Source organism: Narcine bancroftii, chromosome 6, assembly GCF_036971445.1.
Source record: "Narcine bancroftii isolate sNarBan1 chromosome 6, sNarBan1.hap1, whole genome shotgun sequence".
In the NCBI taxonomy this organism is placed as follows: Eukaryota; Metazoa; Chordata; class Chondrichthyes; order Torpediniformes; family Narcinidae; genus Narcine; species Narcine bancroftii.
Genome location: NC_091474.1, coordinates 32,859,014 through 32,931,102, shown reverse-complemented (window position 1 = coordinate 32,931,102; position 72,089 = coordinate 32,859,014).

The window sequence follows — 72,089 nt, the reverse complement described above, 5'->3', positions numbered from 1 at the left end:
CTCATTCGGATGAGAAGAGATTCTATTTCATAACAATTAAACATTTCAAACTGTAGAACTATAAATGTGGTTATTCTTGAAAATAGGGTGTCTAATGGAATGTTCATGCTCCTTGCATCTGTGTATAGTGATGGACTGAATTGTTTCAATGACGTGTACTTGGGGGATATTGCTCTCGAAGGAGCATTTTTTAAAAATTTAGACATAAAGCATGGTAACAGGCCATTTCGGCTCATGAGTCCAATTTACACCCAGTTAACCTACACCCCCAATACGTTTGAACGGTGGGAGGAAACTAGAGCCCCCGGGGAAAGCCCAAGCAGACACGGGGAGAATGTGCAAACTCCTTACAGAGAGCGTGGGACTCCAACCCAGGTCTCAATTGCTGGTGGTGTAAAGGTGTTGGACGAACCACTTCACCAACCGAGCCGCCCACACATTTTCAATTCTTTCCTCCTATTAATGAAATTGTTGCTCCTCCTGAATTTGTTGACTGATTAATAGCTGAGGCCTGAACAAGATGTTAATTAGTGTTTAATAAAACACACCTGTGCATCAGGACTAAAGCACACAAGTCTACCTCAATAGTCCAGGCTGCAGAAGGGTTATTGAACTGCAGAATTTCTTGTGGCAGCACTACTCTTTGTTTACAGGCATTTGTCTAAATGTCTCTAGGCTTCAGGTGATTGACATGAGGCAATATCAAGTGAAAGTGTTCTCCCAATAGTGTTCTTCATCCATTATTTACCTGAAACCTATTCTTTCTCAAAGAGCAGGCCCTTCAGCCCGACTCATCCATGCTGACTACGCAGGCATTCTGGGCTGTATATTGTCTGTATCCTTCAAAACCTTTCCTATTCATATATCTGTCCAAATGTCTTTTGAATGTCACAATTGTTTCCTCCAGTTGCTCATTCCAGGTATAGGCTTCTGGCTGAGTAAAACTGTTGCCCCATCCAGTTCCTCTTAAATCTCTCCCCTTTCTTTTAAACCTATACCAACTTTTCTAAAATCATCATCCCTGGGAAAAGACTGCGAGCATTTACTTTATATACCTTCATAAGGTCACCCCTCAGCCACATACTCGAGGGAGTAAAACTCGACCTCTCCTTTACAACTCAAGCCCAGCAACATCCAGTTGAATCCTCTCTGCACTGCTTTCCGCTGCGTGATATCCTTCTTATTGCTGGATGTCCTGAACTGCACACAGTATGATTTCATCTTGCACAGCTGTATCATAAGGTCCTCAACCAATGAAGGCAGAGATGTCAAATGCCTTCTTCACCACCCTGTCCATCTGAGTCATCACTTTCAGGGAACTTAACATCCCTCCACCCCCATATTCTCTCATGTATTACACAGGCACTGAACGACAGAATTTCAAAAAAGAGCCAAATTATTGGATACCCATTATTTGGGCATGAGATACCCTGTCTGAATTAATTTAACCTTTACCCTAAACACACAGAAGAGTGGCATCCAATATGGTAGATGGTATACTTCTGATATTGAAAGATGCATACCCAAGACCTGAGAATTCAGGTACATAGTTCCCTGAAAGAGTTGACACAGGTAGACCAAGTGATGAAAAAGAATTTTGGCATGCTTCATCAGGGTACTGAGTACAGGATTTGGGACATCATGTTACAATTCTACAAGTCATTGATGAGACCATATTTGGAATGCTGTTTACAGTTTTGGTTGTCCATTTAGAGGAAGGATATCATAAATTATTCTTTGAATTGAAATGTTGTTATTGTTATCTGTATCAAAAGGTGGTAAGAAGCTTTGTTTTGTGTACTATTCAGGCAAATCAACCCATTCAGCAGCTCATGCAATAATAAATGTAAAAAATAAATAAACAAAAGTGCATGGTCTTGTGTCACAGTATTTCATGTTACTGAACAAAATGCAATATATAGAGAAAAGTACAGTTAAAAATGGCACAAGGGCATTATATTTTATCAGTGAGAGATCCATTTAAGAATCCTATAATAGCAGGAAGAAACTGTCCTTGAATCTGGAGGATTATGTTTTGAAGCAGTAGATATAGACAGAGTCAATGGAGGGGAGTCTGGTTTGCAATGATAGCCTGAGGTGCATTCACTTTGTATTGCAGTCTAGGGCCAGTCATTTCCAGTACCAAGCTGTGTTACATCCAGATAGGATATTTCCTTTGATCCATCTGCAAATGTTGGTAAGAGACCTGGGGAGTCTGCAAGTTTCTGAGAAAGTAGTGTCATTAGAGCATTTTCTTGGTCACACTGTTGATGTGGTTGGACCAGGGAAGATTGTTGGTAATACGTACTCCTAAGAACATGAAGCTCTCCCTTCAGCACCATTGATACATACAGGGATCTGTGCTGCCCACTACTTCCTGGACCAGCTCCTTTGCTTTACTGACATTTAGAGAGAGGTTGTTATCCTGGCATCATGCTCCCAGACTCTCTATCTCATTCTTGTTATTGTTTGAGATCTAGCCCATGATGGAAGTGTCATTTAGAAACAGGTTGATGGAGTTAGAGGCAGTGATTGGAAATACATAAAGCTGTAAAAAGTGCAAAAAGGATTCACAGGGATGTTGCCAAGGATGGAGGGGCTAAAGCTTTTATAGGGAGAGTCTGGGATAGAATGGGATTTTCCTTCCTGGAACAAAGCTGGTGAATGACCTCACTGAAGTACGTGAAGGGCATAGATAAGGTAAATAGTCATAGTCATATCCCAGGGTCTGAATGATGCCGCTTTAGTTGCCCATTCAGAGCCAGCTCTTCAGCGCTTGACGTCCTGTTTTGCGGAAACTGCCAAAATGTTTGGCCTGGAAGTCAGCTTGAAGAAAACTGAGGTCCTCCATCAGCCAGCTCCCCACCATGACTACCAGCCCCCCCACATCTCCATCGGGCACACAAAACTCAAAACGGTCAACCAGTTTACCTATCTCGGCTGCACCATTTCATCCGATACAAGGATCGACAACGAGGTAGACAGCAGACTCGCCAAGGCAAATAGCGCCTTTGGAAGACTACACAAAAGAGTCTGGAAAAACAACCAACTGAAAAACCTCACAAAGATAAGCGTATACAGAGCCGTTGTCATACCCACACTCCTGTTCGGCTCCGAATCATGGGTCCTCTACCGGCATCACCTACGGCTCCTAGAACGCTTCCACCAGCGTTGTCTCCGCTCCATCCTCCACATTCATTGGAGCGACTTCATCCCTAACATCGAAGTACTCGAGATGGCAGAGGCCGACAGCATCGAATCCACGCTGCTGAAGATCCAACTGCGCTGGGTAGGTCACGTCTCCAGAATGGAGGACCATCGCCTTCCCAAGATCGTGTTATATGGCGAGTTCTCCACTGGCCACCGTGACAGAGGTGCTCCAAAGAAGAGGTACAAGGACTGCCTAAAGAAATCTCTTGGTGCCTGCCACATTGACCACCGCCAGTGGGCTGATATCGCCTCAAACCGTGCATCTTGCCGCCTCACAGTTCGGCGGGCAGCAACCTCCTTTGAAGAAGATCGCAGAGCCCACCTCACTGACAAAAGACAAAGGAGGAAAAACCCAACACCCAACCCCAACCAACCAATTTTCCCCTGCAACCGCTGCAACCGTGTCTGCCTGTCCCGCATCGGACTTGTCAGCCACAAACGAGCCTGCAGGTGACGTGGACATTTACCCCCTCCATAAATCTTCGTCCGCGAAGCCAAGCCAAAGTAAGTAAGTAATCCCAGGGTAGAGGAGTTTAAAACTATAGGACACATATATAAGCTGAATGAGGAAAGATTTAATAGGGACCTGAGTGTCTTTAAGGGCCTTAAAGGTAGTACAATTGCAACGTTCAAGAGACTCTATATGGCTGCATGAATAAGAAAGGTTTAGAGAGAAATGGCCCAAAAACAGGCATATGGGACTATATCAAGCGGAACACTTTTTTGGGGTGGACGGCATTTGAGCAGAAGAGTCTGTTTCTCTGCTGTAAAACTCTATAACTCAATGGATGCATAAATGTGGTGCTTAAGAGGTTTAACATCGGGAGAGCACAAACAATTGTGATCAGCGTTGTTTCTACAATGGCAATTAATCACAACTTGTGATGGAGCCAGATGGAGGGAATAATTGAAATTGACAATGAATGTTTTGACATTCAGGGTTTTTATGCCACTGAGATAACCCATTGCAGCTATAATATTGATTTGCAGTAATCTAATTGGTTGTTCAGAACCACGATCTTCACTAATAAACCGTTATCATGTTGCTTATGCCTTGGAGTGATGGGTAATCATGTCAATCTATAATAAAGCTTTGGTTAATTGTTTGGATCCAATTGCTCAACCAATGTGTAAAATGCTAATGCTGCTATTTTACAGTTTAATTTTTGTTAGAGGGACTTGAAATTGGAATTACTTGTCAACCTCCAAGATAAAGTTGATTTTCCATAATAAAGAGGTAGTAATGAGTGAAGAGGATGTGAAAGAGTGTCTATTCAGACTGAGATAAATGAGAGCTGTTCAGAACAAGTTCGGGCAATTTTGCTGCGAGATATTGTCATCAGCGTTTACTGACCATGTCTTGCATAGTTGACAGAAGCTTCCACATATTGGAAATTGATGCAGGTGCTTCTCTGGGTTCTAATGCCAATGTCTTCACCCGTGAGGTGCGGAATAGAAAGTTGGGAAGATGTGCTCCTCCCCACTTAGGGTGAAAAATCTCTCTGAAGATCCACCTTTGGTTGGAGGTGGATGCACCAAAAGTTTCTCTGTTCACTTCATCAGTGAGTGAGAAATTCTGGTATTCATTAACGTAGGTGGATTTTTTTTTAATGTTGCAGTTTCAATATGTTCAGTATTTCAATATATAGGTTTTTATAGATCTTTCAATGTTAGATCAGTTAAGTGAAGTGGCACAGGTTAGCTTGTTGTCAAAGGCTTTCGACATTTTGTGAGCATAATAGGATCTTTTTTTCCTTATTGCTCCCTCAGCATGACAATTTGGAAGGACCTATTAGCAGGTCGGCATCTCAGTATGATCTCAACAGAATTATTGCTTGAAATAAGTACCTGATCGACACCTCATTATGGGCCATGGGGCCGGCACTGTGCTGAAATCTTCAACGTTCTAACCTCACTTTAGAATTTAGCAAGTTAGACAAATCCTGCCTTTATGTCTTCTGGCCATTGGAATCTAAAACCAAGGGAACTATTACAACTGTCATCGGCATTTGCTTTGCCTATTCTTCTACATTCAGCAATAAAAACCTTCCCTTTTTGATCATTTTCCATCCGTAAGATGTGGAGTGTGAATTACATGTATAACTCACTCAACCAACAAAGTGAATGATGCCGACGGGAAATAGAAATGTAAAAAAATATTAAAAGGACAAAAAAACCAACAAAATTGATTATCAAAATATTTCTAAAACTGCGTAATCTGACAGAACATAAATAACCAAAAAGTAATTTCACGTCTTTGAAGGCAAGGTTGTCAGAGGATTCTCTCTTTGGAGCAATGAAGTATAAGTGGAATAAAGGAATATAAGATTATGAGAGAAAGAGACGACAACAGCAAATAACAGATAACATCTATTTAAGTTGAATGGAGGAAAGATGAGTGAAGACATTGGTTTTTTTCATAGCAAGAATGGCAGGCGACAGGAATACATTACTGGATGTGATGGTGGAGGCTGGTACAATTGGGACATTCAAAATACTCAGTTGAAGTAACTCAAGGAAAAAAAAAATCGGTTGTGTTAAACCCAGGAAAAGTCGTTCTTCTTGAAAGAACAAGTAGAAAAATAGAGGGTTATGTGTGCAAGGTGGGTAAAAATTAGATTATTGTGCAGTAGGTTTATATAAGTCAGCACAACATTGTGGGATGAAGGGCATGTACTGCATGTTTTATGCAGTTAGAGTGTGTGCAGGGACTCCAGTTGTACAAGATCTGCTCACAACCAGTAACATAAAAGGCCAGAAGTAATGACCTTCCCTTCATATATACAGTGAGATTGGTGTAGTGGATGTGGAAGAGAAGAAAAAAAAGCAAAGGAATTATGGGATTGGGGTGAATTTAAACACCACTGCCAACACAAGGTGAAATTGACCTTCACCCATTGATTAGAGTGCAGGCATACTGCCTATTCATTACAATGATATCTCTAACCAGTCAGAACTGCTCTATTGACTGGCTGGATAGACTGTTAGGAGAATCAATAAATTCAATTTTTAGCAGCTGTTCAAGGCCATTAAAACAGTCCAGTAATCCAGCCTCCAAAAGAACACCAGGATTGTTGAATGTGTTCCTGAGCCAAAAGGAAATGTGGCAAATATACCATCTTTCTCTTGACATGACAACATTTGTCCTGTCTTCTGCCAGTGTCCTTACTGGTTCTGGTCAGCCAGCTTACGTTGGCTATTGCAGCCTATTTCTCAATTCCACCATCGAGATAAGGAAGAGGTATGTTATGTTACAACTGTACAAGCTAAAAGGAACAGGGATGGTATTTACAACTGCACAAAATATTGGTGAGACCACACTTGGATCATTATGCACATTTTTTGTCACCCAGTTATGGGAAAGATATCATTAAATTGGAAAGGGTGCAGATATGATTCACAAGAGTCTTACATGGATTGGCAGGTATTAATTGCAAGGAGAGGCTGGATTGGATGGTATTTTTCTCCCTGGAGTGTAGGAGGCATTTTTGAGGTATATAAAATCATAAGGACCAAAGATCAGTCAAAAAGGTCAACAGTTTTTTTTCCCCAGAATAGGTGTAGGGCACTATCAGTAACCACCAAGACTAGGCTAAGGGAACAATAGGCTTTGATATACAGAAGAACCTTGCTGGCCCGGATCCAGGTACAGGAATGGAGGGAAGGGAGAGATGGCTCGACCATTATGGCCCCAGACCACAGGGGAGGAGTCATAGGGTATGAGTCATCAGTGGGCGGGCCAACTCCATATATACAGTACCCAACAATAACTATATACAATAGAGGAAACATATCACCACACTAGGGGAGTCTAAAACTACAGGGCATAGACTTGTGAGAAGGGAAAAATTAGAGGGGTATTTTTTTTCCCCCACAGAGAGAATAGTGGTTATGGAATAGGCTGCCAGGGGAAATGATAAAGGTGAATAAAATTAGGCATTTAAATTGGAGGAATATGGGCTGAACACAAGAAAATAGAACGTTTGGGTGGACAACTTGGTCGCCATGGACTAGTTGGGCGGAAAGGCTTGTTTTCTTGCTGTATATCTCCCTGTCTATATCACTCTACCTCTCTCTCAGGCAATTATTCTTCTCCTTTGAACTAAGAACTAAATGGTATTTTCTGAGTAGAGCGGAGGGTGAAGGGTGAAGATGTTGAGAGACATTGATCATGTGAATGGCCAGAGGTTTTGTTCCAGGACTAAAATGGCTATTAGAAGGAGACAATTTTAAGGTGCTTTGCGGCAAGTACGGTGGAGGGATGCAAGAGGTAGGTTTTTCACACACAAAAATGAGGGGATTGTAGAAAGCACTGGCAACATGTCGGTGGAGGCTTGAACAATAGAATCTTTTAATAAACTATTGGATAGATACATGGAACTGAGAAAAATGAAGGGTTAAGCAGTAGGGAAATTTTAGACAGTTGTTAGAGTAGTTATTAGGTTGGCGCAACAGGACCTGTACTGTGCTGTAGATTTTTGTGTTTCAAAATAAATAATGGCTTTATGCTCACCATGTCTCACCGAGGTAGTTTCAGACAGCAGCTTTTCCAGGAAACAGCTGCACCACTCCACACCCAAGGTACTCCAACATGGGATCACAGTGGGGATCTCTCCAGTTTGGCACTTCCAACTTTGTGTAGAAATGTCCTGAAAGCTTTGCATCAGTTTGCCAGCAGCTCAAAGAAACCTGGTCCAAAATTTCAGTCACTATGTACACACCAGTTATTGTAACATGGTTTATCCTCTCTTTTTGAAGGCTGGAACAAGAAACCCTCTGCTCAGATGTGGCATGATCCGAAAGTGAAGCAACTGATTCATTTTACAAGTGATAATTTCTCCTTATGATTCACATTTTTCCCCATAAGCTTCAATGCCTAATATTCAGGTAAATAACAGAGAAATTGCCTCCAAATATCAGATTTTTGGAAAGCAATGCAATTGTGATAATCAGCACATTGCACATTTTCACTCTGGGCTTGTCTGAGCCAAATTGTCAATTAAAATAAATTAAACTACTTCTGTCAAAAATGCAGTAAATATATCTGACACATATTTTAATTCACTTAAAGCCTGAATTGACAGTTTAAGGATCTGTAACAAATTTGGGATACAATCTATTAGCAAATCAAACCAAAAAGGTCCACTCAGTACCATCCCCAGAAAGTTTAAATGCATGCTGGCAGTTCTGCTCTCAGAGATGTACCATATGTTTCGGCATATAAGCCAACCTTCATCTAGGTCGGGTCCTCATTTTCATGGTTTTATCATAAATCGGGCATATGTCGACCCCCCCCCTACATTGACTGAGCTGTTGAGCGTTGCCACAAGGTGGTTGTTATCATGGAGACTCCAGCAAAATGACAAATGTATGAAGTGAGTTTTAAGTTAAAAGTAATAGAAAAGGCCAAGAAATCCAGCAATTGTCCTACTGCAAAGACATTTGAGATATGTGGGAAGTTGTTAAGAGATTGGTGGAAGAATGAAGATGCTATAAGAAAAATACCAAAGAATAAATGTTTGATGAGAAGAGGAATGACACATTGGCCAGAATTGGAAAATCACATCACAGAATAGGTACGTGAACAGAAGCAAGATTGCTACATAATCACGGGAAAGAAAATCATCGCATATGCACCGAAGTGGGCAAAGTTGCACCCAGAATACAGGAAAGATTTTTAAAGGTACAGTAGGCTGGTGCAACCATTTCATGAACAGGAAGAATCTGGTATTACAACCAATCTTTCAAAAAGTGCGGTATCTCTAGTGAAATGGTTGGTACGGAGGATGATTTATTGTGGGACATTGGCGACGTAGCCCAAGCCAACTCATCAGATACTGACTGGGACCCGTATGATGACAATATAACCAGTGAGACTTTGGATGTGCTTGCTAAGGGTGATAGTGATATTGAAGGATTTAAATGCTTTTTTTAATAAAAATTTCTTTCCATTATATTGGTAGTCTGAAAATTTGTTGCAGGTTGGGGTTTTTTTTTGGTGTTTTTGGGTCGTATAATACGCCAAATCTACATTGAACAGTTTTTTTTTAATAGTTGAATTTAAGGTTTCTTATTTGTATCTGTATTTGTACAAGTCGATTTGTACAATTTTTTTAAATTTTATTTTTTTTAGTGCTTTTCATGACTTGACTTGTTTGCTGAAATATATGGTAGTTTATTTACTCAATTGGATTCTAAAACTGTGTACATTTTACAAAGTTATTCCACTATGAAGTCTAGAAAAAGAACAAGAATAGAAGATGACTTGGAGGAGAATATATTTGGAGCTGACGACGACCAAAACAGAAATCTAACGAAGATATCAGGAAGGATGGTGTTGCTAGAACAGTAAAATACCATCTAATTCCATGTTGTAGATGGAATTAGACCAGAGATTTGGTGTGATGTCATGGGAAATTAGTACTGAGTATTCATTCATGACTGAAATGATGTTCTTGCCACTCCAGAGTCTTTTCTCTTTCCCAGCATGTCTTTGGCACATCGTCTTCAAGAATATTAACTCCACTACTTTTGTTGAAATAACCTTGAGGAACATAGCTTCAGCGAATGCCATTCATTGCATTGCAAGATGAGGTTGAATGCTTTAGTGCTTCTAAGCTTCACCTTGCAATGAAGGAGAACATCCTGTAAACTAATGAATTAGGAGAACCGCTGCTGTGTGAAATTAAATATAAAACAAAGGCATGCGAGGAGCAAAATGATAAGAATTTATGGAAGGAAAAAGAAGGAAGCCAAACTGGCTTTAGATAGAAATTTAAAAATGCAGAATATCATTGTGTTTCAGGAAAATATTTAAAATAACATTCTGAGGATTGGCTCTGTGATCTCAGCAGAAACACAAGGTCTCTTGAGCTCTGGAATAATTGTTCAATTACCACCGACTTGCATCTCCAAATCCAGGATGATTAAATTGCAATATTGTTTTTTGATAACACACAAGATAAACTTTAATGCATTTCTAAAGCTGCATGCAATGTCTTTGCTGAAGTCTTCCTTCAGGTAACGTGTTGCATTTATGCAGAGGCAATAACCCGATGAAGCACAGCTCTTGCCCATTTTAGAACCTGAATGATTTTACTTTCATTAAATTGCTTTCAAAACCACACTGGGCATAAAGTTCTCTGAGATTATTGCTCTGAAGACAAAGGTGAAATTACTCTCCAATACATCCATACCATTCTCCCAATGTCATAATGCTGGAAATTATTTATTTATTTGGCATCAACAAGCAAATATTATTTGATGATTTCATGATATCAAAACAAACCTCTCTCTTCCACTTCAAATATTAGTTTATACAGCAAATAGTAAGATATATATTACCATAGAATAGCCGAATGTGCACGATGAGTTAAGGCACATCCAGAGATGTTAAAGCGTCTGACTGAATGAATAGTCAAAGAAAATTTTTATTTAAATTAAAGGCTGAAATGGAAGAAAATTCTAAATTATATCCTTTGTCCAGTAACAGACCTTGCAATTCCATTTGTGAGTCATTTTTCTCAACAACCTTCAATGCACACAGTGAAGTGACTCCCACAATGCGAATTTCTCGTGAGAACCCGAGGGAGAGTAAAAATTGAACCTATTGCTGTACATCTGGTATCAAATAGAGGGTGGATTTACTTCTAGAAAAAAAAAATGAACCAGATATAATGCACAAAAATCCACTTAAAAGCTTAAATACCACAATACATATTGGAAATTGCATTTATTATAAGATCGATGACGATATGGAATAATTAACTGAAGAATTAAAGTTAGATTCTCGGGGCAGAAGATATTACAAAGCAGTGTAGAATCATAATTTGAGATCAAGATTAGCCATCTAATTAATAGCTTCGGTGGCAATCGGACTGCTTGTTGCGCATCCAAAAGAATCTTCCTAGGCAGTTTTTCTTTCATTTAACAATACAATGTGATAGAAGCAAATTCCAGCTAACTGAAACCTGCGCTGATCAATTGCACCCAATTAATCTACTAACCTGTGGGATTTGTAGGGTGGGAGGAAACCAGAGGACCTAGAGCTAATCCAGGCATGTTATGCGGAGAACGTACAAACTCATTGAAGGCAGCACTGGAAGGGCACTAACCACTACACTAACCATGCCTCCAGTTTAGATTGGGCAATGGTCTAACATCTGAGACTTGAACGTCCCACACATGGAGATTTGTCATGCCCCTATTATAGAGCAGATGGCCATATCTGCTTTTTCCAGTCTTCAATTTGTTGAGTGCTCCCAGGTATTCCTTGACTTCATTGCTTTGGTCACTTAATTTGATACAGAGACTAACATTTGCTCTCAATGAAGAGATGAACTATGACAATTTCAGTAAATATTTTGGTTGTTGTTGCCTTGAAGAGCTCACGCCTGAAACCTCGCTAATATAACTTTACCTCTTATGGTCGCCGTGAGACTGGAGCAGTTCCTCCGCAATCACAGTGTCTGCAGGCTTTTGAGTTTCACCCCACCTTCTTCAATCTTGTAAGCAAAACTCCAAAAGAAATGTAGGTTTGAGAAACCAGATGCAAGTTTTTGAAAGGGCGTGGGTCCAATATTTTGATTCTACGGTTGCTCTTTGGACAAGGTTTTAGCCTGGTAGATTGAAACAAATGTAATGGAGTCACCAGCACCATTACAATTGGGGAAGATGACAAGTGCACATCCGTGGTTGGCCTTGCTGTTTGGTTCAGTCCACCGGGTACAAGGCGCTTAACAGCCTGCATGTGGTTTAGGTTCTGTTTTAACTAAAAGTAATTATGGCTCAGAGACCAATTAAATATGCACTAACATCTCATAAAAGCAGTATATTCTCTGTGGTACTAAATAGATCCTATATTTGTAAAGTGTTCACAAGCACACTTTGTTGGGCATACACTTTTTGCTTATTCATTGATTTACTCCAGGATGTGTTAAAGATGAGTCATCCAGATAAGCAGGAAATCACTGTTTGAATTTCCAGAAAAACCCTATTTTAAGGTTTTCTTGGAAATGAAGCAATGGTGAATATTCCAGTCCGCATCTGATTGGTCAGATTAATGAATCACAGATAAATTGCCATCACTTTGCCAAGCCTCCTGTGCATAATTTTCTGTGATAATGTACAGCCAGAGCATTGTCTTTTTGTAGGAGTTTTGTTTTTCCTTCCAATCAATCAGCATTTTACTGGGCCCTGGTCCTTTACTCAACATGATTGTAAATAGGCAGCAAGTCACCAGAGAAATTTATTTGTGTTGTTGGACATGGATTTACTGGCCATATTAAAACAAATTAAATTCTTCTCTCTAAGGCATCTTTTGAATGTTAAATCCACTATTCCAAGATTTGAAAAATGATTAAAACTGTATTGATATCTTAATTAGAGCATAGGTAAAATTCCAGAGGAAGCTATACCACACAGCCTGGCTCAAGTCATATCAAGTTGGGTTCATTTGTTGTTAATAGCATAAACCTTGCAGCGTACAGTGAAAACGAGATAGTGTTACTCCGGACTGTGAAGCTGACTATTACATGGATAAATTACCTCAAACTATTTTTATAAATAACATACCAGTCATTAAAATATTACGTTGTAGCAGCTGCTCCTGGCAGCGCTACTGAAGTGAAGCATGTCCACACAGCACAAGGGTGAACCAGTAACTGAATTTTATTTGAATCTCTCGCGCCTCTTTAAGGGGATGACCCACTTCCTGTCTGGGGTGCACTGGTCCAAGGGAGTGCCCAACAACGCACAACCAGGAAGTGACGACATCTCCCGGGCAACGCGTGACACCAAAAATGGAATTCTCCTAAGAGAAGGGGGTCCTGGGCCATCTTGTCATAGCCAATGGGGCAGCAATTTGGCCTGTCCAGCCGCATGGTCACTTAGCCCGCGACAATGTTACATATGCTAGCCCTGCGTCGCTAGAGTTCAGAAGTTTCACAGCTTGGGGAAGAAAAAGCTGTCTTGTAATCTAGTCATGAGGGCCCAAATGCTTCGGTACCTCTTCTCAGATGGCAGGAGAGAGAATAGATTCCAGGAGGGGTGTGTGGAGTCCTTCATGATGTTTATGGCTTTCTGCAAACAACGGCCGTTATAAATGTCCATCATGGCAGAGAGAGAGAAACCTCTTTAATCCCCTCAGCAGTCGTTACTATCCGCTGCAGGAATGTGTTCTGAGATGGTACAGTTCCCGAACCGAAGCAGTTACATAGGATGCTCTCAAATGTAAAATGTAGTGAGGGTGGTCATCAATAACTAATTTCGATTATGTCTGTACTGCATACTTTAAATTGTGCTTGTTCTCTTTAAATGCTACAAGGCCCCTCACTTAAGTGTACCATGCATTTGGGTTTATTTCAAAGTATTCATGGTGAATTTAAACTAAAATTCCAACCATACAGTATGAAAGATTATTCAGCTGAATGATGACAATGGTTGTCTGCCTTGCACAATAACTTTCACTCTCACTACAGGAATGTTTCTATTTCATGATGACACAAAGATTCTTTAACACAAACAATAGGATGTGAACACACCAGAGAGAAACAGTGAGAATTCAGAATCAGTATTTATTGTCATGAACAAGTCACAAAATTTGTTGCTTTGCAGCAGCGTCCCAGTGCAAACATTCATAGAAACACTCAGCCTACCACAATAAATATAACTACTGCACAAAAAAGTCAGTGGTTTTGATTCTTTGATCATTCAGGAAGCTGAAGGCAGCGGGGAAGAAACTGTCCTTGTGCTCATCTTTTGGCTCCTGTACTTTTCTCCCCGATGGTAGCAAAGAGGGCGTGGCCTGGGTGGTGGGGGTCCTTGAAGGTAGAGGTTTCTTTCTTAAGACATCACCTCTCATACATGTCCTCAATGGAGTGAAGTCTGGTCCCCGTAATGTCGCAGGCCAAGTTAACAACTCTCTGGAGTTTATTATTGTCCTGAGCGTTGGCATCTCCAAACCATACAGTGATGCAACCAGCCAGAATGCTCTCCACGGTACCGATAGAAGTTTTTGAGAGTCTTCAGTGACCTACCGAATCTCCTCAAACACCTCACAAAGGATAGCCGCTGGCGAGCCTTCTTCGTGATTGCATCAACACGGAAGCTCCAGGACACAGTCAGAACAAACAGTGTAACACTCCTTAGATTAATATTGCTCTACTCACTTTACACCTATGACTGTGTGGCTCGGTATGGCAAAGCACAATCCACAAATTGGCTGATAATACCCCATAGTAGTGGTAGCATGAAAAGGGGCAATGAATCAGCATACAGAAAGTAGATTGAAAACTTGGCTGAATAATGTACGAACAACATCCTCTCACTCAATGTCACCAAAGCCAAGGAGCTGATTGTGGACTTTAGGAGGGGAAAGCCAGAGGTGTGCGAATCAGTGGTGAAGGTTAGCATATTTAAGTTCTTGGGAGTCACCATCTCAGAGGATCGTTCCTCGACCCAACACATGAATCTCATCATGACGAAAGCACACCAGTGTCTCTACTTCCTCATGAGTTTATGGAGGAGTGATAGGACATTGAAAACCATGGCAAACCTCTACAGACGTGTCATGGAAAATGTGCTGAATGGCTGCATCGTGGTCTGGTTTGGGAGAACCAATACCTCTGAGCAGAAGACATTGCAAAAGTAATGGACACAGCCCCAGTATATTACCGGAAAAACTCTCCCCACCATTGAGAAAATTTGAATAGAGCATTGCCTTGAATAGAGCAGCAATCATCAAGGTTCCACACAACCCTGGACACACCCTGTTCTTGCTACTGTCATCAGGAAAGGGGTATAGCTGCCACACAACTCATATCACCTGGTTCAGGAACCTTCCACCATCGGACTCCTCAAAACAAACTCAACTGCGACTCATTTAAAGACTCTTTCTTTGCGCATTATTTACTGATTTTTTTCCCTATTGAATATTTTGTTTTACCTTTCTTTGTTTACATTTCTCTTTCGTATTCATATCTTTTCTTGAGTACAGTTTCTTGAAGTACCAATAAGTAGAAATCGTTCCAGACCTGCAGGAAAAGCAATCTCAAGGTTATATTTGATGTCATTTAAATGTTTTAATGTAGATATCCAGCACAGTAACAGGCCTCTCTGGCCCACAAGCCTGTGTCACCAAATTGGCCTACAATCCCCTTACATTTTGAAGGGTGGGAGGAAACTAGGGCACTTGGAGGAAACCCATGCAGACACAGAGAAAAATTACAAAACTCTTACGGACAGCGCTGGATTTTAACCAGTGTTGTTGGTGCCTTAACAGCATTGTGTTAACTGTGCCACTCATGAGTCATGTGTATACTCTGACAATAAATTTGAACTTCCATCTTTGCTTCACTGTGCTACCTTCAAACAATGAATACATTCAAATAGAGATTTGTCATTGCCTTGTATAATTATTACACGACTTTGTTTCTCTTGTATTCCTAGCCTATTTGCTTTGCCAATTGCTGCCTAATATTCACCTACTAATTTCCTATGATTGCCATTGAGGACATCACAATCTCTCTGGATGCCAACATTTTAATAATTGACTACTATTTCGACAGAAAAGCCTGCAGATGCTATGACTGTAGTAGAAGTACAAAAATGCTGGAGGAATTCAGGACTTGCAACAAACATTGGAAGTAAACATTTAGGGCTTGAACATTAGTTATATCTCTTACCTCCTATGGGTCCTGTGTGACTTGCTAAGTTCCTTCAACAGTGCTTTTGCATTCAAGTTGTGGGGTAATCACGTGTAATTTGGCTGCTACATCACATACATTAAGATAGCGTTGCGAATGAAGAAACCGGTTTGGAATCTGAACACAGTTTTTCATTGTGAAGGATTTTATTTACAGAAGGCAAGTATAGGAAATGGTAATTGATGCAACACACACAATGAACTGGTACATACAATGATCAAGGAAAATTCACCAGCCCTTGACTCAGTCCAGGCACCCCTCTATGTTACAAGGGACACTAATTAAACACACCCAACCCTTTTAACAGTGCACATCTTGCCAACAGTTTCTCCAGCACCCTTCCACGTTTCTAGGTCTAGAGTGAAGCAGGGTGGTCCCAAACTGGCTAGAAGAGAGAACAAACAGCACATGGCACCTTTACAGTGCAGGAGGGACAAGCCCACATCATTTACAGGGGACCAATGGCTTGGTGCCAGGAGGGTTAATCCAATTACAACAGCCAATGGCCCAAGGCCAAGTACAGGCAGGCTGGAGAGTGCAGTCCAGGTGATTTACATGGAACAACAGCAAGATGTGCACTAATGGGTGGAGCAAAACCAAACCTTGATTAGCAGCTGGTGTGTCCTCTGAGGAGGTAGTGCTGTCACATGATAGCCACAACCTTTCCCAATACAGATAGCAACTGCTCTTCAGAAGTATTTGAATAGTTGGAAAGTATTTCGAGAAATCTGCTATGGAAAATGCAGTAGAAAGTTCTTTCTTGTATTTTCTTTGAGCTGCTTGACTATTTATGACTGATTCCCTAACTAGAGAAAATGGTGCCCAAAATAAGACAGATGAAAGAAAAGGTGAAAGTGTGTTCAAAGATGTAATTAAAGCACAGGAAATCTAAAAATATAGGCTAACTTTAGCATGGGTAAAATTTTTGATGGGAGAACTGTAAATATTCAAAGCTCCCATTTCTAACAGTAGTACTGAAGTGTGAACAAATGAACATTTTATTTAGATTTCCATTCAATGTGTCCTGCAACATGTTCTGAAATAAGATTAAACAAAAACTGACTAGAAGTTCAGAGCAATGATTTCACATAAAACAGATGAAAAAACAAACAAACATCTAATTGAGCTCATGCATATATCAAGTCTTTTCCTCTGTTTGTGACAAAGTGGATCAAATCAAAATCCTATCCTTTTCCTGAGTTTAGAAAGTAGATATGGCAGTCTCTTCAATCTGAGGCGCCTGCAAGCTCACACCAAGACACAAGAGAAACTTGTCCGTGAACTACTCTTTGCTCTTTGCAGACGATGCCGCTTTAGTTGCCCATTCAGAGCCAGCTCTTCAGCGCTTGACGTCCTGTTTTGCGGAAACTGCCAAAATGTTTGGCCTGGAAGTCAGCCTGAAGAAAACTGAGGTCCTCCATCAGCCAGCTCCCCACCATGACTACAAGCCCCCCCACATCTCCATCGGGCACACAAAACTCAAAACGGTCAACCAGTTTACCTATCTTGGCTGCACCATTTCATCCGATGCAAGGATCGACAACGAGATAGACAACAGACTCGTCAAGGCAAATAGCGCCTTTGGAAGACTACACAAAAGAGTCTGGAAAAACAACCAACTGAAAAATCTCACAAAGATAAGCGTGTACAGAGCCGTTGTCATACCCACACTCCTGTTCGGCTCCGAATCATGGGTCCTCTACCGGCATCACCTACGGCTCCTAGAACGCTTCCACCAGCGTTGTCTCCGCTCCATCCTCAACATTCATTGGAGCGCTTTCATCCCTAACGTTGAAGTACTCGAGATGGCAGAGGTCGACAGCATCGAGTCCACGCTGCTGAAGATCCAGCTGTGCTGGGTGGGTCACGTCTCCAGAATGGAGGACCATCGCCTTCTCAAGATCGTGTTATATGGCGAGCTCTCCACTGGCCACCGTGACAGAGGTGCACCAAAGAAAAGGTACAAGGACTGCCTAAAGAAATTTCTTGGTGCCTGCCACATTGACCACCGCCAGTGGGCTGATCTCGCCTCAAACCGTGCATCTTGGCGCCTCACAGTTTGGCGGGCAGCAACCTCCTTTGAAGAAGACCGCAGAGCCCACCTCACTGACAAAAGGCAAAGGAGGAAAAACCCAACACCCAACCCCAACCAACCAATTTTCCCCTGCAACCGCTGCAACCGTGTCTGCCTGTCCCGCATCGGACTTGTCAGCCACCAACGAGCCTGCAGCTGACGTGGACATTTACCCCCTCCTTAAATCTTCGTCCGCGAAGCCAAGCCAAAGACAGATCAAAAGTCACCAAAAGTTTATCAGTGTCTTCCAAAAGCAAATAAATGTTTGCAATTATTGTCTGTTTCAGATAATTTTTAACCTAATACATTGTCCTGAGAACCATGAAGCTAAATACTCACTATGCTCGCTATGAAATGGAACTTAATTTAGGAGGAGTACAGTGAACTCCTTGGATGCACGTTGCCCATTAATGATAGATAACGTTTTCCAAAACACTAACCATTTATCACAGCTGTTCATATATCCATTATAATAGGCCATCATAGCAACCCCATTTCAGCCTTTCAAAGATATTCACTTTGTCTTCTTTATCCTTCCCTTACACCTGGAACTTAAAACGAACATAACTTCTCTCTTGCCCAAATCTAAGGACAGATCAATGGCCTCTGTTTCTCATTCCACAGATACTGCCTGACCAACTGAATGTTTCTTGTATTCTCTGTTCTTATTTAGGAAGTCCTCTTCTGTTCATGAATCAAAGAATTACATTACACAAAAAAATGGTCACCGTGAGCCTCATGTCTGTGCAGTTTTTGAGGAAACTATCTAATTCAACCACCTTTTCTGATTTTGAACAGTTCCCTGCAAATTATAACTTTTAAAAATTGTATCTTATTTCACTTTGGAAGTTATTTTTCCAGTCTATTTTCACCATATTTTAAACTAAATTTTAAAATATTAAATGTTTTGGATCTCAAATCGATCTTGGAATAACCTTAGCTTGGTAAATTACAATCAATAAAATAAGTTTCATATCAAACTGGTGCAGGAAATGCTTGAATATTTCCAACCAACTATCGAGGAATTATTGATGGTGACTAAAGTTTTATGTCTAGTTTCAAAGTGAGAACTACACATTTGACAGAGGGTTGGAACAAAGTGATCAGCCTTAATGAAACAGCAAACAATAAAGTCATTATTAAGTTTTCATAACCACAATTAATAGATTTAATCACTAAAATGTATCATCCACAAATAAAAGTGAAATGAACAGAAGCTGTCTGATGCAGATTGAAGTTCAATGGCAAAGAGGCTGTCTTATTTGTCATATTTACTTTGATAGACTTGCTATTGCAGCTCTTTTGATTTGCGACTCTGTTATTAATGGGAAAGAATCTTAAATATGATCATTCATTAATACTCTACATTCCAGAACTGTTCATGATTCTATATATCCACCTTTGGAGTTTTGATAAGGCATTGCCTCATCACTATATTTTCTACACATCTCTGATTTTTTTTTAAAAAACGCTGCATTTATTATTTACAAAATAGAAATTACAATAAATTCCATTGAATAGTTCAAAAATCTTGTGTTATCATCTAGTATTAACTCAGTATAGTTAGATCTAAATAAGAATCTATGATCACTTCCAAGAATGAACAAGAGTGAATCATCTTGCTATACATTTTTATGAGTCCATGCACACCCATATCCCAGCTCCTGACAAATTTGTCACTATTCTTCCAACAAAAAAAGGATGAGCCAGATATCACACAAAAAGAAGTTATAATAATCGATCCATTCATGTTTTATTTCTGAGTATCTTTCTTTCTGCTCATTTCAGGTGAAATTATTCAATTGAATTCCACTTCCGTTTCATTGATCATTCCCTGTTACCAAAAGGGCGTTCACTGCTACAAAGCTTGTGTCAATTCAACTTAATCAATTTGATGAATGGCAATGATCACTTTCTAAATTCTCTCCAAAACCTTTAACCCCAGATTTACAGGTGCCTCATTATGATGTTAGCACAGCCATGTTGCCTACTCACTGAGATTGTTGCTTTTGAAATCACACTTGCAATACTTCAAATGTGCCCAACGTGCTTTCTGGACACAGCTCACCAAAATAACAGGAAGGGATCATTTACATTATGGGAATTAATCACTAAAATGACAGGATAGGACACTCTATGGATGATGAACAGATTAGAACCATTTATTTTGAAAACTTCAAAAATGTTTGACAGCCCTCTGATGAAACATTTCAGTTTTATTTTCCACATATGGCCTCCATTGAGAATGGCTGGTGTAAAGAAAGAAAATGGCTAAAGTAAAATTGATCCCTGAGAGGATAAGGCAGTCAAATCAATAATGGGAAAAAGAGATCGTAATTATTTCTTAATCAATCTTCATAGTAGAAAACACAAGAAGTTCCAGTAATAATGGACGATTAAGGGCAACAGAGAAGGGGGAACTTAAAATGATCTCTATTGTTAGAGATAAACTGACAGAGCGAAAGGCCAACAAGTTCCTTGCAACAAATCATCTGCATATTTTTGTTGCAGAGGAAGTGGCTGCAAAGACAGTGTGTGTGTGTGTGTGTGTGTGTGTGTGTGTGTGTGTGTGTGGTAGTTGCACGACGCACGCAGCAAGCGAAAGAACCACGCACAGTCAAAAATGAGTTCAACCAACTGACTTTAATAGAACTCTCACGTACACTTAAATCCCTTGGAACCTGATGACACTTGCGACTCCTGGGTCCTTTGTGACGTCAGCTGCCAGGCTGTGGGCTTGCCCCGCACCTGAAGCTCTCACAGTCAGATCTGCCGTGAACTTGCCCGCGACTCCATGAGCCAGATCGCCTGTTGCATTGGCGAGTTGCCACAATATATACACATACATTCAGGCACATATTGTGTAACTAATTATCTGTGATATGTATACATCATCACATTTAGTACTTGGTCCAACTGTGACAGAACAAATAAGGAAGACAAATAATACAAGGAATGAACTGGAAATTACAGAAGAGGATAACAAATGAGTTTCATCAGCTGGTAACAACCAACTGCTGAGAGAGCTGTTGGTTTGGTAATACGTGAGCATTAATCAGAGGTTAAGTTGTATGCTCAGTAATATTTGGCACTTGAGACCTCGTGATCTATTGACCATAATTGATAACAACCAATTTCAAATGGGATCTTAATAAAATTATTTTTCATTCCATATTTGAGAACTGCTGCTTTGTAGCCAAGGTTTTCAAAAAATGCTGGACAAATTAATTACATTTGAAAGCAGAACTGAAAGGTTGTTTCTGCCTTCTGATATTTCTCCTGCTTTCTCTCACAGGTCACTCACTCTCTGCCCAGTAATTCATTGATCAGCTGGAAAATATATTATTTCATTTTCTTTGATCTGAAAGAAGCCACTCCCAGAGCTGATCTGCAGGTCGAAGATGTCCACGGATATATGACAGCTACATGGAATAAGACATTTTTCTTTGTGTATTGGAGATCCATTTAAGATATCCTTCAATCTGATAGTGTGTTTTCAAACTCATGCTTTTTTGGGTGTCAGCAGAGAGGAGATGATGAGGGCATGATGTGTTTTTTTATACTGGGAAGTGTAGATGGAGTCAATGGAGGAGAGGTTAATGGGCACGATGGCCTGTGCTACATTCATAACTGTAATTTCCTTCAGTCTTTGGTAGAGTCCTTCCCACACACAGCTGTGATGCACCTGGGCAGGGTACTTTCAATTATGCATTTGTAAAGCTTGGCAGGAGACATTGGGGACATGCTGTATTTCTTCAGGCTTCAAAGGAAATGGACGCATTAGTGAGTTTTCTTGGAGGCGGCATCAGTGTGGTTAAACCAGGACAGGCTGTTGGTGATACACCTATCTCCTTCTCAGCACCACCGATACAAACAGTAGTCAATGACCTGTTTCTTCTTTTGTTAATATTGATGGAGAGGTTCGTGTCCTGGCACCATGCTCTCGATCACCTTCCTATTGTTTGAGACATGGCGGATGACAGTAGGGTCATCTGCAAACTTGTACATGGAGCAGTAACTGCTCCCACAGTCAGGAGTACCGCAAAGGGCTAAGTATCCAATCGTGAAGAAGATTACAGTCAGGGAGGTGTTGCTCACTTTCCTCATTGATTGCAGATCAGGAAATCAATTTCCAGTTGCAGAGAAGGGTGGTGAGTCCAAAGTCCCAAATTTTGGAGGTGCGCTTGGTTGGAACTACATTTTGAAAGCAGAAGAATGACAGAGGTGCCATTGTTATCCAGGTATTCCAGGACAGAGTGTAAGGGGAGGGAGATGGTGTCTGCCATGGACCTGTTGTAGTGGTAGGTTAATTATAGAAGATCAACACTGGCATTAATTATACCGTGACTACCCTGTCAAAGTATTTCAAAATGATGGATGTCAGAACCACCTGGTAAATCCAGAATGGAGGACCATCGCCTTCCCAAGATCGTGTTATATGGCGAGCTCTCCACTGGCCACCGTGACAGAGGTGCACCAAAGAAAAGGTACAAGGACTGCCTAAAGAAATCTCTTGGTGCCTGCCACATTGACCACCGCCAGTGGGTTGATATCGCCTCAAACCGTGCATCTTGGCGCCTCACAGTTTGGCGGGCAGCAACCTCCTTTGAAGAAGACCGCAGAGCCCACCTCACTGACAAAAGGCAAAGGAGGAAAAACCCAACACCCAACCCCAACCAAACAATTTTCCCCTGCAACCGCTGCAACCGTGTCTGCCTGTCCCGCATCGGACTTGTCAGCCACAAACGTGCCTGCAGCTGACGTGGACATTTACCCCCTCCATAAATCTTCGTCCGTGAAGCCAAGCCAAAGAACAAAGAATGGTAATTTTCTAACACACAGAATATTGCCAAGGATGGCCAAACTGCTGTCTTTAATTACCTCACAGATTCAAGAAATACAGAGATGCTGCAAAACAGTTATTGTCATATTTTCTGTTGCTATTCGGTGGGAAATAACTGAAGATGTAAACCTGACAGATTGACCCATGTGTCAGTGAAAAACCTTGTCTGAAATTGCAGACTGTTTTGCTCCTGTAGCAGGGCAAAAATCTGAAAAGAAAACTGCAAGAGATTTCTGTTGAGGAACTGATTAACCTCAATGTAATCCATTATCTTGCAAATCTTCATTTCTGAAAATCCATGTTGGTAGAGCACAAAAAGCAATATCCTTTATTAATTTGAACTGTTAGAACTGTTTCATCTCGATGCTGAGTTAGTATCAAATTTTGTACTGTGGCTGTTCTTTTTAACGTTGATTCAGTTTCAATTACCTGATGGGAAATGTGTGAGTTATTTTCATAGTATGTTATATGTTATTTGTTATTTGAATGTTATATGCTCTAAGAAGAAAAGTCAAACTTCAAAAAGTCATAAGTCAAAATCTCTTGAACAGGATCCATGAATAAATATCAAGCCACCTTCTGAAACACCAGACATCTCCCTCCAACAGCCTCTGACTTAATTGTTTCCCAAACTGACACTGCTTAGTTCTACCTCCTACCTAGGATTCATAAACTCAATTGTGATTGTAAACCCATTATTTCTGCTTGCTCCTGCCCCACTGAACTGGTATCATCTTATCTTGACTCCATTTTGTCCTCCCTGGCTCTGTCCCTTTCTACATACATCTGCGATATCTCACGTCAACAAATTCCAGTTCCCTGGACTCAACCACCTCATTTTCACCATGGACATCCAATCACTAGAAACCTCCATTCCCGATTCCCGAGGTCTCAAAGCCCTGTTTCTTTCTCAATAAAAGACCCAAACAGTCTCCTTCTACCGCCAGCCTCCTCTCTGTTCCAATCTTTTTAATTATTTTTTAATAGGAAACACAATAAAATGAAGAAAAGGGACCAAAATTGAAAATGTAATATCACATATATATAAAACTTCAAACAGTATAAACTCAATCCCCGCTCCATTGCAATGGGTGAAAACGAAAATAAATTATATTTTTTAATATTTTATAGATATTAAAAAAACACCTAACCTACTCTAATAAAAAATAACAACAAACATAAAAAGCTGAGCAGCTTATCCTGAGGGTTACATATATTTTGTAGTTTTTTTGTTCCTACTGTAAATAAAAACAAAGGTAAAACTATCTCTCATCTCGAAGAGTAAATACATCTAATCACATTAGAAATGTTTACATCATATGAAAACAAGACATAAAAGGTCGCCATGCATCCTCAGATTTCACCGGTGAATAAAATACATTGATATTTAATTTTGTCTGAACTTAAACAAAAAAAACCATTGAAACACTGTTGGATGTCTGGAGACTTTCCGTTTGGATAGGACGACTCTTCGAGCCAGTAATGTAGAACAGGTACAGAAAAACTCCCTATGTCTGGGTCAATAAACCTGAAAAGAGGAGCTATTGGATTTGGTCGTAGCTCCACCTGGAGTATTGTTGAAAAGATATTAAAATTTCCTTCCAATTGTTTTCTAAGGATGAAGAAGACTAAAATATATGCGTCAATTTCAGATTTGCATCTGCCACAAATAGGGTTAATATTAGAAAAAAATATATACTAGAGAGTCCCACGGGCAGAGCATGGAGTAAGTTGTTTTTAGGCACTGCTCCAACCTTTTTAACTATATCTCACTTTTGAAAAGCTGTGTAACTTTTTTTTAGAAAGAAAGAAAGAGGACCTTTAGTTCAACTTCTGAAGATGCCTTGCAGAAAGCAAGAGGGAAAATGGAAAGGACAAAGAATCAAAGGACACTGATCACCACCAATATCTCTCTATTATGTAATTGATATCTAGAGTGGAAGCTGCCAACTTGAGGTTGGAAAAAATTGTGCTTGATTTGAGAGATTCAGTTAAAGAGACTAATACTCAGATTTTAGATATTAAAAAGAATCTTGAAGGGTTGGACGACAGAGTTGGAAAACTGGAACAAAGGATCTGATATGCATAGTAACATTTTCAAAGAATTTAACAAGAATTTAAAGGAAGTTACAGCATTGTTGGAGAAATACCCACAAAAAATATATTGATTTGGAAGGCAGGAATCGAAGATTACATTTGAGAATATTTGTTTTGCCTGAAAACCTGGATTCGTACAATCTTCTGGAATTTTTTTTACAACATGCTGGGAGAGATACTTAAGGGGATTTTGAAGAATTTCCCCCCCACCCCTACCTTGAACCAAGCACACTGTGCATTGAAATGAAAACCATCTCCCAAAAAAGAGACCACAACCAGTTATATGCTTTCATTGTTTTCAGACCAAGAAGGTAGTTACCTGTGAAGCTCAAAAGCATGGGACTATAGAATGTGAAGGAGCTGCTATTCACTTCTTGGAAGAAGTTCTTATTGCAAATAATGTCAAGGAATTTCTTTAGTTAGGAGAAAAGATGAGGATGAAATTAATATTAGGATTCCATTAAGGGAGAGGTGTTTAAGAAGGTATTTGGCCTCAAAATCTGTGTTTCCCATTGTTACTTGTCTCTGATCCCACTGGTCATACGCTGAATAAAATACTCTCATGTTCATTTAATTTTTAAGGAAGAAAAACTTTGCTTCTCTGTGGAAATTTGACATTTCATTATAAATCCATGTTAAGAATACATATAAACTTATCTCACAAACATATGTAACTGAAACCTTTCATAAGATACGCACCATGTCAAAATCAATCCCAGAAACAAAATCCAAGCATTCAAACATATCGAAGGTATATACTTCATAATCATCAAAATAAGCAGTAGATTTTTGTCATCTAGATTACTGCTCTTTGTTTTGGATTGAAATTCTTTTCAATGATCAATGATCAATTAATTAAAGTTATACCTGCAGATTGCAAGATGTAATAATTTAATTCTGGTGTTGTGGTGTATTGGCTAAATATTTCAATCATTCTTACTTCATTTGTCATGTTGCCAGAATTGATCCAATTGATTTTTTTCAGACAAACCAACATGACTAGTTTATTGAACATTTCTTTAAATCCTGCATGTACAGTTGAAGAAATAGATGAGAAAAAAAAAACTTGTTTTTTAAAGCTAATTTATGTAGATATTAGATGAATGAGAGAATGAACTGTAAAGGGAATCTTCAAAATCATTGATGGAGAATTGTGTTGAATGATTAATTATGACAGGAAGATAGATATTTTTCGGAGAGATTTAGAGAGGTCTATCATTTGAGTAAAGGACTAGGACATGAATTATTGATGCATGAACATCAAAATGCAATGAAAATCGTGTTATTGGAATATGCCTTGGAAAGGCAGGAATCAATGTGGATTCATCCTTTCTCACTTAAAAGGTGGTATTGAAATGGGGGCATTCACTTTAAAAGAAGAGTCTCCAAAAAAAAATGCTTTGCAGATCTTTACAAGAGAAAACAGAAATATAACCTGAAAAAAAGGATCAAGGAATGGCAAGTTGCAGAACATATCTGACATCTTAATCAGATCAGCTCAATTCTGCTGTTCAGTTTTAAGATCTTGAAAAATTTATCCAACTTAAGTAAATATTTGAGTTAAATTGGCAGAATTTAAGAATATTTAATAATTTTGCATAAATGCACTATTTAGAATCAGGCTGCATCTAATGAGAAAATTCCTAACTTTACCAAGTTCTCAATAGCATTGAAATATCCCTCCAAAAAATTAAATGCATTAAAACCCCTGGTATCTGGCACCTATGGGGACTGGTAGATGAAGGAGATGTGAATTTTCCTCTTGTTTGAGACTGCGTGTTGCGTGGATTTGCGAACTAACAGTGAGGCGCTCCAATTTTAAACTTCAGTATTTTTTACCTATTTATTTTCTGAAATTTTTTTGCTTGAATTTTAGATAACAGAGGTTTTACCATACTGTTGTCCCATCTCTCTAACAATTGGAATCTCATTTCTCTGGTTCTCGAGGGGAAAGTTTCACTTGATCACTCTTTAAAATATGCTTTAAAAGTATTTTTTAAAATTTCTATATGATTTTGAGGAGGTGCAACATTATTTAACATTGCCAAATTAGGCAATAGTGAGGATTAATCAAATTGAGGACTAAGGGTCATTTTGTAATGAGTTATTTTTTGAAAATTATGAACCTTATGACTATTAGTTATAGAAAATTTGTTTTCAATGGGAGTTAATCTATTGCAAATATTCATGATATTTCTTCCAGTTAATTTCCTTCTCCACTAGGTGATTACCATCTTTTTAAAGGGTTCAACAATAAAAGGCTCATGAGTTCTTGTTTGTTGACCTCCTGGAATTAATCTTTTGGCAATTAACCTCTATCACAGTATCATATAGCATAGAAACAGGCCATTTGACCTGTCGCGTCTATGTCAACTAGCCTGATTATCTGTACTAATCCCATTTGCCTACATGAGTTCCACATCTCTCTATGCCTTTCTTATTCAAGTCTCTCTTCTGGTGCCTCTTGTTATTTCCTGTTCCCACTGGTAGCTCATTCTAGATCCCAACTCCACTTTGTGTGAAAATATTATGCCTCCAATCCCTTTCAATCTCCTCCCTCTCACCTTGAACATAAACTCTCTATTTTAGACACTTTGGGCCTCTACCCAATCTATGCCTCTCAGGATTATATAAACCACTATCATGTCACTTCTCAGTCTCTATTTCTCCAGGGAAACAAACCCGGACTATTTAATCTCTCCCTATAATTCAAACATCATGGCAGCTGGAGATTTGAACATTTTGATCAAATAAAATGTTGAATAAAAATCTAGATTTGATAATAACAATCTCCACATGAATAGATTGTGTCTGATGCACTACCACATTTGAAAAAAGTTCCCATTCTATTCAAAAGGCAAATAAAGCTTGTTAGTGACAGAGAGGCAGTGCTTTAGACCCAGCAAGTACACAATGACCATGAGGTTCCATTTTATACAAACACATTTTTGTTCTACCCGCATTCCCATCTGCCCCTTCCAGATTCCACCGTTCCTCCACACTCAGGGCAAATTATAATGGCCAATTTTCCCAACAACACACAAAACTATGGGATTTTGGTGCACCCAGAGAAATCCCAGGGAGAATGTGCAATCTCCAGCCACACAGCAGTGGAGGTCAGAGCTGAGCTCAGATTGCCAGAGCTGTGAGGCAGCTGTGTTACGAGATATATTAGCAGAATGATGTTTTGGCACAAACTAGAAGGGCCAAATGGCCTGTTTTCTGTGCTGTAGTGTTCTATGGTTCTAATTGCCCTATTCTTCAAAAGCAATCTGTGCCTTAAGCATATTCAGTACTTCCTTGGGCAAAGAATTCCACAAATTCACAACTCTCTGGGAGAAGCAAATCTTCCTTATCTCGGTTTTAAATATACTCAACTGATTCTTGTGGCAACGTTTCTTAGTTCTAGTCTCACTGCCAGACAAGTCAGCTTCCATGCATCTAGATCCAGTGCAAGCTTTCTCAAAAGTAAGCAAGCCAGAACTGCACCCCTCCAGGAGTGGCTTCACCAGAATTCTACACAGTGGCAGAAGAACCTCCCTGCCCTTAAATTCAGTCCGTCGAGCAATGAAGGCCAGCATTGCATTGGCCTTCTTGATTTCTTACAGCTGATTACCATATAATTATTACAAATATTAACTTTATGACTCTCGTGCCTGTCCCCAACTTTAAAGATTACAAAATATGCAAAGTGGGATTAATCATTTATACTGTGTCCCACTTATTCACTGGGAAAATTACATTGATTTATGAAGTATGTCAATGAAACCTGCTTATTACTGATGTTGTTCCTCCATTTTAAACAGTTGTTTCTGTAAGTGCCATTCATCTCTTGAAATTTTAATTTTAATGCAGCTCTTCTCAATGAAGTACGCCAAAATTCAGAAATAAAATGAACTCTAGGAACAGAAAAACTAAGGTCCCATTATCTAATTCAGTTGGTCATAACTACCTTCAATTTGACACCAGCAGGATGCTATGAGGAAGAAAATGAAAACATTGTCATTTCTCAAGTGCTCTCAAGAAAATTAAATCCAGTAGAGATTTTTAGTAACTAAAACAGGGGAGTTCTCTGAAGGAATTTCTCATTTAAGTGCATGATGGAATATTCTGGAATGTCAGCAAATGTAGCCTTATCATGGTGCTTAAAAAAAGTTTGTAATTACACACGGAATGTTGAAGGAATCTTCAATAGGCAAGAAAATACACATTTGTTCAGTTTTTTTTTTACATTGAAGATCGAGTCAGTTGTTGGTTTTTCCCATCTCTTTTGTCGCAAAACTAAATCTTCTAAATACAATTTTTTTTTTAAATGTGCAGATGCTTGAAATCTGAAAGAAAAATAGTAATGACTGGAAAAAGTCAATCAGAGAGTCTGTGGGCAGAGGGATAGATTTAATGTTTTAGGTCAAAGACCTTTCATCAGATACAGTTGCTTCCAGATCTGCTGAGTATTCCAGCATTTTTCTATTTTTATTTCACTTCCTCTGAATTCTTATTTTGCTCTTCCCAGGGATTTGTGGCTTTGAGATCTACTGATGGAACTGATTTAAAGTATTTTTAAATATATGGGTATTTACCAAATTAAAAGAATAATAATACTGGATTCACTGAAAATGAGGCTGAGGATTGTGTGGCAAAGCTTTTGTCAGAATTAGCTACATACAAATGAAGTGAGGAGTTTCAGCAGGTGAATGTGAATTTAGGAACTACTTCTTTTCCAATAGCTTTAGTTTGGTTTTTCTCATATCTCAGCTTAAATCTGCTTTTGATTGCTCCAAAGTGACGGATTAATGAGAGATTTTTACATGCTCCATCAGTGAGAGAAAAAAAATCTTATTTCATTCCATGTTGATATTCACTTCCCTGGTTATCATTCACAAATACTTTTATGCCCTGTCCAGGAAGAGGAAAAGAGGACCATCTTAAACTGAAGGAGGAAAATTATTGATCAATATGGAGAAAACTGCTTCAAACCAAATGGTCTGCAGAGTGAGAATTAGGGGCCCAGGGCTTCAGAGGAACGGATGCCTGCTTCATTTTAGCAATGAGTGAAAGTGCTTCTATGAGCTGGGTGTTATTTTAACTGTAGTACCATATAACACTTCCATTAACAAGCAACGTACACACAAGATCCATAATTACATCGCAAGGAAATTATAAAGTCTGCAACTTTAGCCACTGAACAGCAGAAAATTTCAGGAAAATTTCTTCTCCAGTGGCAGTGTAAAAATGTCGAGACAGAATTTTTAATGGAAATTTCATCCTGTAATTTTTCCACTGGGGCTCCTACACATTTTTACGGAGCAGCCGCAGTGTAAATTGACCACAGCCACTCCATAAGTAAAAGGCCTAATAAATACAACGTTCCACTCCGACAAACTCCACAACACAAGAAGGCTGCGTAAAAGTGCCCTAAATATGCCTCTGTGTAAACAACCACATCAGGACACATCAGAGGTAAGTATGCTAATTTTTTTGGAATAATTCCGATGTTCCTGAATAAAAATGCCCTCTGACAATCTGTTGGAAAGCTGTAGACAACTTACAAATTAACTTATAGCAAACACAAGCTGCAATGTGGCAATGGAGAAGCTTCACCACAAAGACCTGTTTTGAAGGTTGTTTATTATCTGCTTCTAAAAGCTTTTGTTTTACATTTCCTTGCTTTCTGTCCAAGCAATTTAGTAAGTCTAAATTTTGGTTTGGATTTCAGCTCAATGCCACAGGATTATATTTGTCACCATTCTGTGAACTCGTTCCAAAATCCAGCGTAGCACATAACCTTTGAAGTGCAATCCAACCAATGCATTGCAATGATATTTTAGTGATTTGAAGTTAATGTGTCAAAGAAATTCACAACAAGGGGATGAAGTTTTAAAGGCCTTTCATGTCTTTAAATCTGCTTTTCTCCTTCAGTAGTTCTTTATAAAAATGAGCAAGACTACATGAGAAAATAATAAGAAAAAAACCTGCACGTGGGACATTTCTTTGGACAACAAAAGGATGGATCAATAATTTGTATAAATATATTTTTATTACACACCTAAACTGGTTGAGTAAAACAATGCTCATTATATTAAATTAAGCAATGACAAATTTGGCTTATGGAATTGTTCGCACAGTTTTTCATCATTTTTTTAAATAATTTCCAATATTTTTTAAAATATTTGATTTTTGGCAAAAATGGACACGTCAGGTTAGAAATGTTAAAGATTGAATTACATGCCAATTTCACAACCTGCTCAAAATTACGGAGTTTCAATGGAGGAAGAAAATCACATACAAATCCAACAAATTACTCAGATTCATCAGTTCTGACAGCATAAGGTTAATGTTTTCCCCCTAATCTAACAAAGATGGAGAAATTATATTTTAAGATGACTTCTTTCCTGTTAAAATGGTAACAAGTAATTGCAAAATATTTTTATTGTGACTTATTAAGAAGACAAACTAGTTAAAGCTACAATCATGGTTACTTCGCTAAACAACTTGGACGATTAAGTCTGTATCAATAATAATGAGTTGAGCTGTAAGAGAAGACAATAATGATTTCATGATTTGAAGAGACATAGCTGCTTTAAGTTAATGATATGAAGTAATTGTGTAGACATTTTACCTGTACACTCTGGGAATTATCATTTGTAAAGAATTATGATATTTCAGCTGTATTAACATACCATCCAACATTGTAAGATTATCTAATGAATCAATGAAAGGTTCATCAGTATGTTTACTGTGATTTCAATTGTTGCCCCAAAAATTCAACTGTAATACTGTCAGTGACTTGCGGCCCAAGAATAAACTGATGAGAATTTGGGTTAATAACCATGAGCTTATTGTCAAGAAGACCGCAGAGCCCACCTCACTGACAAAAGACAAAGGAGGAAAAACCCAACACCCAACCCCAACCAACCAATTTTCCCTTGCAACCGCTGCAACCGTGTCTGCCTGTCCCGTATCGGACTTGTCAGCCACAAACGAGCCTGCAGCTGACGTGGACATTACCCCTCCATAAATCTTCGTCTGCGAAGCCAAGCCAAAGAGAAAGAACAGTACACCACTGAGTTGTCTTACACCAACTAAAGCAAAAAAGAAACATTTCACCAGCAAGCACTGCACAGAAATATTTAATGTTCATATTAAACTTAGTTGACATGCTTCAGGAAATGCCCACCTCCATTGTAATCTTGCAATTCAATTAACCTTTCCACTAGCATAAATATTTGTTGGCTTTCTCTTCAAATAAAGCACTGATGAAGTAAAAACAGAAAATACTGAAATTGTTTTGTATCATTTACTTTTAATTTTATTCTCAATAATCTTCTTCTTAGACTGTCACTTAGGATTGGAAATGGCTTATTTCCATTCCACTGTTGTGGGTTTGACATGGCTGAAGAGAAAAAGTTCTTGGGAAACAGATGAGGTAGGAGGTTGTGGGTGGAGCAGGTGGGTGGGAAGTTTACGGGGTGGTTGTGTTCTTTCTGCTGTTTACACTGCGATACAGAGAAAGAGGGATGGCTGGGCCAAAAGTAAAGGAAGTCTGCTTCTGATGCATGGCTTTGAGGTTGATAATACCATCACCAACGTTGCTTCATCACTTTGGGCAGTGATCAACTGATAATTCTCAAGAATCAGTGGAAATTTGTAATTTTTTAAAGAATCCTTTGAACACTTTTTTTTTCCTTTGTCCACCTGCTAATCTATTCCTATGACATAATTGGAAATAGAGTCTATTTTGGTAATGTACCTTCAGGCTCATTTGGCTGCAGCATTAACATTATGCACACTGGCAGCCCCCGGGTTAAAAACATCCGACTTACGATCAACTCGTACTTACGAACCTACAAGCTGGCCAGAAGTAGAATACCATCAACTTCCGGTTCAAGCGAGTTTGAGTCAGCCTCGCGAGAGAGTATGCTGTACGATATTCTCGCACGTTGCAGAGAAAGAGGGATGGCTGGGCCGAAAGCAAAGGAAGTCTGATAAGATTTTTCAATTCATAAAGATATGCAGATTGGTGAGTAAAATATTCTGAGAATTTATTCAAATGTTATATTTCAGCTGTGCAAATATTATCCCTTTCCATCCCCCTCCTGCCTTGCTCATTCTGCTTGATAATGTTTGTGACAATGAATGGAAAGACAGGAGAGGTTATGTGATCTGCCCCTGATTGTCCTTGCAGATGTCAACCGCAGATCGAGAGTAATGAGAATGAAGTGGGTGTGAGGTCTTTGTTTTGGCTGTGTCATGTGGAAGGGTTATGTAGATACACATTCAGCGCTCCTCATTCAATTGCTGAAGAAGCATCTCTCTGACCTTGTAAATTACTGCAACGGTTCTTGCAGCACATCATCCTGGAATAAATAGAATGATTTTCTACATGTCAGTGTTCTAACACAGAGGGAAAACACAGGTCATTTTTTCACAGGAGAGTACAGGGGTACTGTATTTGCACTGCACCAAATCTACCAGGGGATTTAAGGCTATTTATGATGAGATAAAGAAAAGCTCTGTGCAAACCTCCCTTGATGCCTGCTTCAAGAAATTGAATCCAGTCGTCAACCTCCCCTCTCCAGCAGCAGAATCAAACCCTGACTCTCCAGCACCAGGTCCATCCTCTCCAACAGTAACCATCTCTCCATCATCTTCTCTACGTCATCCAATTATGGACTGTATTATTATGTTTAAGATGTAGTGTATTTGGAAGTGTTTTACATGCATATAAAGGTACTATATATGCTGTATACTAAAATAAACTTTTGACTAACTGATGCTAAATAAGGATCATATTGTTCTGACTTAAATACAAATTCAAGTTAAAGATAGAGCTAGATAATGGAACTCGTTTTTAACCCAGGGACTTATACAAAAATTGCAAAAATGGCTCCTCTCAAATTTGCCTTAATCTGCCCCTTCTGTGTAGGAACTGTGGCTTCTCAATTTGCCTCATGAGCAACTGCTCAAGGTTCTGAAAGAGATGAATGACATTGCTCTTTCACCTCATCAAAAGCACGTGCACAATCACACACACGCACACACGCGCACACGCGCATGCATGCACACACACGTGCACGCACACACATGCACGCACACACACGCACGCGCACACACAAACACACACAAACGCACACACACACATGCACATGCACGCACACGCACACACAAACACATCCACACACACACACACACACACACACACACACACACACACACACACACACACACACACACACACACACACACACACACACACACACACACACAAAACTGCTTCCAAAAATATTACATTCTTTGGCTTGGCCTCGCGGACGAAGATTTATGAAGGGGTATGTCCACATCTGCTACAGGCTCGTTGGTGACTGACAAGTCCGATGCGGGACAGGCAGGCACAGTTGCAGCAGTTACAAGAGAAAATTGGTTGGTTGGGGTTGGGTGTTGGGTTTTTCCTCCTTTGTCTTTTGTCATTGAGGTGGGCTCTGCGGTCTTCTTCAAAGGAGGTTGCTGCCCGCCGAACTGTGAAGCGCCAAGATGCATGGTTGGAGGCGATATCAGCCCACTGGCAGTGGTCAAAATGTGTGCATATCACAGAATGTGGAGAATGCTCTTATATTAATGAAAATAAATCCTTTATATACATACAATGCTTAACATTTTAAGTTATTGTAAAATTTTCCACTGTTGACTTCCTCATATTTTTTTCAAAAATATCAGGGCGTTGAAGTCTGTTCTAATTTGGAGGAGGGAATTTGTCTGACAGAGCCAAGAGCATGTACCACCACCCATCTGTGAACACAATAAAAGATAAAATTTCCTCTGCTTATCGTCATTAAACTCAAGATGAAAAAGCTTATTTGTAGATTCAAGAAGTGAGATTAACATTTTCACATATATGGCTGTAAACATTCTGAAATAGTTTCCATCTACAGCCAAACAGGTGGACTTTGCTGTTTTTATTTTGCTGAGGTGAGTTTCATATAATTGATTTACTTGTTTGTTTTTTTTTAAATATGTCTGCTGAAACTAGTTGGTGTTTCTTGTCATAATTATTACCCCCAATAGAAATAGCTTCTGTTTGTTCTCCATTTGTAAATAGTGCAGTGATATAAAATGAACCCATATACAAAGACAATGGTGGACTCAAGGTTAATTGATATCAACACAAGAGCATTTTCAGCACCTCTATCTGTTTGTTTTCAACATACTCCAATGTGCATGAATAAGTTCTCCACCATACTGGACCAATCTTTTCTCATACGCAATAACCAATGTTTTTCACCCACACATGTACGCAAATGACATCCAGCATCATGGCCACAGTAACTCATCCTGACTTTAGATTCCAGATCACCAGCTACCATTTTGAGCTTCCATTCTGACTTCATATCAAAGTCCAGTTCTTGACCAGCATGCATGGTATTAAACAAAAACTGGAGCACAGATTGGGGAGAGAAACTGAATGATAAAATATATCAAGGATTCTTTTAGATGATTTTGTTCCATCCTAAAGGAGGCTTTGCTAATTTAAAAAAAAAACATTGTTTATTTTCCTAAGTTGATTTGAAGTGTCTTTAGTCTCATTTCAGTAGCTTGAAATGAATAACCAGAAAGAAATATTACAGTGAAGAAAGAGCTCAGAGAGAGTAAAAAATGACAACACTAATGCTTGAGTCGTGATGTACTATCAATCGTTGGCTTAGATTGCTATTATTCGGTTTTTGCACCAAATCATGTTCAGCATTCATGCTAATGTGCTGTCAGTCATTAACAGACAATTAGATTAATGTTGACAATAGTGTAAATTTAGGAAGTGATCAGACCTAGATAAACTGGTGGGAGATTTTTCACTTTTATTATATCTTACTTATGGCTATTCATTGAGTTCTTATTGAAAACAAAGGCTCTACATACCTGTCTGAGGAAATCACAGAGGAGCTGACACATCAGCTAGAGTCAGCCATCAGTGCAATGTATTTCTTCGGTTTTCTCTCTGGTTATTTACTCCAAGACCCATGGAGTTTATGAAAAGACAAGCGTGAGCAGCAGTGCTTGTCATTGCTGGGCAAGGTACCCTAAATGGTCCATAGCAGCAAACCAAAAGGTTGGACAATCAAGCTGATTATGAGTGTATTACGACCATTCAGTATGGATTCTCTTCATCTCAAAGCACATTAGACAGGATTACAACTGCATCTCAAGGATGCAGTAAAAGACTCGTGAAAAATATGTATGGCATGCTCTCGACTTGTGAGAATCTACTCAAAATGGAGGCCAAGGATGGAAATTCAAGAGCACTCTTTGGAAGATACACAGAAACCCAGGGTGAACGACAGCGAAATACACAACCATCTGTCCATTAAGCAATTCTCACCCTGTCCTCAACTACAACATCAGAAAGCACGGAAATGGAGTGGAAGCAAACCATCATTGAGCTGGAGGGAATGCCTTAAGAAGAAAATGGTTTAATGGGATGGGAAAATCTCACTGAATACCTCTACCATTATAGAATCAAATTATCCCAGAAATTTTTTTTTTATATTTTGTTTAGACATACAACAGGGCTTTTCAGCCCATGAGCCCATGCCACCCAATTATACCCAAATGACCTACAAACCCAGTACATTTTTTTTGAATGGAGGGAGGAAACCCATGCAGACATGGCAGAACATGCAAACTCCATACAGGCAGTGCTGGATTTGAACCCAAGTCGCTGGTGCAATAAAAGCGTTGCACTAACTGCTACACTGCCCATGGCACCCCATGATCTTTATATTGCGTTATGAAATTAAAATCTGTGAACATCCCAGTGAAGTGATGAGCTCTTAGGGAAAGCTGAAAGACCAATGGATAGTCTGTTTAGATAACCCGTCAATATAGTTAAAGCAAAGCCTTGCATTGTATTCAGCATCTATTAAACTGTTGAATTAATTGAACATTGTATTGCATTCTACTTAAAAGGTAGGATAGAAAAAAAAGTCACCATAATTATTTTTCTGAAGCATTTGTCCAATTTTGATTACTAATGTCTAAATCCTTACTTCAGCTGGTTTGACAGTTACTCCCTTCATTTTCATTTCATATACAATTAAAAACAATGGAAATTAGCCACGTGGGTAGTCTGCTTATTATTGTTCAGTTTGTTTATAGCCTTTTCAATGTTTTCTCAGTGAGGAGTGATGACAGAGCTCATCTGGATAGGTTGCTGTGATCTGGTGTCAAGGATCACAGACAGAATCAAAGTGGAGGAGGACTTGCTTTGAGCAGATGCTAGTGGCTTCGCTCTCCCTGGGGAGTTTAACTCTACTCTTGGCTCGCGATGAGATGGGGTAATGGTATTTGGGCTGTAAATTGCCTTGACAATATTTAAGAGACAGCACATGTTGCCATGGCCATCCGTGCATTTGCTGTCGCAGATATTATTCCAGAGTTTTATATTAAGTGATTAAATTGTATTTTTATTAAACATTGAAGAACTCACAGATTACATGCCCAAGGGTAACACCCATGCTTGGCAGTCCACATAATGAGGGCTGGGAGCTCTGGGGGAGCAGCAGACTGCTAGAGGGTGCCAGAATACCCTCCCTGCCAAGAAGGAGAGATGGCAGCAGTGGATCAGCAAGGAGCTCGATGGCCAAAAGACTAACACCGGGCAGTGGGGAGCTGGAGTCTTGCTCTTGGGAACCATGGGTATGGAGACTGGGTTGTAATGGTGTTGATGATGAGTAGAGCTCCAAAAAAGCCCCAGACATCAACAGCTCCATCATCATATCAGGAGTTCGGACACAAGGGCCAAGGAGAGTGACTTGGATGCCTGGACCTTGGATTCAATGTTGGAATAGACTGGAGGTTCTGTGGCTACAGAGACTATGGAAGCACAGGAATCAGTGCAGATCAAAGTAGATGGTGGGATCCATGAGCACTCAATAACTCTGAAAACACTCTGTTTTTTCTTTCTCTTCTTGTTAGGTGCAACGGACTAGTGTCAACTCTTGTATGTCTTCAAAAGTGAACAATGTTTGTCTATTTATGTACATAACAATCAAGGAACCTGCAAGTAAAACTACAAATTGTTAACATTTAGGTTGTTAACATTTTGAACCAATTATGCAGACTAAAGGGATGTAGCTTGCTTGTTGGTCCAAGAAATGTCAACTTCAGAATGAGTATCAGAATTTATTGTCATGAACAAGTCACGAAATTCGGTGTTTTGTGGCAGTATCATGATGCAAACATTCATATTATGAACCATCTTACAACAATGCCTTTTATTGATTGATTATTCAGGAATCTTAAGGCAGTGGGGAAGAAACTGACTTTGTGCCACTGAGTACTCAACTTTGTGGGGTTCCTGAGAGCTATGGCATTGTGCACCTTGCACCAATGCTTCTGTTGAAGTTGATGTTTTAGTGGTATGACTACATCAACCTTGATCCAAACAGACAACCTAAGAAGGATGTTATCCATGAGGATTAAAAGATTACATATTCCAGTTTGCACACTTTCAGGTGCCATGTGCAAAATTCTGTGTGTTCCAAATTTGGAGACCTTATTCAAACTTCAGTGATAAATGTGGTCAAGAATATACTTGTAGTCTTGCTTTCACATTTAAAGGAAATTATTAAAGCATCTTATCTGTAAACTGTAAAAGCAAAAAATGTAATTTCAAGAAACCGGAAAATTATTCTTCTTCTATAAAGATTGCATTTTCTAATCCAGTTCTCTTCTCCCCAAGTCTTTTCTTATGTATTAGAAGCCATATATTTCATCCACGTATTGTATTGCATTGTGTTTGGCATTCAATACTATCATTTCATCCAAGTGAAAATGTGTGATGTCATGTTAATTAATTGGAACTGTATCAATGTTTGCATTTTGCAAGTCTGCAAATGATTTCATTGCACACATACTTTGATTAATTTGGTTAGAAAAAACGTACAAGCCTCATGATTAAATACACGCAATCCTCTGTGCAACTACTGAATTTCCAATTCTTTAAGAAAAATGATTGTATCTGTGTAATTAGCAGCAAAGCTACAAATGTAGGTTTGCTGACTTCCTGTGGATGGGAAAATAGCAGTGGGAAGGGATACTAAGCAGAGTGCATTTACATTAAGTGAGATGTAAAATCTTAAAAATCTCAAAGACAACCAATACTATTCGTCACCAACTCGCCCACTTCTTCAGTAATGAGAATCAACATGATAATGAAGCTTACCCAATGATCACGATGACTGTGGAAAAGGATAGGCATGTAGGCGTGGCGGGGATGGAGGGATACGGCTCATGTGCAGGCCTAAGGGATTCAGTTTCATTTAGGCATCAGGTTCTGCACAGACTTATTGGGCTGAAGGGCCTGTTCCTGTGCTGGAGTCCTGGAGAAATTCAGCAGTCACGCAGTATTTATCAGGAGGGTGACCTGAGCCCTTCATCGAGGTATGAGCAAAAAGCTGGCAAGCATCTGAATAAAAAGATGGGAGGAAGGAGAGGCAACAAAAGGGAGGGGCAGAATTAGGGCCAACAGGCAAGAAAACATAGATGAATATGGGTGGCAGGGCTGAAAAGATGAAAAGCTGAGATCTGACATGGGAGGAGGTAGCTCTTTGCATAGAGAGGGAATTTTAAATTTTGATATACAGCATGATAACAGGCCTTTTTGGCCCACGATTCTGTGCCGACCAATTTATATCCCATTAACCTACACCCCCGGTATGTTTTGAATGGTGGAAGGAAACTGGAACCCTGGGAGAAAACCTTAGCAAACACAGGGAGAATGTACAAACTCTTTACAGACAGCACGGGACTCGAATCCTGGTCTGGTCCCTATTGCTGGTGCTGTAAAGGCCAAGCGCTAACCGCTATGCCAACCGTGGTGAGGAGCTGGAGAATAGGAGACAGAGGGATAGGAAAAGAGAAAAAATAGGGAAGGGACCTAATGGAAACTGGCTGTACTGTTCCATGCTTTATTTACAATGATTTAAGGTCATGCTTCTAGATTAATGGTCCAGAATTTTTGTTATTATTTCTGTAACTTAACCATCAACCACTCGATCCAGATATTTCCTCCCCACATCTCTTCTGCTCCAAACCTCAAATTACCAATGACAGAAGAAAGAGGAGGCTGCAGATGTTGAGCTATGGAGTAAAACACAATCTGCTGGAGGAACTCAGCAGATGGCGCAGCATCTGTTTGGGAGAAAGGAATGACATTTGGAGTCAAAATTATTCATCCCTGTCTCATACAGCTTTTACCCCACACCTCCCATTGAGGCATAAAGCAAGACCCAAAATAAGGTCAATAGTTTAAAAAATATATATGCTGAGAGATTTCTCAAATGATGGACAAAAAGATCGAATGGGCTCATGCTCTCTATGATATACTCTCTGGCTCCGTCAGGAATCACATCAGCAGTAGGCAGCGTATTCTATCTGAAGATAAAATTAACAATAATACATCCAGTCTCTGTGTTAATTTATCCAATTAATATTGTAGACAGAAATGATGTGCAAACCCACAATTGATCATCATGTCAGCAAGGTATATTTGCATTTGTAGTAAGTAACTGGGAAACAGTTTCACTGATTATCAACTCATTCACTACCCTAAATATTCACTTCCTCCATCATTAGTACTGTTGCTATTCTATGTGCTGTCTGAAATGAGCTGTTGTCATTAGGCGAGGTTAACTGGACAGCACTTCCAAAACAAGGACAGAGAAAAGCAACATTTCCATGGGAACATGGGAAGGAAAGCAACATCAAAAGGAGAAAGAAACAAATGGAACTGCATATGCAGAAAATCAGATAGAATTTTTAAGAAAGCCTATCATTCACCAGCTTGCTAATGTATTAATTTGTGGTACAAATGGCCCTGTGTGTAAACGGTGCTGTCTGGGTTTGAGGCCAGCAACAGTCCTTAGTGTGGATGGGTGAGGTGATCTCTAACTGTAAGTAGCAGATGATAGTAGGCATTATTAGGACCATCACACATCGAGGCACTATTGGTGCAAATGATAAACAATGTTAGGTAAAAACATCATGAGCTGGGAATGTAGAAGGAGTCACCCAGTGCTGGGCCGTAACAAGATGCAGTTGTGACCTTGTACTCTCAAGATAAGAGTGGGGATGACAAATTGATGTGCAGGAAACTAGCAGAGAAGGATAGCAACAGTTTATTCATTGGACAATGTCATGGTATGGTAATTTACTAAGTACGTATCCTAAGGTATATAAAAAACACCACTTGCTGATAACGGCAGAATGCGCCTTCTCCAACTAACACTGTTAGTTGCAAGTGTTACAATCCGGCAATAAAGAACAAAGAACCTTGATTTCGACTCAGTCTGGTGTTTGACTCACTCATTCATGAACAAAGCAGACCTAACAACAATGGAATTTGAAGATGGGTATAATTGTCTGAACCACTTAGAGAAAGCCACGTGCTTGTAGTCTCCACATATATATGGAACCACCAGCTGGTGAACAATGAAACAGATAATGTCTAGGAGAATATCCAGAATTCAGAATTCCAGAACACTTTATTGCAGACCGAGCTCTAGGCCAACCATCACGTGCAATAATGTCATTACTTCACATACACGCATGACTCTTTCACATATTTGGATTCAAGTATATTATATTCCTTTCCTTTTTTGAAAATGTTTTTCCTTATTTAGAGACTGGCTTTCTCATATCTTTGAACCATTCTTGGACATTCTTAGTAGTCAGGCCTCTTCACCAACAATGCTGAGTCACACTACAGAGAAGAGGTGAAAAATCTCATGAAATGGTACGAGAGTAACAACCTTAGTTTTAATGTGGACTAGAAGAAGGAGATGATCGTGGACTTCAGGAGGTCCAGGAATGACCACCTTCCACTATACAAACAATTCTGATGTGTGGAGAGCACCAAATTCCTTGGAGTTCACTTAACTAGTGACCTATCTGTGGTGATACGACCACCAGCCTACTGCAGGGGTCAATCTCTGTACATGCAGGAAGAACACCTAAGGGGGATGACTCCACCTGGCTGGCTATCAATCAGCCGACCTGAATCTAAACCTGAGCTGGCCTGTCCTGAGCCAGCCACACAGGGACCCACCAAGACATGAACAGGTGTTCAGACTTTTACTGGAACAAAGCCTGTTGTACAATCTTCTGAGTTTTGTGCTTGCTTGCTGCCACTTCAGGACATTACACCATCTTGGACACTCAACATCTCTTCCCTTGTCAGGAAGGTGCAAGAGCGACTGTACTTTAAGAAAAGATGGAAGCGGGCAAGGCTACTGGCCACCATTATGCTAATGTTCATTAGGAGCTCTAGTGAGAGCATCCTAGCTGGCTGCATATGGTTGATGCAGAGAAATGGATCAGAGGTCAATCCACAGGACCATAAGAGCGGCAGAGACGATTACTGGTGTCTCCCTTCCCCCATCAACGTGATCTACTAGGATTGTTGTGTGAAAATGGCTTGCAAAATAATTGAGGACTCCAGCAACATCTTTCAGCTACTTCTGATGGGAAAGGGATACAGGAGAGCCAGCCACACCAGGCCAAGGAACAGCTTCTTCCCACGGGCAGTGACAATGCTGGACGACCAAAGGAACTGCTCACACTAACCACCTGAGACACTCATATTCATAAAACAATATTTATTTAGTTGTGCAGATGAAATACTTGTCCTGCATATGTATAATTTGTCTGTATGTGAGTTATGTCTGGTTGTGTGTCTGTGTGTATTGCACCGATGACCAGAGAAGGCTGTTTTGTCAGGTTGTACTTGTGCAATCAGATGACAATAAACTTGCCTTGACATTGTTTGACCTGTTGAGGTTTTTCCAGCATTGTGTTTTTACTTCAATCATAGACTTTCTTTTTTTTAGTTCTTAAAATGGAGTAATTTATGTGCACGGCGTGCATCAAATTTCCTTCCACGATGCATCAATTTTGAAATTTGCAGTTACTCTCCTTCCTATTCCTTGTACCTAACAAACTCAGTTTCATCTGCAAACATTGAAATATGCCTCTGTACACAACTGACATCATCATTATATTTCAAAAAGAGCAGTCATTTCAATTCAGACCCTCGGGACATTGCAGTCTACTTATCTCAACTGAAGGACATTATCACAACTACTCTCTGCCTTCTATCTCCCAGTCAGTTTAATACTTGTGCTGCTATTGTATTTTTAATCCCAAGAGTTTCAATTATCTTTATAATTGAAGAGATTTACAGCAGTGAAGTGGAAGTACTTTTATTCATAGTTATACCGATTCAGAGGAGAGTCCATTTCTCTGCTGTATCGACCATCAAGCACCCATTTATGCTGATCCAACATTAATTCCACTTTATTCCCCCAACATTCCCAACAACTCCTTTTGGATTACACTGCGGTGGTTCTTTAAATTGACCCATCAACCTTAACATTTTGCATGCAGAAAGAAACCAGTGCACCTGATAAAAACCCATGCAGTCACAGGAAGAACATACAAATTCCATACAGATAACAATAAATGCAGGATTCAAGCTGTGAGGCATCGGCTCTATAAACAATGCCACAGTACTGTAAGACGGTTGACTACATTATAATAGTTAGTAATTCGAACAACGTTCGCATCCCATCATTTCGTCAAAGTTGATTTTGCTTTACTGCGATAGCATAAAGGAAAAACAATTGATGTTTTCTGACAGTATTTCTACCACATGTATTTAGTGGATTTATATAACTGAGCTCAAAAAGCTCCAATGATATTCAATATTTGAGGAAAGGATAAATGGTTGAAGAAATCAAATTTAAAGAAATAACGAATCATCCATGTGAGATTGTGTAAACATTATATATTTCTCAGAATAAGCACCAACTTTAATATAAATGTTTGTTATTCTTACAAAATGCATGATGGCTCCTTAACATTGGTTAAGTCATTATTTTGTGGACTATTACTATACATCAAAAAGCATTGAACCTACAACATGGAACCTTGCCTTTCGTTCCAAACAGACCATGTTGGAGTCAAACAAGACAGAACCAGACACTTCATCCCATCCAGTTCATCCCTAACCCATCACCATGACTTGGTCTTTTCAATATTCCAGTCTTCTAAACATTGGTGGTTCAAGAGCAGGGGATATGGGGAGAAGGCAGGTAGGTGGAGTTAGGTCATAAATTAGATCAGCCATGATCGTATTGAATGGCGGAGCAGGCTCGATGGGCCATTTTTGGCCTACTCCTGTTCCTACTTCCTATGTTCCTATGTAAGAGCTTATCCAGATACTTACCAAAAATTGTGAGATTCTCTACTCCACACACTCTCAGACTTTTTGTTCCAAACTCGACTGGGTGAAAAATCTTCCCCATGCCCTCTCTAAACCTCTTCCTCTCAAGGTTACTCCTCAACTTAAATCGATGACTTCTAGTCAGTCTTAATCTGATAAGAGAGTAGATGTTAACACTCCCAACTTGTGATTCAATCCGGCTGCAACCTTCCAACTCAGTGTCACCCATCCTCCTTTGTTCATTGCTTTTATTTAACTCTGAATCATGACTATTCCTTGACAATTAGAACTGAAGGAGCTTCACCTTTACACTGTCCAAACATCACAACAGAAAATAATAATTTTCTAATCATCTTCATTCATCTATCTTTTTACATTCTATGAAAATAAATGTTATTAAGTCACAACACATGATGTTCTAAGTTTTTTATTTACTTTTTCATACTTTTTCACACAGGGCAATATCCTTCCTACATGTTGTACATTGTGCCCATTCCAAAACTTCAACACTCTCCAAATGGGTGCATGAAGTTCTAATTAAGACTCATTATTACTTCTTGGTTTTCATATTTTGTTGACTTTGAGATGTTATGATGAACTCTTTGTTTCTCAGCTTAAACAGTCTGAGAGATATTACGGATATGACTGACAACTAAATAAATGAAAGTCACCATTAACCAAATCCACCTTCAAACATTAATTATTTTCTCAACTACTTTCAACATACTAATCAATATTTTTGAAATAATTTCAGATATTTATTGAAAGATTGAAATTGGGGGAATCAGAGGTGGAGAGGGTAGGTAAATTTAAATTCCTGGGAGTAAGTATTTTGGAGGTCATTTCATGGGCCCAACACAAGAATGAAATCGTAAAGAAAGCATGTTAGCACCTCTACTTCCTCAGGAGTTTGCAGAGTTGGTATGGCATCGAAAACCGTGGCAAAATTTTACATACATTCAGTGGAAAGCATGGGTCTGAGCAGAAAGCCCTGCTGAAAGTAGTGGACATAGCCCACAGGCAAAACTCTCCCCACCACTGAGAAAATCCACATGGGACACTGCCATCAGAGAGCAGCACCAATCACCAAGAATCCACGCCACCCAGGACAAGCTCTATTCTTGCTGCTGCCATAAGGACAGAGGTACAGGTCCAGAGGACTCGTACCACCAGGTTCAGGAACAGTTGCTACCCCGCCACTATCAGAGTCCTAAACAATAAACTTAGAGAATTGTTTAATAACTCTTATTTTGCACATTATTTATTATCAAATTTTTATTTTCTTTATTGCACAGTTTGTTTGCACTTCCTTCCTTCCTTCCTTGTTTATATTTCTATTTTGTATGCATATCTTTTCCTGAGTACCCTTTTTTTGCACTACCGATATATAGAAAATCTGCCTGGTCCACAGGAAAATAAATCTCAGGATTATATGTATTCTAACAATAAATCTGAACTTGAACTTTCATTTATTGAAATTAGGTATAAAATTTGCTTGGTGTATACACAAATGAATTGTTGTCAGAGTTTGTGGGTGATACATTGGATATTATTCTTATCATCACAAAATAGTTTAATGAAATCTTTGTGTTTTAATTGTCAAGGTAGTGTTGTTTAATTTGTTTATTTACTTTGGGGAAATATGGATCTAGTAGGGATGGAGCTGAACATTTTTGATCTATGGGGAGCCCAAATGCAATCTCGTTAAATATGTCTTCTTGATAAGATACAATGCTTACAGCAGAAGAATTGTTCAAAATCCAGGATTTTCTTTGCTACAAGTCACTACTCTTTTCTATAATGTCGTCATTCCAGGAATTAAACAACCGACATTTGTGGGAAGTGTACATTTCCCACAATCTCCAAACAAAATGTGGAAAATCCTTGCCACAGGAGGATGTGCCCACTTCCATTAGGTAAATTGTTAAAGTTTCTCTGAAGCTCCCAGCAGTGACTAAATTGAGTACATTGCTCTTTTACAAGCGATTTAAGTCTATCACCAGAATGAATCTGTTGCTGTAATGTCCTTCCAAAAACACCTCTGGTTTACATTAAAGCTGTCCAGAGCCATATTTTAACATATTCTTTTATAATGACTACCTCTGCATTCTGAACAATTACTAATACTACCACTCTCCCTTTGACAGACACAGATTGCCTGCTGCTGTAGACCAGTGTTGGTTGGGAAACAATCTTTTAGTTAAACCAATACACTTATATTATTTTAACCAATCTCACCTCGAATTTCTGGTTTGAATGCCAAATACATTTTCATTTCCAAAAGGGATACCGTAAATTTCATGTTCGCAAAAAGGCATGGAAGAGGTTGCAGTGGAAGCCCAGAATCTACCACAACCAACACTGAAAGATCTTGGCCCTGAAACATGAACCCTCTATCCATGAATGAATTGACCTGCTGAGCTTCCAGAATTTTCTGTCTTGATTTCAGATTTTCAGAACCAGCATTTTCTTGAATTTGATAAGGCCCGGTTATGTTTTCATACAGATCTGAATAAAGCAACGAGGTGACTAAAGTGGAGTATCTTCAAGATTCAAAATTATTTTATTGTCGTGTAGTAAAACAGAAAAAGTGTATTACATTAAATTTTCTTTAATCTACCATAAGGCAGACAAAGATTCACCCCTTACAGCCAGAGAAAGAGAAGAAGAGAGAGTTCCTCTGCATTTTTTGCCTCCAGTGATCTGGCAGCCTCCTCAGCCTTCAGTCCAAATCATCAGTAGCCCAGGCTCCAGATGCCCTAACATGATTAGGAAGCCTCCAGAGTCATCTTGCATCAGGCTTCTGATACCAGGTACCCTTTTACCCAGCCTCAAGCTAGTCTCCAGCAGTCCACAGCCTGGTGTGAGTTGTTTGACTGCAGTCGCCAGCAGCCCACATCCTACATGGGAACCTCGCCTCAAGTCATCAACAGCCCTCCTCCTGTTTGTTCTTCAGCCATCAAGCCCCTCACTGGACCACTGCTATGGTCACCATCCCATGGGTCATCTCCTCTGGTTCTCCTCCTCAAATGGGGGAGGGAGGTAGTCTGAACCACCAGCCATCTAACAGTGAGGAGAGCACAAATGAGACACCAAAACTCCTCAGTGGTAGATCCATTGGATGAAAGGAACTTGTGCTTGCCGATTCTCTATCAAGTTATATTTCTTTTGCTTCCCAGAAAAGTGATCTCTCAAGTGCACTGTCGAGTCAACATATGCCAATAGAAGAAGTTGATGCTGCTCAGCAATAATTTTGTGCTGCACGGCATTATGAACTTCTTCTTGAAAACTCATTAATGGAAGAGAAAAAGTTAGATAACATTGGTTGTGGCTGAAAGTTATGCAATATGGCCTTGAATTAAATAAGAATAGATTTGATGGGCCAAATAGATTTTCCACACATATCTTACATTTGTGTGTAACCAAGCCACATGACCTCGGTTCAGCACATCTCTCTGCAACTGGATCCACAATTTTCTATCTTGCCGGCTTACATCAATGAGTATTGGTGATAACACTGTCTTCACAAAACAAGGCTATGTACTGAACACACTATTTTACTCCCTGAACACTCATGATGCATGGACAAACATCATTCCAAAACCATCTACAAATTCACAGATGACACCTCCAGGATCTTTAACAAAGACAATCCAGAGAATCAAAGGGCTAGAACTTTAGAGTCAGGATAACGATCTTTCCCTCAATGCCAGTAAGACCAAGAGCTGGTTACAGACCTCTGAAGAAGTGGAGATCCCTCTCTGGTCTGCCCCACTATTGATGAGCTGGAGGTTTAATTTCTCCACTGAATTGCATTGCTCCCATCCACATCAATGCAATGAACAAGAACACCAGCACCTTTACTTCCTCAGAAGCCTGAAAAACAAATTTGGCAAATCACCTGCATCTCTCAACCTCTGCAGGTGTACCATTGAAAGCCTGTCAAAGGGCAAAATTGCTCCACTCAAGACTGTTAGAAACTACAGAGGGTTGTGAACATGGTTCAGGTTGTCACACATGTAGCCCATACTCCAACTCCTGCCACCTTGGAAAAGCAACCAAACTTTGAGTCCTTCTCTCTCCCTTTGACACTCCGGCTTGCCTTTTTTAAAGATTCTGCCTGCGACAGAGGTGTCATCTGTGAATTTGTAGATGATTTTGGAATGATCTTTGCCCACGTATCATGAGTCTTCATGGAGTAAAGTCATGGGCAGAGTACACAACTTTCCTTGGTGGGTGATCATGGAGAAGGTGGTGACAGCATCTCATCCCATTCTGACCACATTCTCTTTATCCCTGACTGCAGGAGGAAGATTCACAAGAGCTAAATCACACACCACCAGATTCAAGATCAGTTTCTATCTTGAAGGAACCTCAAAGTAGAAAAAAAAACTAGGCTGCCTTTGCTCGCTACTAACTAAACTCTCTCTGTAACTCAACTTTTGAACTGTGTCTTATAGTACCGTGCAAGAGAGTTCTAACTGGTCTACTTGCAAAACAACCTCTATCTCTGCACATTTGCATATTGGTACATGTGACAATAAACCTGAACATGCATGGATTGAAATGATCATACATGAAGAGTATTTTCAACAATTCAATAATTGTGCTTCAAGAATAAAATTAATCTGAAGAAATTCAGCAAACAACATAATGAAAGGACTTTAATATGTAGTAAGTCTTTCATCATTTCAATAAAACCTCAGAGATAAAACTATATTTTTGATTGTGACTCTCAGAAACTATGAACTTGAATGACAATATTAAAACTATTATGTGGTTAAAACATGAAAATATTATTTTAAATCTGCAATAGATACAATGGTCAAGAAGCCTCACACTATTGGTGTCACTCTGCATCTAGTAGGATTGCATTCCTTCTCAATGTTCAAGTGAAGTTCCAAGCCACCAAGGTATAATAAAATAGATGAAAAGCTAAGTTAAATAGTCATTCAAATATCTTTACTGGACATCAATGTTTGATTTCATTTGGAATACATTCACCTTCAGGTTCTACAAGCTGAACCATGGAAGTGTGTCATAGCGAGATCTCTTACTGTTCTTAATCAATGTGTCAAGGTCTGGTATATCAAATAATGTGAATGATTTCACACCTCAAGGGGCAGTATAATTGTTACAGCAGATTTTGTGACTATGAGTTTGTGCCTGTGCATAGTAGCACACATTGCAGGTACCACATCAAAGAAGCATTGGGGAAAGCTCAACAGAGGCCACAATGTAACAGGTTGCTTTGCTCTGAATCTGAGCAGGTCAACACTTGGCTTAATCTATGGATGATGGAGAAAGGAGTCGAATATCTCTAAGCAGCATGCACAGTCTCTAATGTACTCACAGCAATTAAATATCTAGAACAAATTATTTTCTGATGACGGCAAGGTAGATTAGGCCACAGTTATGCAACTGAATGTCAAGCTGAATAGTGTGGCCTACATTATTCCTCTTGCATCATAATACCATGTATGATTCACATCTGAATGTTGGCATGTCTTCCAGGAATGCCTCTGAATGAGCCCTTGAACCTGAGCCTCAATAACATTTGGCCAGTTCTGACAGCAATATCTAGAGGGTGCCTTTCTTTCTTTATCACCAGTCGCATTGTTCTTCTTCCTGCCACAGTGGTCAAGGGATGTTGGTATGGATGAAGTAAATGTCAACAAAGCAAACAGTTTGAATTCTAGTGCAGACACATACTCTAAAAAGTCCAGCCAATGGAAATACATTTTGAGAACATTGACAGCATTTTCTGTTGAGGTTGGGATACACCACTCCAGCATTTTCAGTTGCATTATTCGCCAAGCAAGCTCGAATATCAAGTAGCATACGTGGCCAATCTGTTCTCATCTGGAGAATAATTGAAGACACCAAAGGAAGTTGTTCTTTCATATTCCGTACACTTGTGTACACAATCAAAAGAGGTCTTCCATTGTTAGGGAACCTGGAAATGGTCAAGCCAGCCACATTTTCTTGACAAAACTAAACTGTTCTAAGGAGCAGATTCCTACCTAAATTATCAACTGTCAGTTACAAAAGTAATGTGCCAAAAGGAACCCAATGAAGATCCTTGACCAATTCAGACTGATTAATAATAGTATGGGATAAAATTAATGTTTTTTTTTAATATTCATTTGGCTGGGACTACTTACCCCTTCCATTCTCTTACTTAGTGAAATACTTTGAGGTGGTGGAACATGTACAAAAGGACTTGCAGGTTATCTTGTTTTATAAGAAACTTTACATCATCCAAGTAATGGCTGTTATGTACAAGAATATTGAGCATGCACATGATGCTCATTCAGATCTTGTTTACATGATGTCATGTGATATGCTTTTGCTTTGCAAGCTGCAGAGCTCTATCATGAAAAGGAAGGATTGCTTCCTTGGTAGATGCCAAAGTGGATTGCAGACAATCGACTGAGATGTCTTGTCATATCCATGGATGATCTTCAGGGGAGGTCTCAGATACCCTTGGTTGATGACACTTGTGTAGGTCCCTGGACTTAACTATATACAAGTAGTAGGCTATTCTGCAACCAGCAGAATCATATATGGACTGTTGACAAATCAAGCCACCAAAGCAAAGTATCACAGGGGAGGAATAAAATGCTATTAAATCAAATTTCTCTTACAAAATTCTAGAAGATTTTGCTTGATAATTATGAAAAGCACATGGAACAGACAGATAAGTAGAAGCATCATGAAGTAAATATAAGTGAGTCTCCATTTCAAGACAAACTGTTTTCTATTCAGACTGCTGTGGAGTTGTGGAGTTAATGAGTTTATGGTTTTGGGACATGTTGTCAAAGTCACCCCAAGTATTGATGCCATTCATCCTTTCTCATCGTGATGTTTTTTTCTGGTTGGGAATATCTTGCAAGTCGTGCACAATACTGCCACTACCGAGAATGTGAGTCTTAAAGTATTGGCAAAAGTAGAGAAGAAGAGCACATTCCATTGTGTAAGCTGGTGATTCAGCAAGGCTAAAGGTGATAGTGAAGAACAACTGCTTATTTGGCATAAACAGTAAAAAGACTATTAACCATTAGTTAAGGGACACACCTGATGTAACAAATCCTAAAAATCATACTTGTTTGGGAAAAGGATTGTGAAAGTCTGTACTAATGTTCTGGAAAGTTGGAAGTTTGAAAAAATATGCAACTTGTGAGCCATGTGGCAGATTCCCTTGTAGTGAGATGCGCTGCGTGTGGCAGTTCTCCTTGCTGTAACGGAGTTCTCATGCTTTGCACTGCAAACTTTGTAGCTGTATTTGCATTCATTTGTCAAACAATCTCACTTTTGCACTGTGTTGGAGATAAAGAGAAGGATGGTGCACAGTCTTATCGGCTGATTTATCCTGACATTGGCAAGTTTCTTCAGTGAAATTAGAGTTACCCTGATTCAGGTAAGTCATTACATTCCAGACTTGTTCATTGTTAATGACAGAAGTGTTTATTGGAATCAAAAGATGCGCTACTCACTGCACTCTGACCGCCTCATGTATTCACAGTATTTACATGATGGTCCAATTGAGTTTATGGTTCAATAGTCACCCTCAGAATATTGATGATGAAGTTGTCAACAATTATAATGAAAGTGGGGAGAATCAGTTATTTGACATTTATCAGCCCATGCTCAAAAAAAAAACGCAAAATCTTGTGCATGTGAAACTGGGTTACTCTCCAAATCAAAATCAATTCTCACCTCTCCTCTTATCATATCCAACTAACACTTTTTGTTGGCCTGGCTTCCTCTTCCAGCCAGCTTTGTGTTTATTCTGATGTCTTCCTGTTCTTTGCTTTTTCCTTGAAGAAGGGCACAGGCCCGAATGTCAGTAATATATCTTTACATCCTTAGGACGCTGCAAGACCAGCTGAGCTCCTCCAGCATTTCTGCTTTTGCTTTGCAGCAATGCCAGTATAAGAAATGTGTAAAATAACATCATACTGAGATAATCAATGATACTGGATCTTGTGCAACACAACAGCTGTCTACTTTATTGACAATAAACCTATTCCACAAGTGGCCTCACACTCCTGCCATTCTAAATAGAATGGGAAGGGATCTGAGTACTGTTTCCAAGCAGAGTTAAGTGCCCTAATGAGGATGGGGAGCTCAGCATTCCAATTTAATCATGCAACTAAGCAAGAGTGACAAGGCTCCCTTGACGATGTATTTTATAAATACCATTACATTTAATATGGATTTGAACGTCATGAAATTCTTCGATGCGTAACGAAGTCAGTGAGCCAACTAAATTGTGGTAGGGAGGGGTAGAGTTAGTGAGAGAGTTTCTACTGGTTTGTTCTGCTGACCCAGTCAGTATCACTAAAACAAACCCATGAGGGATGATTTTGCAATTCCACATTAAAAGTGAGAAAGCACACTGTAAAGAAAGAGGATAAGAAGTGTTTATAAAACCATATCTCAAATTTCCCAACATTAATGACATAGCTGCTTGGTAAAAATAAAACTTTCCCATCTCCTGAGACAGAGATGACATACCTTTGCTATTAAAGAGTGGAAATTTTATAAATGCAATTCCCTTGATACTGGATTTTATAGACTTTGCTGTAAATGGTACATTTTTGAATCTTGTAGTATACTTTTCTCATGCACAATTATGTTCAAAGGTTCCTTTTATTGGCACATAGTAATACAATAAACATGTAATATACATGATATGCTTTAAATTTTGTCTGAGGCAAGGCAAACAAAGAGTCGCCTTTAGCATTGTCCAGCAGCCCTAACAATAGGAGAAAGAGAAGCAAAAGAGAGTCCCTTCAAACACAAATAAGCAGACACACAAGTGTCTGTGGATTTGCACCACAGCCTCTGCAGTCACATAGACTCCTGTTCAAATCATTGCAACCTGAGGTCCAGATCCAAACCTTCATACAATCAGGAAGTGCTCAAGGCCCTTTGGGAGCCCTTCTCGCCCTCAGCACCCACTCGAATCCCAGTTCCGATGCCTGGTTCCCATGAACCAGCCTCCAGCAGCCTGTAGTCTGTGTGAATCCTTTGATTCTGTTGCCAAAAGCCCGCAGCTAGTCAGTCCTTCAGCCACGGAGCCCCTCGCTGATCCACTGGCTCCTAAGTTTCTCCTTTTCAATATGGGGTAGGGGGGAGCATTCTTCCCTTTTCTGGTGCCTTGTGGAGTCTGTAACACCTTTAGGCTGCTGCTGAGCACAGGCACTGACATTCTTGGGCACAGATTTTAATTAAAGACACCATTGCCTTGGGTTGTTTAAAACCTGTACGGCAATGCCAGCATTAGGACCAGGCGGTTGATCTCTTCGGAGCAGCGCTGCGTCCCCATTCTCCAGGGTCACTCTTTACAGCAGCTCTGCCTTTTTTTTTCCCCACAAAGAAAGTAGCCAGTCAAAGGGGAAGAAAAATAAATTTGTTTAACTATCCGGATAGACAGTATTATGAGAACAATATTCCAATACTCACTGGTTGTGTCAATTATAAAATACTGCAGTTGATGGAAATCGGAAATTTTTAAAAAATCAGAAAATTGTGGAAATACTCATTATATCAGGCAGCATCATGAGGGAGGAAGTTTTGATTCTTTCCTTTTCCTCAGATATTGATTGATTGTACATGGTTGTTAATCAGCAGTTGGAACTGTGCTGTAATCATGTTTCAATTGTGTTATTGTTTGAGGTTTATTCATCTCTGCTTTTCAAAAAGTGGCAACATGTGGCAGTCACAGATGGTGTTCTGTGCAGCAACAATCTGAACCCATTAGTTACGCATATTTTTCTTATTCCAATTATAGGCCAAGATCATCAGAAATTCTACCTTGGTTATCTCATGTTTTTGTTTCATAAATAAATAATTGTTTTCAGTTTTTTGGTTCATAGCCTTTCTACCTTTTAAGAATTCACTAAAATTCAATTTTCTGTGACAATATTTTATTCAATGGGTGTTCACATTTAAATGCAACAGTTAGACGCTTCAGGAACAAGTAGAGGATGAATTAAACATACCGTGCCCATTTTATTCAATAAATTATTTAAGTGTCGTGTTTAAGTAAAGGTCACGCTGAATGATATTAAAATAATGCAATCTAATGCTTTTTACTGAGAGAAGTCAACTCCAAATATATTTCTTCCAACAGGCTACCCCTCATTACTTTTTAAGATAAGCAGGACAACAAAGGATTCGTAAAATCCTACAGTGTCTTAATAATTACGAAGATTCATATTGTGGTGAGCAACTGAGAACTTTCCTAAATATCTGAGGAAGAACCGCACGTTAAATTTAAAACAATTGCTGCAGATAATAGGAATTGTTTTCACCTCAATACTTGGAATGAACAGTGCTTTTCCAGAAGAAATTGGCACACTTAAATATCCAAACCCAAACTGAATTAAATTACAAAGCTATTTAAAAACCCAACCCCCTCAAACACACAGCCTCAAACCCGCCTCCTCAAATTCATCCCTTCAAACCTACACCCTCAAACCCACCTACTATATTTAGTCTATATTTAATGGCAGATACCTTATTTGAATACTTTGATTCCAGTTCTCAGTAGCAAGGCCAAGGTAATCTCCACATCTCCTCCATCAAGGAGATTAGATCAAAGAAAACATCAACTATTAAAATTGCCCCTACATGTTAACTACAAAGTAGGAATGAATAGATTATAATACTTATTGTATATTCATGTATCTATGATGTGTGTGGTTTCTACATTCCAATATCAATGGACCTCACCTACAGTTTGTTTCTGAAAATTATAATCATCGTATTCCATTAAATTTTAACCAAAAAGAAATAGTCTGATCAACCTTCTGTCTGACCATCTTTCCTCATTGACCACAATCCATCACTCGTTCCCATTAGACAGGGTAATTGTACATTAAACCAATAAATACCAATTCATCTATTACCAAGCTTTAAATAGATTAACAAGCTCATGCCACAAAAATTACTTCCATTTTTTATCTTAAAAATAATTCTCTGCCTTTGTTTTAATTCCTTTGCATTAATGAAAGATGCCAGAGTGAACTTCACTGTCAACAACTGTGCTCATAAAGATTTCTCAGAGAGGAATCATTTAGTCCAATCAAGTGGATTTAGCAAGTCTTCTCATGCAGATGTGCTACAATTAATATAGACACAGATGACAAGGGATTACAATTTACACAATTGCACATTTGAGTTGGAATGCCCTCCATCTGGAACCACATACTTAACAGTTGCAATGCCAAATAATTTGACGAGTTGTCAGGTCGTAGCACTGCACCAAGAGGTGCTATTGTCTGACGTATTATAATAATCAGACTTGGCAAATTGATGTTGCTGCATCAAACACTTCTGTCTGTGCAAGAGGAAGGAATGGAAATATTGAAGATGAAAATATCTGGGCAGCTCAATAATAAACATTCCCATTGCAAATTAATCTATGGAATTTGATTGTGTTTCTATCACTTCATGTAAAAGTCTAAAACAGATCCAACAAATATACCTTATTTCCCAGTAAATGATCCATCACATGCCCAAAATCAGCAGATGGCTTTTAACAGGCAAGAAAGTCTTGAGATGTGTGCTCTGTTGAACATGAAAAACCAATCCAATTCCTTTGGTTCATTGTGCTAGTTATAGCTTATTACCTAGAATGCCTTTATCTGCAGATTTCCTGTCCTTGACATCCAAAATTGCTTAATGGTTGGATTATATCTAAGAGAAGGTCCTGCATATTTATTTCCTCCAAGTTGTGCAAACAATTCTGAGTATGAAAGGATAAAGTCAGGAATAATATTATTATCTCAGAGACAGAGATAATGAGATTGCCTGGCTGTTTTTGCTGTGAGCGAGATCATTTAGCCACCATGCTTATCTGTGCATCCTTCCCAGAAGTCATTGGACTCTGTGTGTCACCCATGCTGTCTGGCCCAGTCGAAATCCTGCAAGTAATGTGACATTGGACCACCCTTTAGATGAAGTCCTTAGCTTTTATGTCCTGCAGCAAACATGGCTGGAGCACTTAGTGGGGTGTTCCAGCAATCTGTTTTCAGTTCTTCAGCGACTGCATGAGCTTTCCCAAAGGCAGCTCTCCCAGCTGCAACTAAATGTAATATTCACTGTGTATGCTCCTTGTATTCTGTCATCATACAACCACAGTCCTTTTCTGAAATGAAGCTCTCATTTTGCCAGATGTGGTGAGACTGGTTCCACATATTGCATTGGAAAATTGTCAGATATATTGACACAGATTCCCAACTTAGTAAAGATCTGGACCCACTGCAATTTGCTTACCACCACAATTGCTCCACAGCAGATGAAATCTCACTGCCTCTCAGCTGAGGCCTGGATCACCTAGACAACAGCAAACTAATTTTCTATCAACTGCACCTCAGCTTTCAACACGGTCATACCCTCAGTACTAGTCAGCAAGCTTCAAAACCTGGGATTTTGTACCCCCCCTCTGCAACCAGCTCCTTGACTTCCTCATTGGAAGACCACAGTCACAATGAATGGGAAACAACATCTTTTCCTCACTGACAATCAACACACCAACATCTCAAGGTTGCATGTTCAGCCCACTGCTCTACTTGCTCTACCCCCATGACTGTGTGGCTAGTCACAATTCAAATGCCATCTGCAAGTTTGTGAATGCCACCAAAGTCATCAGCAGAATCACAGATGGCAATGAGGAAACGTACAGAAGGGAGATAGACCAGCTGATTGAGTGGTGGCGCAATAACAACCTTGCATTTAAGGTTAGCAAAACTAAGGAACTGATTGTGATCTTCAGGAGGGGGAAATCAGGAAAATACAAACCAGTCCTTAGTGAAGGGTCAGCAATGGAAATAATTATGAACTTTAAATTCCTGGGTGTCACTATCTCTGAAGATCCATCCTGAGGCCTCCAAGTCGATGCAATCACGAAGAAAGCTTGCCAGAGGCTACATCTCGTGATGAGTTTGAGGACATTTGGTATGTCACCAAAGATTTTTGCAAATTTCTATTTCAAAATGCAAAATCTATCAAGGACATCTACAAGAGATGGTGCCTTAGGAAAGCAGCATCTATCCTCAAAGACCCCCACCACCTAGGCCATGTCCTCTTCACTCTGCTACCATCAGGAAAAAGGTACAGGAGCCTAAAGATGAGCACTCAATGGCCCAAGGACAGCCTCTTCCCCGCTACCATCAGATTCCTGAATAATCAATGAACCAAAGACCTTACTTTTCATACGCTATATTTTTATATAGTAATGTTATAAAATGGTTTTAATATGAATGTTTGCTCTCTGACGCTGCTGCAAAACACTGAATTTCATGACTTGTTCATGATGATAAATTCTGATTCTGTATATAAAGGTTAAAGGGTTACTCCACTCAAAAGGCGAAAGGGAATATATTGGATTTACACAAACTGCAAAGGGTAACTATGAATTCATGTAGCTTGAAGTGGGAGTCCCACATGTAAGACTAGAAGAGAGTTATGAATATTTTGTCTCTACTAACATATGAGGAGTGCTTATTGGATCTTGGACTGAGGAGAAATTTCTTCAGCTAGAAGGTCATGGATTTGTGGAATTCGTTGTCACATACAGCTGTGGGGAGTTTAAGGAGGAGATTGATAGGTATCTAATTAGTCATGGGATCAAGGGATGCGGGGAAAAGGCAAGAAATTAGAACGAGATATGAGAATGGTTTAGTTCATAGTGGAGTGGCAGAGCAGACCCGATGGGCTGAATGGCCTACTGCTGTTCCTTTATCTTGTGATCTTATGACTTTAATACAGAAGAAAATGCAAATCAAAATCAGCAAATTAAGGTCTCCACAGCATAACTGTGTGTACAATTTGAAATCTATCTGGAAGCATTTATAATATTCAGGGTTAAATCAAACATGAAAATAAAAGCAGCATGTTATTAAAGAGTCCTATCAAGCAAGGAAAGGTTATAAGATAAACCTTTCATTATCATGGATATTGTGACTAATCGGCACTAAGCACTCTATTGCTGACGTGCATGGTTTCTGAATAACTAGCGGAAGATAGAGCAAGTTAATGATGTCTCAACCAATCCATGCACCCAATTACTTGAAGTGGTGTTGGAAGGCTGGGAGGATACTGTAGCAGGGGATGCAAGACTCAACAGGGTTACTGCACAAGGGATCAACAGCAGCTTAATAGAGAGGGGATGGGGGAGGCAGAGCACTTTCGTATGCTAGTCTTCATGGAGAAAGAGGAGCTCATGAAAAGTTAAAAATATTGGAGATTAATATGTTTTCACACCAAACACTTCTTCCCTCACAGTCAAAGAATGAAGTCAAAGATTGATTATGCAATACCTTAACCAGAATCTGCTGAAGGCCATCCAACATATTTCTTTGCGTCACCATTTCTGAAGGACAATTTAATGTGGCTAGAATGTTACAAATATAAAGTAATTACAATACACAACTAAAACCTGTTAGTTCTTGGCTTGTAAAATGAACTAAAATTCTTTATTTTATTATGTTCATGGTCAAAGCATCTCTTCTTCAACCAAAGGATGGATTTCCACATGAAGCTAGATTGTCTTTATTCTTCCAAAAAGTTAATTTGGGGAATCTTGCACAGGGCTATCCAATACCAGCCTACTCACTGCACAGTTGGGCAGATTGAGTCGCTGTTCAATTCAGCTGCAGTCTTTCGGTTGGCTCTGACAACAAGCTCTGATCATTGTTGCCTGGTTTCACTCTAACAATGTCCATCATTCAGCTTTTTGTAGTTTATTTCTCTTAAGAGTCAGCATGATCGATATTAATTCCCTTCAGAATGACAGCTGTAAAATTGTACCAAGGCATCACAAATCTATTTTCTTCCATAATTTATAATTTGCGAGCATTTGCTCTATTTGGATGAGTCATTATCTGCTTCATCAGTCTGGTTCATTTGAAGTTTATTGTTAAACATCAAGATAACCATACCACAAGATTTCAAGCCGAAAGGCCTCCAATTGGAAACACATTCTGAACAATGCAAATGTAGCTGTTACAGAAATGCACTTTGATTTATTTCTCAAACAAAAGGAACCATGCATTTGTTTTTTTCTGAGCACAATTTTCAATGCCCTGATATCTGTTTGGTATTCTGCAGGCAATTGTAACTTTAGAAGCCCTTTGGAGTTCAATACTGGGAGAGAATGACTGAACTTGAGCTGTGTGCAATCATTATGTTCTGTGGCTTTTATTAGAAAATCTCTTTCTCTGTTACTCAGTGATTATTTTTCAAAAAATGTATTTCTTAAGGTATAGTGCACAATATATTATCAGAGTCTGTCATTGAATAAATCAGATTATGTTTTATTGCATTTTACTGTTTAGATTAATATTATCTGACACAAATTCAGTGATTTGTAAAGCGTTGCACAGAAACAGGATTTCAAAATTCTGTTCAGTCTTAAAATTTAATTTAAATAGAGTTTTTTTTTTATTGCTTGTCTACTTAAAAAGTCGATAATACAGCAAAACAGAAATATTATTGACAAGAGGTTAATTTCTGGAAATGCAAGAGACTTGAAGAAGAGGAAGACTATATAGTTTGATGACACTGCAACCAGTTTTGGAGCTTGGAAGCATTATTGATTTTCAAGAGATCTTCCTGGAGGTCTCCATGAATAATGGAGAACTTAGATTTTATCACTGTAGCTCTGGTGGAGAGGAGGGAGATTAATTTTTATGGCTCAAGATCATGGTCATTAGTTTATCAGTGGACAGCAAAAAATGGAAGCTGACAGTAGGGGTCAGAAATTGTAGGCATAAAAATTAGTAATAGTGGATTGCTGTGGGCAACAGAAACCACAGAATCAAATGCTCTGGAAAAGCTGGGAGTTTACAGAAGCAAGTGGCCAATAATGGCACTTACCATTTTGAGAACTCGATAGTTGTAAATAAAACAAATAAGATTTAATTGGGACATAAGAATTACATATATTGCATAACAGATCTAGTGTGATGGTAAGAAATAATTGTTTCCTGACAAGAAGTGTGCTTTTAATTAAATTTTATCGTGGACAAAGAAGCAGAAACAATTGGTCTTGCTTTTTGTGAGGATTTGCATTTTTGAATCTGTCAAAATGGGTAAAAAAATATTGAGATATATTCTATTATTCTTTGTATACATTTGCACCTCAGTTTCAACTGAATTGCTGATAACTGATGTGCATGACCATCTTAATTCTCCATCTTTAGTGCTAACCCAGGTATCTCAATTCAGTTTGCAATGCATGTGACTTGAAGCCTTTTCATACTGCTTATAATGAAATATAAAGGTTCAGCAAAATATATTGTGGGACAACAACATTGTGCATTTATACGTTCTGTTTAATGCTATGGAATATTCAAATGCACCTCATAAGTGCAAGATTACACAAAATCAACCAATGGAGACAGTAAGGTATGCAAGCAAAATTGAGACAAAAATTAAGGAAGAGCTGAAAGCAAAGAGTGAGAGATTGAGTAAGACAGAGATAGAGGGACAAAGAGAGACAGGGACAGCATCTGAGGGAGATAGAGACGAAGTCAGAGAGACAGAGAGTCAGAGAGAGAGTGTGTGTGGGTTTTGCAGTGGTCACTACTGGAACAATCACCTCCTGGTGAACACATGAAATATTACCTGCAATTTTCGGCACACAAGAAGCCTCCATTGTTATTGAACAACTTCTGGTTGGGTTCGTATGTCGGAGCAGACATGCTGCAGAAAAATGGTGACATTTCTCAGCTCGAGTGCATTTTCTTTATTGGGTTTCATGATTAGGCAATTGAGCTTCTGCCTGGAATCATGGAACTAATTAGGGATGCGGCTGGTAGAACTGAGAGACACCTCAGCAAGGTAAGACACATCATCCAGGCTGGGTGGGGAGAACCGGGGTAACTGCCAAGCATCAGGGTGTTCCTTATGCTGCTATTCTCAGACAGCTCTGTGGTTATGTTGAAACTGGCTGAATTCCAAGACAATGAGGTCACAGTCTAAGGACAAGCGCCAAGCCATTTCAGACTGAGGAGAATCCTTTTCACTCAGAGACTTGAGAAGTTGTGGAACTCCAGGAGATTAATGAAACCAGTTTACTGGATATATTTAAAATGAAGGTGGATGTGGTCTTCAAGGCTGAAGGAATCAAGATGGAAGCAGAAATTTAAATTGAAGTTAATGCAATTACCAAAGTTCAAGAGGTTACAGAGTAAATAGAAAGGATCAAGTTCCATTTGTCAAAATTGGAGGGGAGCATGGATATAAAGTAAATGACACTGGGTAAATGAAAGGATGATGGGAGTCAAGAACTCATAAAGAGTGATAAAGGCAGAAACAGGTATGAGATTCACAAAGTACAGAGATGTGTTGCAAGGTAAAGACCAATTCCTGGAACGTGGGGCTAAATTATCTCCTTTTGTGATGCAAATTTTCCATGATTCAGTGATCTTCTTCAAAGGTTGGGCAGTGCTGGGTTAGGTAATACCATGAAAGGAAAGGGAATTTATCCAATCAGTAATTTGTTTCAGTTTGTACACGTTGTTCATTCACAACAGAGCTCAAAAGCAATCTGGAATAAACAAGTCTCACAATATAACATCTGACAATCACGCATCCTGCAATGACTCCGTTTCTTGGCTTTGACACATACAGGATATGAAATTAATCCAAATATTGTGAATCTAATTAATTTCAATACAAAAAGGATACAGATGGCATGGCAATCTTTGCCGATTCCTAATATCTATGCAATGCAAGCTCCTTCCTCAAACCAACCAAATTATTACATTGGAGGAAAATGTTTAAAATCATGATGAAAACTGTCCAAAACAGAAAGAAATCATGCAATTCTACAGGACCCAAGTACAGAGGCAAAAACAGAAAAAATGCCCATTGCTGAGGACACAAGCAGAACAAACACACTTGTCCAGGACACCAGCACACAGACCAGCAGAGGCCACTGGTTCAAGATAAATCCAGTGTGTTTGGCCAAGGTTATTAAATTTAACCAGGGCTATTAAATTGACGCAGGGCATGAGAACAGGAGATATACAGACAATGAGCACAGGATGGAAAATAGGACATGGGATGATGTTTACTAACAGAAAATGGACGAAAGTTAGATGACATCAGGCTAAAAACTTGATGTAATATTTGTATCCCAGCCTCAAAAAATTCAGGAGATGAAATAAAATCACATCAGCCCAGATAGAAGCAGTTTCCAATACACAAAATCACCAAAATTAATCTGCCAAGATCACTTTATTCTCATTTATTACCACCTAAACGATGTTGACCTCATAAAACATGAATGTATGCAAAGGTCTTCAGATATAAAAGAACAAACCTTCATTTGAACATCTTTCAGAATCTCAAAACATGCCAAAGAGCTTTACAGCCACTGACAAATTTCTGGAATGTAGTTCGGGTAAGGAAAAATGCACAGAAGGTCATCCAAACAAAAAATGAAATAAATCATCATTTTAAACAGCTATTGACAAATGTTAAATAATGGTGAAAACACTCAGGAGTGCTCTTATGCTCTTCAATGCATGTATTGTGATCTTTAATTAAAAGGTAAAACCTTTGATGTTGATTAATTTAACTGTTATTTAAGTAATATCTCTGCCCTGAAATTGGCTCAAATGCAAGGGCTGTGGCCTTTGAACTTGGCTGGAACTGAATACATTATTTGCTTTTGGTGATCATTCAACACTCTGTAGATTTGTAGCTACTTACACATGACAGGGTGGTGTAAATATTTGAAAGAATGAGTCATAAATCACTTTTTTTTCTGGTCAAAATAACACGTTCAAACATAAATCTCAGTGAGACTCAAAAACAAATGCTATGATTGAACAAAAGATTGGCCATCTTCCAAAGATATAATTTGTACCAGAAATCTAATGTGCAGTTTTTTTTTAAAAAAGACCAGTGCCAATTATTAGAAAGGCAAATAACAAAATGTATACCCTAAACAACTACTCAATTATTAGTACTTCTCATGCATTGTATCTTCTAACAGCTCCAAACACCAGTGTTCATACTGAAGTGTTGAGATGAGAGTCTGTAGAACCGGTGACAATGAAATGATTTGCTTTAAAGAATTATTAATTATAATTTAATTTAGACATACAGCAACGGTAACAGCCCCTTTTAGCCCATGAGCCCATACCACCCAATTACACTGGACAACGAAGATTTAGTTTCAAGAACACTTTTGGGTGTATTTTATGGATTTTGGGCAGCTGATCACGAAAATCACATTAAAAATGTCCTATCACATACTGTTTTTTTTTAAGATATGTCCTATCTTTTGTGATTTCCTGCCATATTTTAAGTCCACTTCAAGTATACAAACTATGAAGTGCAACATGTGATTGAAAATTCATTTTCTGCCTTCGCACTTGGACTTTTTCCCTGCTGATCTTGGGGCCGTCAGTGGCAAACGTGGTGAAAGGCTTCACCAGGACGTTGCAACCATTGAAAAGTGGTACCAGGGCAACTGGAATCCATCAACGCAGACCAACTATTGTTGGACACTGACACGAGAGGCATCAGATGCTGAGTACAAATGAAAATCAGCAACAAAATGTTTTTAGGTCAGTTGAACTAATGCAATGTATCAGCATCATTAGGCAATTAAACATGCTAAATTAAATAAAAGTTGATTTAATGTTTCTCCAACTTCCTACGTGATACAGAAATATTTTGTGTTCAGCTTGAAGTTGTCTATCATAATCCCCAAATTTTTTTTTCAGGAAGCAAACCTTTTGAAAAACATTTCATGGCCAGTGTGACACCCAATTGACCTACGATCCCCAATATGTTTTTAAATGGTGGGGAGTACCCAGGCAAATCTCTCACAGTCACGGGGAGAACATATAAACTCTTTACGGATAGTACAGTAATCCCGGCCACTAGCACTGAAATGGAGTTGCATTAACCGCTATCCTAACCATGCCACCCAAAATGGAATAGAAGGAAGTCTTTAGCTCAGTGTGCAATGCTAATCAAAAAAAAGCTTTTGTGTTTTATACCCCCTTCCAACTCTTGATCCTTGAATGTAGAGATTACAAGACATCAAGCTGCATTGTTATACAGGTATTTTCTAATTATGTCTCTCCTGTTCGTTCAGGCAAAGAGTTCCAGAACTCTCACTCCTGTCAGATACAAACATTTTTTCCTTTAATTCTTGGACCAATTATCCTAAACCCCTGAATAAATATATTTTATTGCAACTTAATGAAGTAGTGAAGCACAAAATGTAAATAACATTTTTATATGAACGCAGATATTCAACTTCTACAAGGTTTGGCCATTTAATCGTGTCATCAAAACAGCTTGCAACCTTTCAACGCTTCTACTTCCACCGGCTGATCAGAGTATCTGGAGACTAATGATTTTGCTGATTTCCCAGTACATTAATTATGATTAATTCATCATGGGAACAGCCTTTACCAGAAAAACAAAATCATTAAAGAATGAATTGCATCTCATCCTTAAAATACTCAAAAAAAAACAATTTAAAATTACCTCAGCACAAGTAGCACCTATTTCCCAGCCAAACGACAGAGGGGCCTTACAAAACAACATTACTCTGAATGCACTTCTCAATTTCTGTGGGCCTGGGAATCAGTATTCCAAAAGGCGAGTACGTGAAAAATGATTCCTCCATGTTAAGTAAACAAAATGATATGCGAGGCAAAATAAATTGGGTTTTTACCAGGAATTTTTTAAGATTGCTGATAACTCCCTTCATGTCCTGCAATACTCCAATTCCTCCTCTACTAATGGCCACTGCCATGGTCACCTCATGTACCACACACAATATCAAAATAAAACAATGATTTACCTTGCATTTGACAGCTGTAGATTCCTTAAGAATAAGACCTCCAGTAATAAGTACCGGTGGTATGTCTGAGATTAAAGGCATGTTTAAGGAGGCATTCAAATCACAAATTATAGCTACAGAATCATTATAAAACTGTTTCAGTAACACAGATTTACTATAGAATGAGACTGCCTCCTCTTGGGAAATGCATGATTGTATTGCTGAATCATCCCAAAACTTACACAGCAGAAGTGTAGAGATAGGAAGAAATACATTTTTTGGAACCAAATAATCAAAAGACCATTCTTTGCAATCCATGATGAGTTTTCAGGTAAAGAGGTCTAAAAATGCACAGCAGAGAGCTGTGATTACACAAAGGATGGTATTTGTGCAAAAATACAAAGAGAATATAACCATTTACTATTAGCCAAACGCAAGAATTTGCATTAATGTATGCCAATAGATGCAACGTTAAAGACGATATTAATTTTGAAATGCAAAACTAATCTTTTTCAGATTGGAAATTCATCCTTCGTCATTCATTGAGGAAGTTTCCAGCAAAATGTGAAATAAATGTTTAACGAACCAAGATTCTATTTCAAATACCAAATAACATAATAGCTTGTTTTGTAAGACAAATTGTATATCGGGGTTATTATATTTCTGACAGAAAGGAAAGGCTGTATACAAATGAAAGATGCCATTGATTCCAAATTTACTCCATTCTGAAACTTAGTAATGGATGGAAAAATTGTTCATTAACTCGCCAAGATTGAATACATATTGATTGGACTTTGTTTAGTCTTTAACAACAATTTAATACTGTCTTATGAAAAAAATGTTTCTTTTGCTAAATTTTATAATTAGCCCATCTTTAAAGCAATTATCCAGCAGTGGGAATTAATAGTCAAATAGCTCACATTCTCTTAATGAGGAATGATCTCATTAAAGAGCAAGATACTGTACTTATAAGGTTTAATGGAGTAGATGATAATGATTTCTTTCCGCTGGGTATTCCAGAATTAAAAGACAGTCATAAGATCATAAGATATAGGCCATTTGGCCCATTCCCTCATGAGCTGATCCATTTTCCCACTCAGCCTCCTCCCCATAACCTTTGATACACTGACAATTCAGATACTTATCAATAAATATACCCAATGACTTGGCCCTCACAGCTGTCTACGACAGAAAATTCCAGAAGTTCATCATTCTCTGGCTAAAGAAATTCAATCTTGAAGTTTTCCCTCTTGTCTTTGACTCCCCTACCATGGGAAACAACTTTGTTACATCTACTCTGCCAGGCCTTTCAGCATTCAAAATGTTTCGTGCACCAAGGTATACAGCCCAAGAGCCATCGAAAGTTCCTCATATGCTAATCCCTTCATTCTCTGAAACTTCTCCAGTGCCAGCACATCCTTTCTTAAATAAGGAGCCCAAAATTGTGCCCATGCTTCCAGTGCGGACTCACTGGTGATGTCTCAAGCCTCAACATCATATCCCTGTTCTTGTACCTCATTTCTCTAGATTTGAATGCCAAAATTGTATTTGCCTTCTTCACCACCAACTCAACCTTGAGGTTAGCCTTTAGAGTATCTTGCATGAGGTGTCCCAAGTCTGTTTGCATATCTGTATATTGAATTTTCTCACCATCCAAATAATCCAAATTTTCTCCCCATCCTTTTATTCCTTCTACCAAAGTACATGACCATACACATTCCAAAATGGTGAAATACACCTCTTTGACCATTCTCCCAATCTATCTAGTCAAAGGATAAAGGGGTCAACCAGCCAGCATCAAGATGAGAGTGGCAAATCCACAGAATTCATCACTCTGAGGGATCCAGAGTGATCCCTCAGATTAAGACAAATAAGTTAATGGACACCAAGGGATGTGGGTGAAATGATACAAAAGTCGATCCATGATTTTGCTGTTTCAGCAAGATACGGGTAAGGTGACAGCGACAAACTAGGCACCAGTCCCTCAACAATCTTCGAAACAATAATGCTTTGTGCCAATTGCACAAAGGATTTACAGGAACGGCTGCAAAAGTTTAATCATGTGCAGACCTTTCTGCAACTAATGTTCTTTTTAAAATCAGTATAAAATATTGTTTTAATTATGGAGACAGTGAATCTGCTGCCTTGACTGGCTTTGCAGAGATTAAAATCAGTTCATGTCTACTAAAGTAGACATTATCACATTCACCAAACCAAAACAATAATCAGTAGTGACTTTGCTTGAGAGCCAATCTAACAACACAATGATGGGTACCCCCAAAAGCTATTTAGATTCTAATGAGATACTTACTTCAGCAATAATAGCTTCCATCAATTATTTTGCCTTTAGTAAATCCTGAATTCATTGGTAAGAAAGTCATTACCGACAATCTGGAGCAGTGAACATTCATATTTCTAGAAGGTAATAAATAAATCCAATAATCCAATACTGTCAAAAAACAATTACTGATGATACTGTGCTCAATAAATTAGCCTCAGAGAGACTGGCATCCAATATCATACTATTACAATAATCCAAATGATGATTTTTTTTTAATTGCTATCTCGAAGGAACATTTTAACTTGTGACACATACATCCCAGCAAGGGGTTATTTTAAAAAGTATTACAGAATTAATATCCACTATATTCTATATTCACAATATTGAGCAACTTGTGATCTATCCATTACAATGAAATGGAGTAAATGGGGAAGACACAAGTAAATGAAGATGTTGGAATCTGGAACAAAAACAAAATCTGCTGGAAGAAGTTAGCACGTTGTGCAGTATTAGGAGGGGAAACTGAATTGTGTCTGTAGTGGGCTGCCGGATGCGCCACACGGGGAGCCCACGGCCTACACTGCTGGCCGAGATGGGCTATGCACTTCGAAGTCTGCGCTCGACTCAGCAGCACGCTGCAGCCATTCGGGTGGAGCTAAGGAAACAGCCACACCTGTGGTTGAGAGGGGTTTACTGATTGGCCGCTCCCCGGATGGCGTTAAACAACCAATCCCAAGAAGCGGATCGTAATGCCACCAGTTGGGTGGCATGATGATGTCAGAGATGGGCTTCTGAGCGCTTTATAAGCAGAGCAGCCAACACAATAAAGCAGTGTTGCATTCACTCCCATAGTGAGTGTCTCTTCTTTAAGTATAACCTCTCCAGCGGTAGCAACCGCTACACATCGATATTTCAGGAACACAGGAATGAAGGTTATCGTAAATTGGAAAAAAAATGTTCATGACTTTGGACTGCAGACTATCCTGGAGGAACAAGGTATGCTGTCCCTCTACACACCTTCATAGTCCTTTGTTCTCCTCTCTTCTGATTCATCTCCAATCCTCCATCATTTTTATTCACCAATCCCACCTCCCCGGACCCCTAACCATTTCATACCTGTTCTGCCCCCATCCACTTCTACCCACAGATTCACCTTCCCAATCCCCTCCCCTTTCTGATTTCATTTGGTCCGATCTATCCTTCAGTTCTCCCCTGATGGTCCCCTTGTCCACCATATCACCTTCCTTATATATTGGTTACCATTGATCCACTCACCACCCTCCAGCAGGACATCTGCTCCATCCACTCTTTGTTTTCACTTTTCTCTTTCTCTCTCCTTTTTTCTCTTGCAGAGATCAATCGCCTGTCTCAGTCAACTACACCCCTGGCCTCCCCATCTGTCCATTATCTTCCACCGCTCTGGAGTTCACGAATTCCCTTCTGGACCTTCTACAGCTATCCATCTTTTATCTCATTATAATGACCATATCCCCTCTGAACTGTTAGTCTTGATTAAAGATTTTGACCCAAAACATCAACAATTGTTTTTCTTCTCCCTCCCCCAAGCCCTGAAGCTCCTCAACCAGCTGAGTTCCTGCGACAGATTGTTTTTTTCTATCCCCCCCCCCCCACCAATCCATTTGCCATTTGTCATCTCTTGTACACCATTCCTCTCTTGGCCCAACCTCTCCACCTTATACTGTCCATCTCCCCTCTCCGTTATCAGTCTCGAAGAAGGGTTTCAGTGAAATTTCAACAATACCCCACCCCCCCCCCCACTAATCCTGATCTACAGAGCCTTTCACCTTTCAGTTATTCATATCATTGGTATTTCCTCAGAGGTCAATCCTCTGACCTCATGCTGGCACTGGGAAGTTTCTCCCACATGTTTGTAGACAATCAAATTTTAGGCCTTCTAAAAATGACTAGACTGAAATAACTTAAAATTGCCTGGTGGCCACACCTCATTATCTAACTCTTTTTGCAGGGAAAATATGTGTAAATATAGTGTACTTTTGAGTAATGTTATTCCATATTAATTCACTTTTAATGTCCAATTGTAGAATTTAATTAATTGTGGAGAATTTAAGTTCTTCCAGTGGAAGGATTAAAACCTCAGAAAGTATTTTCTAGTTATTTCAGCATTGTTGGCCATATTTTGTGAAATATTTAACATCATGCGGAAGTCACAATTTATTATACCAGTAACATTTCTTTGCCCCTTTTATTTGATTGTACCACATAATGGGTGTAGAGAATGTTAGCAATGCTCTTTCCTACCACACATTGGTCACAATGTGCATCCAGTGTTATCTTTACAGCCAGGCTTAAATTGCCTCCAAAAGCTGTAGAAGGCAGATTGCACTTCATTATTTGAAACAATTCCAGGCACAACATGCACGATCATTTATTTTGTATGATATCCTCGTTAATGTACAAATTTAATTTATTTCCAAGCTGTTGCTAGAGGAACATTTAGGAGTCAATAAACATTATTGTCAGAATAGTACTGATGCCAGTTAGTCATTCAAGTGCATGAAACAAGTGCGAACATTAAGGTTGGAGACACAAGAGATGCTGGTCTTGAAGGCTTCTGACCTGAAACCTCGACAATTCTTCTCCTTCTGCTGATGCTTCTCGACTTGTGCAGTTCCTCTTGCAGATTGGCTTTTTGCTGCACAGTACTTTAAGGTATACAAATTGAAAGGGTGAGAATACATTGATGATCTGGATGCACATATTTTGTGTGGTGATATGACCACCAGACTACTGCAGGGGGCGATCTCTGCAGGAAGACCACCTAAGGAGCTGACACCACCTGGCCGACTTTCAATCAGCCGACCTGATTATAAACCTGAGCCGGCCCCTCCTGACCCAGTCACACAGAGAGCCACCAAGGCTTGAACTGGTGTTCAGACTTTCACTGGAATAAAGCCTGTTCTACAGTCTTTTTAGGTTTGTGCTTGCATCCTGCTACCTCAGCTCACCACAATTGGCTTCATATTTTAGCTGGTGAATGAGCACACTTGGTACTGATGTGGATATAATTATTAATTATCTATTAACATGAAAAGTTATGAGTTGATTTTGTAGTCATTCACGAAGGATTGACAAAGTTCCCAAACAATGACCCTAGCCAATAGAACAGATGAGCCACAAAACCATGACAATCATATTAGCTTTTCTTTTTTTCCACCACCATCAATATCCTGGGAATTGCCACTGTCTGGAAACTCAACCAAATCAGTTCCATAAATACAGTGGTGAACAGAACACATTAGAAACAAGTTACATGATGAATAACCCACTTCCTCACTCCTCAATTCCTTTCTTCCACTTACATGGCAAAGATGAAGACTATGCTTGAACATTCTCCACTTTGATGGATATGTGCAAGCCCAACAATATACCATCCAGAAAAAGCAATCATTTGATTAGCACACCATCTGCCAAGCCAACTATGACTTCCCTACAGCACGGTTTCAGAGTGTACAGCATCTACTCCATATCACCTTCACCAGGCATCACGGTGAAGTTCAAAGACATATTTAAAGATGACCCAAGCGAACCTTCACAATTTTACAGCTGTTTCTTTAACCACCAAATACAAAATTCTTCATCAAGTCCTTTCTCAACAGCAGATTACAACTAATTTGTTAAAATACTCACATTTCAAAGACTGTAACAAATTAACTAATCATGATTCAAGTTAGGTGCACAAAGACTTTTGCTTTCTCACCAAATTGTAGCTCTTCATGCATTTGTACAATGACATGACATTTGGCTGGTTAAATTGTGCTGTTCTTGCGGTAGAACAGTGGTGAGAATGTTAATTTTTGAGACAAAAGATTATTCAAATAAAGGGGAAGCAGACTGATGATGAATATTTCATATCCCTTTGTTATTGTGGAAGGAGGTGGAAGTGGAAGGAAAGCCATGAGAGGATCTGGTCAGCAGTGCAGTATTTGTGTATGATACAGATCTGCAGTGGATTCCATCCTTGCCTTGAAACCGAGACCGAATGTCTCTTGTGTTCCAGAAATGGTTGATGGGACTCTGGCAGGTAAAACAATATGGGCCCTCATCACCCTCACTGATAACCTATCATCTTGAAACAATGAAGTTCTATTTTGTTGTCAAAAACATTTTTTCCTTTTATTTTAACTCAGAATTACCACAACCTGATGATTATTCATTTAGATAACTTGTTGATCCCTGTATTCCAACAAATATTTGTACTGCAAGTGACTTTGTTGATGTTCTTTTGGTCTTGAATATATCTATTGAAAGTATTTAAATTTAAATTATATTCAGGTGTTCAGTTATTTTAGCAAATAATATTCCATGTTAATGACATATACTTAATTAATGACACACTAAATCCCGTTGGGGAGAGCGACAGCTGGCTGTGCAGGAGAGAGCCATTTAAAAAGCAGCGAGAGAGGTAGGTGCTTGTTTAAATCCCATCAGAGACTGGGCTATGCGGGAGAGGTAGAAGCTAGTTTAAATCTCTCCATTGGCCAATTAACTGTAGTCAATAAGGGAAGGTTAAGCAGACTGGCCAGTATGTGAGTAGCCCAATGCAGAAGCTTTGGAGAGCAAAGGCAGAGGTAATATCTTTGCATAGTAAAAGAATAAGTAGTGGGATGGCAACTAGGGTAGTAGGATGCTCTGATTGTACAATGTGAGAAATCTGAGAGAACACCCTGATGACTGCACCTGCAATCGATGCATCCAACTGCAACAATTAGACGGGAGCTGGATGACCGTTTGGGAG